This window comes from Amblyomma mixtum, chromosome 3, assembly GCF_055824585.1.
Source record: "Amblyomma mixtum isolate Tamu chromosome 3, ASM5582458v1, whole genome shotgun sequence".
NCBI classification, from domain to species: Eukaryota; Metazoa; Arthropoda; class Arachnida; order Ixodida; family Ixodidae; genus Amblyomma; species Amblyomma mixtum.
In genome coordinates this window covers 342,862,730-342,934,239 of record NC_143014.1, presented here as the reverse complement: position 1 = coordinate 342,934,239, position 71,510 = coordinate 342,862,730, and the positions used below count along the sequence as shown (strand labels likewise).

The following is a 71,510-nucleotide window of genomic DNA, read 5'->3' as shown; positions in this document are numbered from 1 at the left end:
CGTCACTATCGACGGCATCCTGCACTACATAGAATTTGTTGTGCTTCCCTCCTGTGCTTATCCCCTCATCCTCGGCTGGGACTTCCTCTACTCTGCGCAAGCTGTAATTACCTGCTGTCCCCCTACTCTAAAAGCTACTGAATCTGACCTTTCTGCTGTTTCTCTCCTGCCTTCTCATCACTTTGTTACCACCGCTGACTATGTACTTTACCGCGGCTGTGAAAATGTCCTCTATGTTGCTCCTGCCCACGCCAACGCTGGGGACGTTTTCGTCACTCCAAGCCCCCGTCTCTTCTCAAGGGGCATCTTTCTCTTCGCGTCAATGCTCCGATTCACCAATGGGTCTTCACTTCTGACTGCCTTCAACACTACGCCGGAACAAATTCTTCTGCGTCAAGGCACAGCCATCGCTTCTTTAGATACAACTCAACCTGTAACCGTTCTTTCCTCTGCCCCATCAAGCTTCGCTATTTCGACCCCTGCTTCTGCCTCTGCACCTATTTCAGCTGCTATCAGCCCCGTTCTCATCCCGGCTCAAAAAGGTGAATTGCTTGCCGTCTTGACCAAGCATGCCGCTTAAATTGATACCCAGACAACCTTGAGCCAAAGCACCGCAGCTCAGCATCGCATGTACGCAGATGGGTCGGGCATCATTCGCCGCCGCCCGTATCGTGTGTCTTCTAGCGAGCGCAGAGTTATTCAAGATAACGTAGCCGACATGATTGAGCGCTACATCTTACGCCCTTCTTCGAGTCCTTGGTCTTCGCCTGGTGGGCTGGTTCAAAAGAAGGATGGTTCAGTACGCTTTTGTGTTGACTATCGCGCCCTGAACAAGATCACTAGAAAAGATGCTTATCCACTGCCTCGGATTGACGACGCCCGCGACTGTATCCAAGGTGCACAATTTTTCTCTGGTCTCGAACTAAGATCCGCATACTGGCAAATACCGATGCATGAGGCCGACAAGGAAAAAATAGCTTTCGCCACTCCCGATGGATTATACCAATTCAACGTTATGCCGTTCGGCCTTTGCAATGCTCCGGCAACGTGCGAGCGCATGATCGACACCGTTATCCGAGGCCTGGAGTGGAAAACGTGTCTATGCTACCTCGACGACATAGACATTTTTATTGCGAAGGCAATACTGCTCGAGGTTTCCGCTCTTGGCCGTCGTCCCGGAGAATCGATCATTGACCTTTAGCGTGACCTATGTGTGACGTCATACCAGCTGTGGATAAGCGGGGCCACAACTCGGCTCGTCGCGATCGTCCAAGTGAATCCTCCATGCCGCAGCTGCGCGCCGCTGCCGTGGGGGAGGCGCTCGCTCTACGTGACGTCATGCAAGCTGTTGAAAAGCGACCCCCCAACTCGTCTGGTTGCAGTAGTCCCAGCGAATCTTCCACGATATCTCGGATGATGTGTATAAGGTGAAGCTGCAACAATGTGCTGCCCCTAAGAAGCGGTGGCGTGCGGAAGAAACGGATGAAGAGCGGGAACAACGTTTAGCTAAACGGCGTGCATATTACGCAGCCAGGCGAATGCGTTCAACAGCAGCCAGGCAGTCTTGCTTTCGCAGTCCACTAGGCTTAACCAAGCTAAGCCTCGGCCAATTTTTTCTTCGACTTTTGCTAAGCACCTTGTTCCTCTCGATGAAGTATTAAGCGCACTTTCTGTGGCCGGCCTTCAGTTAAACACCAAGAAATGTTGCTTTGCTTCCCCTTCTATGAAGGTCCTCGGTCACGTCGTTAGTCAGCAGGGTGTAAAGCCTGATCCAGACACAGTGGCTGCAGTTTTGCATTTTCCCCACCCATCGAGCGTCAAGGATCTGCGCAGTTTTCTGGGGCTAGCGTCATACTTCCGGCGCTTCATACGCAACTTTGCCTCTATTGCGGCCCCTTTGCATATGATCATCTGCGCTGGCACGCGTTTTGTTTGGTCTGAGGTCTGTGATGCTGCTTTTACGACCTTAAAGAAGGCTCTCACATCTGATTCCATACAGGCCCACTTCGACAACAATGCACCAACAATTTTACACACGGACGCCAGTGGAAACAGCATTGGAGCCCTTCTTCTACAGCGGCAGCACTCCTCGTGCGAGGAAGTCATCGCCTACGCAAGTCGTACACTGACTACAGCGGGACAGAACTACGCAATAACTGAGCAAGAGTGCCTCGCTGTTGTTTGGGCCATTCAGAAATTTCGCCCTTATTTGTACGGCCGCCAGTTCACAGTTGTCACTGACCATCATGCCACATGCTGGTTGTCCTCGCAGAAAAACTTGTCCGGGCGCCTCGGCCGCTGGATTCTCCGTCTCCAGGAATATGACTTTACCGTCACCTATAAATCGGCAAAGGAACACCAGGACGCCGATGCGCTCTCTCGTTGTCCCCTCGCCCAAACCCAACCTCCGTGCGTGTCCTCCGCATCCTCAAACTGCCAATCTACCCCTTCGACGGCTATCTCAACCTTGACAGCCGCAGCCACTGACTTGATGCCTGCTGCCAGTCTTGGCGATCTCGCCTCAGCCCAGCGGGCCGACCCTTACTGCCGGACTCTTATCAACCGTCTGAGCAGTGCTACGCGGCCACCGAATGCCTGCCTACGTCGCCAACTTAACTCTTTCAAGCTTGTCAACAACATCCTTTTTTGGCACAATTACAACCCCTTCGGTGGCTCATGGGCGCCTGTCGTACCCCGTTCTCTTCGCCGAGAAGTTTTGCAGGCCTTTTAAGATGACCCCATGTCTGGCCACTTAGGCTTTCAGAAAACTTATGACCGCATCAAACGCCGTTTCTTTTGGCCTGGCCTCTCAACCGCTGTTGGAAAATATATTGCGTCTTGCATCTCTTGCCAACGTCGCAAACGGAGTAAGTCTGCCCCTGAGGGCCTTCTACAGCCTCTCCCCTGTTCTTTCTCCCCTTTTGAAGTCATGGGATTGACCTACGGTCCCTTACCATTAACGCCAACGGGCAACCGTTGGATCGTCACTGCCATCGACCAGTTAACCAGATACGATGAAACGGCCCCTGTTCCTTCCGGCTCTGCTTCAGAGATCGCCCATTTCTTCTTTAACGCCATTCTTCTGCGCCATGGAGCTCCTCGTGTCCTTATTAGTGACCGCGGGCAGTCCTTTCTCTCCAGCATCCTTGCCGAAGTTCTTCACGCCTCCAGAACCGTGCACAAAACCTCTTCAGCCTATCACCCTCAGACCAATGGGCTCACAGTGCGCTTTCATCGCACGCTGTCCGATATGCTAGCCACGTACATCCAGCCAGACCACACCAACTGGGACACCATGCTTCCCTTCGATACCTTGCATACAATACTGCAGTGCAAAGAACCACCAGCTTCTCCCCATTTTTCCTTGTGTATGGACGTCTGCCTACCTTCACCCTCGAAGCGTCTTTCTCCGCCCCCTCAGCCTCTTCCAGCCTCTCTCACGAAGAGTTTACTTCTCGTCTTACCTACTGCCGTACCATTTCCCGCCAGAATATCGACGCCTCCCAAGCCTCCCGGGAAAGCACCTATGATTTCTCCCACCGTGCCATCTTTTTTTCCCCTAGTGATGAGGTATTGCTGTGGACTCCAGTGCGTACCCCACGATTGCGTGAAAAATTCTTGAGCCGTTATATTGGTCCGTACACTGCACTCGAACAAACGTCCCCAGTGAACTGTCGCGTTGCCCCTAACCATTCTGTTAATGACCGTCGTTGCCGAGGGGCCGAGATTGTTCATGTTTCCCGCCTAAAACCTTCCGCCCGTCGCCGTACTGTGCCATAACCTGCGCCCGGGCCGGTCGCTTTCGTTCGCGAGGGAAGAAAGTTGTTGTTGTTGTTGTTGTCCTCTAGAAAATGGCGCATACCCACTGCGGGGGATTGGCCAAGACACAGGCGGCAACTGATAGGTGTACAAAATGTTAAACAAGAAAATAATTGTGGGGAAAAATAAAATAATCATGATAATAATAGCAATTAGGAAATAAATGAAAGGATCTCAAATGTGTAATTGAAATAGGTTAAACAAATGCTGTGAGATCGGTGACTGAAATAGAGAACGGGGCTAAATATTCCACGTTTCAGAAAGCTTTCATTCCAGAGAAATATTGATCATGAGAAAGACCAGAGCTTAAGACGGCAGCCGTTTAGTGTCTGTAAGGAAGTTTTGCATGGCGGAGAGCACATTCCAGTTGCTGTGCCCAAGGGAGGAAGCCCCAAGAGACAGAGCAACCCCAGCTGACAGACTTAGACCAAGCTGTCGTAACGGAAGCTCCAGCAGGCGGCTCCGTAAAGAGGAGAAACGGCGGCAGGTCAACAAGAAATGATCTATCGTTTCGGGTTCTCCGCAGAACGGGCACAATGGGGAGACCGCCAGACCAGATCTATAAAGGTAGAAGTTTAAAAGAGGCACGCGACAACGTAGACGAGTGAAGGAAACCTCAAGCTTGCGTGATCGCCATCCTTTACTGCACCACGGGTAAAGGAGATGCCGGAATTCGGGAGAGGAGGTCAGAGCTGATGCTGCGAATTCTTTCAAGAGCAGATACCTGCGAAACCTGGCCGCGGTAATATATGCGCTGGGTGGAAGCACAGATACGACTGGGCCTTGAAGAGATGCCTTCGCCAGGGTATCAGCAACCTCATTCAAATGGATTCCTCTGTGCCCAGGCACCCAGACCAACCGTAATGAACACACGTGGGGTGGAACCAAGCATTTGAATAACCGAAGTGCCTGAGATGTTGTAGGCGCGGTGAGAGAGGAACACAACGATAATGAATCTGTCATAATTATGACAGAAGACAAGGATCTGTTTAATTTGCGCAACGCTAAGACTACTGCTAGAAATTCGGCCAAATAAATAGGGGTGTAATCGGGAAGGCGGAGTGAGAATGACCAGTCAAGGGAGATGGAGAAAATGCCAACTCCGGCCTTTTCTTCACACTGTGAGGCGTCTGTCGCTATGAGCACATGAGATTTAAAGCACAGCAGGTAATCCTGCAATAAACCGCTGAGCAAATGAAAAGGCATTTACTTTGCATGTTTTGGAAAGATGTCATCGAAGAAAATCTGAATAGATGAGTTGGCGCATACCGGACGGATGTCCGAAATGCGGACGTTTAAGGGGTCCAGGAGGGATTGCACCAAACATATCTGAGGGGTACGGAAACGAGACCAGGTTTCGTTGAAAAATAGCCTAGGCTGACGAAGGAAGATCAAATTGGAGGCATGGAGCGAAGAATCGCACATTCTTACGAACGTTTTCACCGTTAAGAGCCTAAATCTAGAAGTCAATGATGGAGTACGCGCTTCCAGGTACAAAACGGAATTCGCCACAAATTTTGGAAGGCCCAAACAAAGGCGCAACGCCTCCCGCTCCAAGAGAATCAAGGGGCGAAGTTTATACGCTGGTGCACCAGAGAATAAAACACAGCCGAACTCTAAGACTGGACGGACGTACATTCTATAAATCATAAGAAGTGAGTGCCTTCTCATGCCAGAACGAACACTGCTCAGCCTGCGCAGCATACCGACTGCTCGGACTCCTTTCACAGTGATCTGCTCGATATGGGCCGCCCAGGAAAGAGAAGGATCATAAATTACTCCAAGGTATTTGACACTTTGCACTTGAGGAATTACATGGTTCCGGTAAACAATAGAGATATTAACTGGACGAGAGAGCGGAAAAACCAATAAAGCACATTTATTTACATTAAGGGACAGATTAATGTCTCCTAACCATTGGTCTAGGACATTGAGGTAGGACTGTAAGGACTGGTACAAAGAGGAAATGTCGTTCTCTGAAGCAAAAAAGGCGATGTCATCAGCATACACATAGGTGGCCACCTGAGGACTGCAGGGAATACTGCTGAGTAAGATGTTAAAAAGTACAGGGGAGAGGACCGCCCCTTGGGGCACTCCTCTCGATTGTCGAAATTTGCTTGATGAAACACCGTTCTGAAAGCAGTAAAATTCCCTGTCAGCAAGGAATTCAGCAACCCAAGCCACAAAGTATCTCGGAAGTCCTACTGCCTGCAGTCTTTGCAAGAGCGTCCTGTGCTCAACGCTGTCATAGGCTTTAGATACATCTAAAGTAACAAGCGCTGCGTATTGATTTCGGCGCCGAGCTAACTGTATGCGGCTCTCCAGATCGGTATGGGCACACCATATAGAGCATCCTGGTCTGAAACCAATCTGGCAAGGGTTCAACAACCCAGCCTCTGAAATAACAGACATTATTCTACCATGCAACACCCTCTCAATTAGCTTAACGAGATTCGAAGTTAAAGAAATTGGCCTTATATTGTCTAACACATAACCATCTCCCTGCTTTTTAAGCAACGGGATAATCTTTGCTAAACGCCACTCATTTGGAATCCATGGCCCCTTAAGAGAGTAATTTATAAGCGCCAGTAAGTCGGTGGGAGATTCCTCGAACAATATTTTAATCATAGAAGAAGTCACACCATCAGGGCCAGGGGCCGCGGGTGGAAGGCGGGATACAGTGTTCGAGAGCTCAGTGAGGGTGACCTCCTCGAAATCGTCCAAAGTGGCAAGAAATCTCTGAGGAGAAGGAAGAAGAGCCGTAAACCGGCGCTCAAGACCTCTGCCTATCTCTTCCAGGGACTGTGCAAGTTCAGCCGGTGACTGAACTAGGGAGACAGCGTTCATGGTGGACGAGATTAGTTTCCTGGATTTTAGGTAATTGAATAGAGCACGCCTATTACCAGATTTTGAAAGGAATTCGTAGCGTTCAGTATCGTGCAACTCCTTTGCACGAGATACGGTGCGCTTAAACGTAGCTGCAACGAACTTATAATCGATCCAGTTTTTGGGACACTGATTATGGAGAAGTTTCTTCCAAGCAGCCTTTCGGCGCCTATAATCGCGAGCGCACTCTGCGTTCCACCAAAGGCACGGCGATGTTCCCTTATGTGCCTGAACCAAGAACTCCGATTTTTTACGAGCTCCATCCAAAATTGAACAAATGCGGATGGCATTATCTCCACTGTTAGAATGAGATAATTCCTGAAGGTCTGCTTTGAGGGCATTTTTAAAACTGTCGTAATTTATGAATGTGCGCCGTGTGCTGTTAGGAGAGGTCAACTGGCACATAACTTGGAAGCTGATCGGAAGGTGATCACTATTGGAGGCACAGTCAACTGGCGCCCAAGAGGATACAGTTATTCCGGGGGAAGAAAATGACAAGTCTAACGCTGAGCGAGCCTGACCACGGACAAACGTGGGGAGACCCGAATTTAAACATATGAGGTTATTCACACAAGCCCAGTCCCATAAGAGCGTACCGCAGCGATCTGTACGAAACCCCCACGAAACATGATGCGAGTTGAAGTCTCCAACAATTAAAACCTGTTTCCTGCAACTAGACAAAAACGAGTCAAGAGGCCGAACGTCATGCACACCTGTTGGAAAGTGTAAGCACAACATGCGACCTTCGTCTTCATCTGTACATATCCATCATCATCGCTCAAAGCACAACATGCGACCTTCGTCTTCATCTGTACATATCCATCATCATCGCTCATCTTCTTCTTGGAATGGTTCGTCGCTATATTTGAGGGTGCCATTAAAGCTCGCTCCATCCTGCGCTCTGTTTCCCGTCTCACAGTATATGTTTGACCTAAGAGTTTACAAAATTTATAAAATAAACATAGAATTTAGAATCTTGGAAAAATAGAGTTAAAACAGCGCTTTTTCGGCACAGCATTGTCAGTGGTGTAGTACACAACAGAGTACAGATAAAACGTGCTCACTTAGTTCCAACTAATGCAGTTAAGCTCATTAATTATTGATAGGCCTCCAGCCACCGAACGCAAGTAATATCCATTAAGTTTACAATTTATATAACGCAGTTACCCTTCGAGCTGTGGCCACACAAATTTGAGCAATTTAAACGAGTTTCGTGTACTGGAACGGTTGTTTTGCATGTAAACCCCTCAAAAGCGCACGCATTTTACCGCGATGAAGCCAGAATTTGTTGGGCCACAGCGCTGACAGTAACCGCGTTTTCATAATTATAAAAACTGATATGGATATTATTTACGGTGGGCTACACACGCCTAAACAATTAAGGATCCGAATAGCGTTTTTTAAAACTTAACTTCAATATTTTTTTGGCCAGTTTTCGAGTCTGCACGTATTTTCTGCATTGTGGTGTACTACACCCATGACAATGCTATGCGGTAAAAAGCACACTTCTGACCCAAAAAGCCTATATTTAAAAATTGTGTAGAATCTTAGGTAAAACACCCTCTATGTGCTTATCATTCTTTGAGTGAATATGCGCCTTCCTGTGTCGCGGCTGCCTCCTGGGTGCTTTCGTAATAAAGGCAGTATGCATGCCGCCTAATGCTTTGTGTGTGTGTGTGCTGGAATTCACAGGGGCATGCATGCAGGTAAGCCAAAAGGACTTCAGCAGCCTACAAATTATAAAGCCGGCGCGTTTTACAGGTGGTACATGCTCCATATATAAACATGTTGAGGGATTTGCCTATCCAGATATGTTTGATCACTTATAATAAACTCTTACACATCAACAACCAGAAACCTTAATTTCAAAGAAAACGTTTCGAGGCAGGCTCCGCTCCTTTTTCGGGGGTGGACTGAGGTAGTATCTAGCGTCTTGAAAGGAAAGCTCAAAAAGTTTTCTGAGACTTCGAGGTTATTAAATAATCTCAATCAATAGTCTGAACGTACAGAGCTTCTAGGGAAATCTCGGAAAGTATTTTTGGGCTAGCATTTGAAATGGTCACGTATTCGTCAAATAAATCGGCGATGATGTTCAGGCTTCTCCTCACGAGCGGCGTTTACATGACGGGTAGGAGTTGAGGAGTTGAGTTGAAAATCGGTCACTGTGCTCATGTAAACACCCTAGAGTCGGGTCCGGGAGTCGAGGGAGAGAGTCCAGTCAACTACACTGCAGGCGGTGGTTGACTCGCTCGAACCAAATGGCAGATAGCATGTAAACCGGATGTTGTCGAAAAGTGGGGTTACTAGAAGGGCAGATTATAAATGCGAACCTGTTCTTCGCTTGCGCCTCAGCGCCTCCGACACAGCGCTCCAAGCAGCAATCTTGGAGGCTGCCACTGCCCTCTCACGCTATGCCGCTCTACGCTTGGTGTTGCTGCAGTTGACGCGGTCTCGACTCGCTAAAATTGAGTTCATATAAACACGCGGTCGTCGATATGGGCTGACCTTGCTCAACTCGATTCCCTGACTCGACCCGCCGCTGTCGGGTTCGTGTAAACGAGGCTATACTGTGTCGGAAAATTGCGAAGAAATTCGTAGTGACGTCATTATCGCGCAACGCCCTCGTCATCCCATGCCGCCAAACAACGCTTTCTGAGCTTCGCCTCCGATGGCCTTGGTTTTCTTCCATGAAACAACCGTTTCTTCACTGGAAACGCACCGCCGTCGTACGTGACGTCATTATCGGGGCCTCCTTACGTCGCTGCGCCCTTTAGAGAAGCCTCTGTGCAACGCCTCTTTATTCGCCGATTACGCCAAAATATTTCAAATGCTGCAGCAAAACCATTTCCCAGGCTTTAACTGAATAGTTCACACATTCAGGCCCTTTCAACTTGTCTAATTATAAAACCTCTTCAGTTGTCCTTTAAGTATGCATGGAGGGGAGCCAGAGGTCGAAAGAAGGAAAGCGGTGATGCGAAAAGTTCGTAGGTGGGGAGGGGGTAGAGGAGCGGGAGGGGGCACGCAGTCGGACTTTGCGACTTTTCTTCTTTGAACGGCAGAGCGAAGTCCCTGGGCATATACTGCGGACAAGTATCCCTATGTGCTGTTGATGCTGTTCAGGGTCGTTTCAACGTGCCAGGATCTGAAAAAAGAGTATTTTCGTTCTTTTTTGTTTGGTTCCAAAGATGCTAGTTTTGTTTCGTCGAAGTTGATTTTGTGGTCTCCGTCTTCGGATTGTTCGGCTACAGGACTGTAATCATTTGCGGAGTTGTGGATGTCATTTTCATGTTACACGAAAACAGCGCAAACTTCACGAGGACGCAGAAACGGGAGACGAGACACAGGCGCTGACTAACACTAAAATTTTGTTGGTCAAATGTTTAGGGGAATCCCCCAAGGTGGAGTAGATTTGTAATAAGTGAGTAATTACTCATTGGCATCCACCCGAGCGCAGCCATTACTCCCTTATTACAAATCTACTCCACCTTGGGGGATTCCCCTAAACATTTGACCAACACAGTTCCCACTTCGAGTTATTGATCAATTCGCTCTCTTCCTACCATAGGCTTGCCGTCTTAGTTAGCTCAATTGGTAGAGCGACTGCTCCGGTGAAGCGGTGGTCCTGGGTTCAAACCCCGGACCAGGACGAATTTTTCTTTAACTACGAAGTTTCTGAGAAAGCTGTATGGCTTTTCTTTGTAGCCGTATGGCTGCGCTCGGGTGGGTGCCAATGAGTAATTACTCCCTTATTCAAATTTTATTGCTCTGACACATCGGTAAACATACACAAGACATCAAAAACAACAAGAAGGGTAAGACATGAAATGGACAATCGCAACAAGAAACGAGCAGGGAATCATGAATGCTGAGCGGTCGGAAGGAAACGAAATTCCTTATCCAGAAGTGCTACGGATGGGGTGCTGACACAGCGGTCTTTTAGGCTTGCGATTTTTTTCGCTTCAATTACCTCTCGCGTGATTTGATCCCTGCACCTGCTCAGCACGCTCGTGTAACTCCAGTGAGGAGGGCATTTTCAATCGCGGCAATGAACGCCCAGATGGCCTGAGATGCGTGTGCTAACATTGTATTTGTGTTCTGACAGTCTTTTGTTAAGGCATCTGCCGGTTTGTCCTACGCAAGCATGACCACAAGACAAGGGAATTGAGTAGATTACTCCTTGAGCACAGGAAACAAACCGATCGCGATGATTCGTGGTGCAGCCAACGTACCTGCGAACCATCTGATTTACACGCTTGCACAGGCTTGACAGACGAGCTGGGGCTGTAAATACTACATCTACTCCTACTTTTTTCCCGATCTTTTTCAAGGAATGTTAAATCCCGTGTAAGTAAGGGATCACCGCGATCTTCTTATCCCTGTCCCTTTGACGTAGTTCTTTTTTTGTCAACATGGCCTCGGCCACCGATGACAAGAGCGGGAGAGGGTAACCAGCCTGCACAAGTCGGCGCGTCTGGTTTAAAAAACTATCTTCAAGCTTATGATTGCATGATTTTTGACTGCGTTATAGCAGCAAGAGTTAACAATACTGCGCTTAACTAACTTCGAGTCAGCTGAATCAAAGGGCAGAAGGGGTTTTTTGGCTCGAGGCTCAAAGGCCCAGCACACATGATTGTTGTCAAAATAGAGTCCTAATTCGAAAAAAAAACGTAATAAAACATTATATGGCGGTTCGTGGGTGGCAATCAAAGGGATCAGTATGCTGGAAAAATTGCAAAGAACCTTTGAAGCTTCGATTGGGAGGTCCTGATGTTCGCAGTCTAGGATGACAAGATATTCGTCGACAAACCGGAAGATCTGCTTAACATTGCTACAATAAAAGAGGCTGTGTGACGTTCTGTCCTTCATAGCTAAGTAAAGATCACTGACTACCGGTGCAATGGAAGAACCCATACAAATGCCATTTTTTTGAAGAAAAAGTGAGCCAATCCATTCTGCGAATGTGGACCTTAAGTACACAGAAAGTAGCTCGAGCAAGTCGGCAGTTGAATTGCAATTCTCGTTTTGGAATTTTTACAGATCCATGCTGGTCATTATAATCCTTGATGCAAGTGATCAAGTCGTCATGAGGGATGGCATAGTATAAGTCCTTAATGTCAATAGAAAAGCCTACGAACGCCTTATCGGAGTTGTCTTTTAAAAAGTTAACCACAGGATCTGCGTTCTTTACCAAAAATGGGTCGTCAACAGTTTTTAGCTTTAGTTGCTTCTGTAATAATGAGGCAACAGATTCCTGCCAAGTCCCTGTCTCAGAAACAATGACATGGAAAGGAGGATCTATCTTATGAGTTTTAACAAAGAAGAACATTTCTAAGAACAAGTAGTTGCAGTGTTCCATTGCATTACATAATTTTTGCAAGTTTAGGCGTTCACACAGTTTCCTGGCCTGGTTCTTTACCTTCTTCAAGGACACGTTGTCGCATTCATCGAAGGACGAACCTATGGCTTCGAACGCCTTGGTCATCAAGTCTCCTTCCGGTAAAACTGCGAATCCTCCTTCCTTAAAGTAAAATAAAATTTCAGTTGTTAGTCAGCGCCTGTGTCTCGTCTCCACTTTCTGCGTCCTCGTGAAGTTTGCGCTGTTTGTGAGTGATGGAAAACCAACTAGCTCGTTATGTGTTCTTGAAGTTTTTATGTCGTCGAACTCTCTGTTAGATTTTTGGTTTCGCCTATGTAGCTTGCGTGCAGTCGGCGCAAGAAAGTTAGTGGATAATGCCTTGGGCTCGTTGTCACCGTGGCCGGTCATTGAGAACAAGTAGGCAAAGAGCAACAGTGTTTGTAGGCTGGTGCGTAACCTGGAGACTGGCTTTTTTGGGGATCGGAGCGAAGTTTTCGGTGTCATTCTACCCATAGCCTATGATTGTCCTCAGGTAAGTCGAGGACTACTTCGCTGTCATCAAGAGATCGTAAATTTCAAATTTTTTACCTAATTAAACTCCGTAGAACCAGTATATTAAATTCAAAATTGAAGTGGAAAAAAAAAGTGCCTCTCGTTTTTGGACGTCATCATATCGCTAAAACAAGGCGTCCTTCAATTTTTCGTATACCGCAAAACAACTCACTCATGCACTTCGGTTCAGACCTGACGGCAGTCCATAAAGGATCAGTTGTGAAGACGTTGTTCACAGGAGTTCAGACATACTGCAGCACAGAATTCCAGAGGAGAAAAGAACGACTCAAGACATTCAACGAACATACCATGAATGGCTACGCAAAAAGATTTTTTCGAAAAACTATTTGCCTCGAAAAACACAATAACATGAGCCGAGAAATAAACGCACAACTAACGCCACCACCAAAATATGTGAAACTGCAAAATCGGTCTCTCTTGCACAAGCCTACAAACACTGTTTACAAAGACGAGCCAAGGAGAGAAAGAGCCCAAGGCATTAAAAAATTCCTTGCGCCGACTGCGAAGCAAGCAGCATCGGTGAAACCAGAAATCATAAAGAAAGAATAAGAGAACATAAAAATGAAGTCCGCAGCTGCGCAAGGGAGCGAAATCCTGTAGCTGAGCATTCAGAAGACAGAGACCCACAGAATTAACTTGGACATAACCAGCATCCTCGGAACCGAAACAAATCACTAAAAACGGCTCTTTCAAACGACCCCGCAAAATGTCAACAGCACAAAAGAGAACCGGCCAGTATATGCGCAGGGACTTCGCTCTGCAGCTCAAAGAACAAAAGTCGCCGAAAGGAAAGCGAAGTGTTCTTGCTAAGGTGCCTTGACCTAGGATCATCTGCTATGCACACTGGCCAATCGGCCGCCATGGGTGTGTGCCATTAAGCCTGATGACATCATCATCATCACATCTCCCGCTCCGCCATGGGGATTAGCAAAGCCGCTGTCTAGCTGCCGCTGCTCTGTGCTCTTTGTTGGGTTGCGGCTAAGTATACCAAGCAGTGCTACGTTATTTCTCCAATTTCTGCTTGGTTTCCTGCGTTCTTCTCCTATTTTCCTGGTTGACTGAACGCGGAATCTTTGGCTAACGTCCGCAAGCTCTCCAGGCAAGGGGAATTCCTCCTGGTCGGCTTGTCTCTCCCTAGATGACTTGCCACTTCACTGTTTCTTCCGAGGCGGAGTAAGCAGTATTCCGGTTTCATTCGTCCGCGCTGATGGGGGCTCTATCAAGCTAAATAACCCAGATGATATACAAGCAGCTCTTCAGTCGACCACCTCTCATTTCATGAGGATCACTGACGTCCGGTAGCTCGGCTGTGGAGGGATAGTTTGCAGATCGCCAGACCACGCATGCGTGGCTGACCTACTCAAGTGTTCTTCCTTTGCCAATCACCCGGTGAGCGTGTTCATACCTCCTTATCTGGCGTGTTCTAAAGGGTTAGTCCTTGGCGTAGACCTACGGCTAAGCGCGTCTGAGACCCTATGGAAACTAACTTCGGCTGCCAATCACTGGTGCAGTCGTATGGTGGACGGGACAAAGATACCAACGGAGACAGTTATGGCTACATTTGCGGGGCTGACATGTCCATCCTTTGATTTTCCGTGTTGATAAATTTATTTATTTATTTATTTAAATACCTCACGGGCTCCGACTGGAGTATTATGTGAGGGGGGTTACATAACTGGGGTGGGAAAAAGAAGCAGGTAGAACATAGTAGTTTTAACATCGTTATACAAGTAACAAACAACCAACCAGAAAATAGAACTAAATTGAAAAACTAAGTTGAAAAACACACTACAGAACACACTTCAGAACAAAATGCTACTTATTTTTTCTTTGAAAATAACATAATCTGTGATGTGAACAATGTTGTCAGGAAGACTATTCCAATAAATGATTGCACGGGGCAGGGCTGATGAGTTGAATGCAGTGGTCCTTCCAGAAAGGCGTCCAGAATTTCCAGAATTCCAGAATTTGCATAATGGCCCCTACAATGCCGCACCTGCTGCAGGTTTGGCTATAGTGCAGAGGCCTGTAAATCGAGTTTCCGTTGCTGTGCGTGTGGAGAGAGCCACGACCCTGCTGGGTGTTCTTCTCAACACGAGAAGTGCTGTTTCTGTGGTGGTGGACACTCAACAATCCATTCCGACTGCCCAGTGTAGGCTGAAGAAGTTTAGGTGCTAGAGTTGATTGACAAGCGCAGGTAATCAAGACGCGGGGCTTTTGCAGTCATCAGAGATAGGGCATCTAGCTATTCAAGTGTGGCAGCGCGGCATGCAACCACTGCGGATGCCTCTTTGTCGCAAGCGATTTCTGCGGCCGTGGAGGAAGCAATGGTGAGTGCCATGGATAGTAAACTCGAAAATCTCACTGCGTGTATTTACCAGGTCATGGCATCCGAGATGTCCGCTTTGTTGCAAACCTCAAGTGCTCCTCTTTTTGACACAGTCTCTTCACGATTGGTTGCACCTTCCCAACCTTCTATGCCAGTGGCTTCCAATCCACTGTGTCAAACTCAGTCAGAGCCATTGTCTATTCCTCCAACCGGTTATCCAGATCCCATTGCGACAGAAATCTGATATGTAGAGTGCGTTGACATGGACCCTGAGATGCGGGAGCAATCGCGCAGTGCGTCTTCGTTTGGTGTTGCTGTTCAGTCTTGCCCTCTGACGAAGACAAAAAAGAATCAACCTAAATCCATACCCAAAAGCAGTATTTTGGATTAGGCGGTCGCCGCTGTGGCACTTTCGGCAAAATAGGGTTGTTGAAGGTGTTGCAGTTGAAGTGCCGGTCAATTTTTCTGGCTTCAAAAGTTTTAGTTTGTTTGAACAAAATTCGGGGGGCACTTTGACTGTCTAAAGTGCGTAGAGGCGAAAGCGTTTTCCGAGCCACTTTCGCTGCTTCTGTGGCACTGGTGGCGTCACATATAATTGAGTACTAATTACTAAGTGATGACAAATCACTGATTAATGGTTAATTACTGATTAATGTCTGAATACTAATTAACTGCTAATTAATGACGCTTAAGCTTCGCCTTTAGGAGTGGAACGCGACAGCGTGTTGTAGCGCTGCCAGGGAGTCCACGGAACGCCACCACCCGTTCGGCGCGATGCCTTGCCCTTTGAACGCAACGCTTTTTGAGGAAAGGAAATGGCGCAGTAATTCTCTGTCATCTCGGTGGATACCTGAACCGCACCGTAGAGGAAGGGAGGAAGTGGGAGTGAAAGAAGACAAAGAGGGCCCGTAATGAAGGAAATGAAAATTGTATTTGAGGAAAGGAAATTACGCAGTAACTGTCTCGCATATCTCGGTGAACACCCCTCAAAATTCAGGGGGCACTTTTTTTACCTAAAGTGTGGTCACTGATGTGTGGTTAACCGCCGTATTCAAGAACGAAACTTAAACTTAAGTTACGACTTAAGTGGCTCTCCGGCCCTCAGCGCGTTTCATGAACTGCACTTGCACTTAAGTCAGAGTGAAAGACGCACTTATCGACCCCAGAACTTAAGTTAGGTTCCCGGCTAACTTAAGTGGCTCTTTCAGTATTTCAAAATGGCCGAGTCCTATCGCAGTTTTTCTGACTTCGTCAGCTTCTGTGCTCGCGCGGACGAAATCGCCGAGGACAGAGCGTACAGGTACGCGCGCGCGCCGCGGTCAGTGCTCAGGGATCGGCAAAACCCTATGGAGATCTACAACGACGCCGAGTTCTTGAGCAGGTATCGCTTTTCAAAACAAGCGGTACTGGAGCTGCTTGGGAGGCTTCCGTTGCGCGCCAACACCGACGAACGCGGCCTCCCGGTGCCGCCGCTGCTTCAGCTGCTCGTCGCCTTGCGATTCTACGGCGCGGGGACCTTCCAGATCGTCACCGGCGATCTTGTGAACGTGTCGCAACCGACAGTGTCTCGCATCATCGCGCGCATATCGTGCATGATATCACAGACATTGTTCGCGGAGCTGGTGAAGTTCCCGAGCGCCGCCGAAGCCCCGGCAGTTATGGAAGAGTTCTATGGGGTGGCGAAGTTCCCTGGCGTGACCGGCTGCATCGACTGCACCCACATCCCGATAAAGAGCCCGGGAGGAAATGATGCAGAAGTCTTCCGCAACAGGAAAGGATACTTCTCCATCAATGTGCAGGGAAGTCGTGCGACGAAAAATTTCATACTCGGCGAAATGAATTACAAAGAATCTTCAGTATTCCGCTGGAGGCACCATTTAATGCTTCGGAATGCCCTTCGCGCTATTTTCGATTCCAAGGTATTAAAATAGTGCAATTTTTTACCCGAGCTCATCACGGCATATCAACCACCCTTCGCCACCATGCTTGCGAGAACCGAGGAGAAGCCAGCTTTTCAATTACCTTAAAGCAAAGTACGTACGCGGCGCTCGTACCCTCGGCTATACGCTTGACCTGAGCAGTTCGATCGAGGCTACGTTACAACCATAATTTTGTTTTAATTTTCTCGCTCCCACGCGTTATGTTCGTGCTGATATGGTAAATTCGTCATTTCCTCATAGTTAGGTTGCTCCTGCTGATAACCACAACAATAATAGCATAAAAAAGAATGTATGTTGCTACTAATGAACAATTACATGACAAATGTTCAAATCTGCATTGTTTTTCCGATTTACAGTAAAGCACAGGCCCTAGGACATGCGAACATAATTCTTGTTTTTCAGCATAGTAAGCTTTGACAATAATTACCTGGTCCTATTCAATCACAAACAAGCATTTATGTTTATTGTTTTCAATACGGAGGTAACCTATAACAGTAGCGAGTTGTTTCGAATATGTACCACATGCCTTCTGCAATATGACAGACATTTGTGTTCATTGTTTTCAATACAGAGGTAACCTATAACATAAGCGAGTTGTTTTCAATATGTACCACATGCCTTCAGCAATATGACAGACACAAATATAATGTAACAGTATGTGACAAATGTGCATTGCTGCTGAAACATTTTTATGCAGTCCAGAAATAAAAATTACTTCAAACAGGCAGTGTTGATGTTATTTTCAAGTGGTTTACTCAACACTTTCAGCACCACATTTTTTTATTTTGCAGGCAATCACAGGTCCCAAGCTCGAGTTTCTGGACCTGGTTGCCAGCTGGCCCGGTTCGGCTCATGACAGCCGCATTTTTGACAACAGCCGGGCCAGGGTGCAGTACGAACAGGGCGACATCCCCGGTGTCCTGCTTGGTGACATGGGATATGCATGCAGGCCATATCTCATGACTCCTTTGAAGGATGACGCGCCACCAGGGAGTCCACAGTACAAGTAAGCTCAAGCTGTAGCTTTAACAAAGGACAAGGCAGCACTACAATAAACAAAAACTTTTATTTTCTACAGGTACAACAAGTCACAGGCAAGAACACGCTGCACCATCGAGCGAGCCTTCGGAATATGGAAGCGAAGGTTTCCATGCCTCGACATGACCCTGCAGATAAAGACGGCCACGGTGCCTATTGTCATCACAGCGTGTGCGGCGCTGCACAACTTGGGCCGGCTGCTCAAGGACCCCGTCCCACCCTCTCCACAGCACGATGCCCCTCGTGATTATACTCCGCCTGTTCCTGTCTCTGGAGGAGCCCAGCAGCCACCCGCAGTGGCACTAGTATATTCGGCAAGTGGTTTTAGAACCAGAGACAGGATCATTGCCCAGTATTTTCATTGAGGGGCATAACTATGCTGGAAATGGAGCTTGCAGAGGTGATGTATGAAGGATGTACACGGGCCTCTGGAATTTCGCCTTCATCGAAATTCGACCGCCGCGGCCGGGATCGAACCCGCGTCTTGGGGTCAGCAGCCGAGCGCCATAACCACTGAGCCACCGCGGTGGCAATATTTCTCTTGTACCTGTGTATTCTTGCTTTGATAATTTTAGTAGTGTTGTACTGTGAGTGTACTGTATCGTTTTCTGTATCATACTGTGTCATATTTTTCTCCTTTTTGTATGCACTGTTACATTGTCATGAGCAAAAAAGAAAAGAGGGATGAGTAAAACGCTGGACATAAGGAAAGGCACGTCAATTGGCACGTGGCGCTTGAGAGAAAGAGAAGAGTGAAGAAAATAGAGTGCAGTGCAGGTGTGGACGTTGGCGCATAGCCTTAAGCTGCAGCAAGAGGTGTTCGATCGTGAGTCGTACTCACCAGGAGCGGTCCCCACCGGCTGATGCCCCAGTCCCGTGGATCACAACATTGACTGCGTCTTTGGAACACCAGCCCTGTGTCAACGCCTCCAGTACGACGACTTAGCCGGCAGCTGGTGTTAACCTCCCAGACCTTGTCACCGATACGAGGATGCTTCAACGCCGACAGCCAGCTAAGGCGACGTGGCCGCACCGACTGCCTTCAGCTGATCCTCCTCAACACTACTCTCAAGGAACAGTGGTGTCTCTTGAAACAAGGTATCACCCGGGCGTTTGTCCGTACTGCACGTCTGAGATAGCATGCAAACCACCCGCTTTTGGTAGCAAGCCTGCATGAGTGTGACTTTGTGGTTTATGTGTGAGGACCATTAGTGTGGTAGGACTGCGGTGTTTTCTGTAGCGTTATTTTGGTGTATGTGTAGTGCGCTGTTTTGTTTGTTGTTCAGTCATATATAATGTGTGGCGTCTCAAGTTACCCCTTCAAAGCCTTTTCTCTTCTTTATAGAACGTGTAGACTCTATTTCCATGTTAGACCTAAAATTGGATGAACTTCTTTCATTAAGACCTGAAGTCGAATTTCTGATATCTGTGGTAAGTGAAGTGCAGTCATCCCTTGATAGTGTTTCTAAAAATTATGACTCGCTTCTGGCTCGTTCTCTGGCTCGAGATGAGACCATTGCTGAGCTGACCACTCAGGTGCAGTCCCTAGAAACATGTGTCACCTCTCAGGCCTCTACTATCATGAAACTACAGTCCGATTTAAATGAATCTGAACACTACAGCAGGTTGTCCAACCTAGAGATACATCGCCTTCCCACAAACCCGGATGAGAACCTGATGGAAGTCCTGAAGGATTTGAGTGTTGAGCTTGAAATTGATTCCTTCTCACAGGATCAGGTGGTGGCTGTGCATAGGCTTGCCCCTCGTAAGAACGGTCCTGCTCCCGTTCTAGTAAGATTTTCAGCCGTCAGCATTCGAGATAAGTGGTTGCTTGCTCGGTCAAAACTCCGATCCTTGGATCAAAGCAATGAACACTCCAAGTTGTTCTTCGCCGAGAACCTTTCAAAAAGCAACAGAGAACTTTTTTGGGCTACACGTACTGCTGCCAAGCCAAAAGCCTACGATTATCAATGGAATAATCGCCACCCAAATAGTACCTGAGGGCTTGAAGAGGGCGGTGGTTATCCCTATCTATAAGAATGGAGTAAAAAATAAAGTTGAAAATTATCGTGGTATTTTGATCCTACCATGCATTGCGCTTGTTTTAGAAAAACACATTTCGACGGTGATGGTAAGTTTTCTCGAAGCTCATGACGTGTTTGCTGGCAATCAGTTCGGGTTTATTAAGGGTCGTGGTACGCTGAACGCACTTGATGAACTATGTGATCTACTAAACAGCTGCATTGAAGAAAATGAATTTGCCTGTGCTTTATTTTTGGATGTGTCCAAGGCGTTCGACACGGTTAAACATGTTGTGTTGTCTGACAAACTCCACAATTATGGGTTTAGGGGTCCTTTTCTGTCACTTCTTGTTCACCATCTTTCCAATTGTTCACAGCTCGTTGCATTAGGTAAATTTAGAAGTGGCCTGCTGCAGATTGCGTTCCTCAAGGATCTATACTTGCACCTATTTTGTTTAACTTATATGTCAATGACTTGAGCTCTGTCTGCAAACTGTGCCGGTTACCTAAAGAAATGTTTTCTGCTAACTCCAAAAAACTAGTGAAAGCTTTTCTTCAGAAACTTCGTTGTTAGCTCCAGCATTCTGTTATGATTCTATGATTTTACGTGTTCTTTATTTTTCCGTTTGTTGCATTTTTTACTCCGCTCTTTGAATTTATTTTACTTTTCTTATCCCCCACTTTTTCTTACTGTTTTTTGGCACTTTGTGTGTTTGGTGCATGAGTTGTGTGCCGTCTGCAGCCGGGCGCTGCCACTCAAGCCTTCTAAGGCTTTGGCAGGCCCGCATTTGTATTGGAATGAATAAATAAAAATATTATTAATATTATTATTATAGGCTTGCACGCACACAGAGCGCTTGTCATTCAACGTTGTAAACACACTTTTTCTTGACATACAAAAATACCATTTTTTATTTTTTGAAGTGTTGTACATTTGTAAATGGTCCATCGAGCATCCGGTTAAAACCTTCAGATTTTGACAGTTTCGTCGGCATATTACTACGTATGTACCATCATTCTTTATGGCACTAATACATACTAATTTCATTCAATTTACTTACAGCAATCCTCTACGGACATATAGATTTCAAATAAGACAGGAATCACTGATTAGCATCCACCTACACCCAACTGCACAGCTACAAAGGATTTTGATCAGTGACTGCATTCCTTCACTTCGATTGCGATACCTGGCCACAAAGTTTTGTCGAGCTCTTGAATATGTAAATTGTTGGGCAAAGCACACATAAGTCATGACGAATATATGGCAAATTATATTACTCACTGTGCATAGCTTCCTTCAAATTTCAAAGTGAATCTGCAAGAATGGACATTTGAAGCCCAGATTTCGGCATTTAAAAACACCTGTGCCAACACCATGGGGCCACCGGATTGTCAGGCAAGCTTAGAAAAACCTACTCGCTGTGCATATCCATAAGTGGTGCCAAAAAATTAGAGTGTTAGACACAGAAGCGATTTTTGCAAGCCGCTAGCTCAAGCCCGTCATTTCAAGTAACTTTTCGGACATAAAGCTTCATACGTCACGGATATGAGAAAATGCCTGTTCAAAGCTTCGCATTACAGAAAATTGCATTCGTTGTGGCCAAAGGTACAAAAGTGTGAAAAGGACATCATTCTGAATCTGTTTTTCTAACAGCCAACCAAAATAGAACTTGCTGTTTAGGCCTTGGAATGAACTCCAACACTGATTCATTGCCGATCCCAAGAAAGTGGCTTGCACTGCAGTAAGGGCCATTGGCAAACTGCTGTCACAAGTTTGTAATGAGGCCCACACACAAGCTGCTTGTGTGCTCACGAAATTGAGGAACATGATTCACGGCCATGGAAAAACAACTCATAGAATTGTGCACAGCAACAATATCATTGTCATGCTTCTTGTTGACACTGATGTGGTGAACTGGAGCGAATATGATAAGATGCCAGAGCTCCTGAGCGATGGGAATATGCACGATCATCTCAAGGATCCTACCAGCAGCCTCCAGAGCAAGTTTCGAAAACTACTCCCAAGGTTATTTCATTTGGTCCCAGCTGAGAAGAAGCAGCTGTACTATCGGCTGCTATGCACGAATGGCTCGGCTCCCAATATCGACAGTCTCCCACAGAAACACAAGCCTGGTGTTCCATTACACCCCATCGTTGACTTCACAGTCTCCACTCTAACATCTCTCCGGGTATAACACAAAATGCTGAGCCCACTAACTGGAAGCAAGACAACCAACAACAGCAATTAAGCAGACCTCATCGACAAAGATGCCATGGTGTCGCTTAATGTGACGTCACTATGCACAAGCCACCCCATGGATCTGGTGGTACGAGCCTGCAAAGAAGCCCTATTTTGCAAGAGGGAAAACAGAGCAAAGCACACGCATGACAGAAAAGAGTGACAACATATGCACTGACTATTTTTCGCACTGCTCTCCGTATTCATAATAAACAAACTAGCCAAATCACCACTTTTTGCCAGTTCGTCCTTTTTGGGACAGAAAGCATGCTAGCTGAACACCTTCAATGTCCCAGAACTGTGCGAATTACTCCCGTGGTGTCTTGAGAACACATATTTCTCTACCAAGACCAAAGTACACATGCAGAAGCATGGCACAGCAATGGCTGCTTCCATATTGGGTGACAACTGTGAACATCATCGTGGAAGCAGTTGAACAGACTGTACTGGACAACTTTATACCAGCGCCGAAAGCCTCCCTTAGTTAGGTGGAAGACTGCTTCTGCATCGATAAGAGAAAGGATGTAGCAGGATTCTTAGATGTCCCACACATGGTGGGACCCTGCATGCAGTTTACAGTCAAGATTGAGCGCAAAAACAGCCTTCCCTTCCTGAATGACAACGTAAGTCATTCAGCAGTGCAGTTTCTTCCTATGTATGGAAAGATCGCACCCACTGTGCACGCCCAAGAAATTGGTGCTTTTGTCTTTGGTGACCCAAGCCACACCACATTTGCTCTGATAAAACAAAGCTCCAAGACAGACTGAGCATCACATGTTGAGAACCGTCTAAAAATGGTTGAACTGTTCATGTGGTGAAAAAGATAAAAAATTAAATTCTTTGCCCAATGCAGAGCAGTGCAACTGTAAAATTCACACTGCTATTTCATTGTTTGCAGTGTCACCGAAGCACTATCGCATGCATTTTCCAAATACAACGTGAACTTGGCACATGTGATTTCATAAAAACTTGGAACAAGGTGAAAAAGTTTTCAGGAATAACTTATAACATTCCGAGCAGAGACTGCGGCACTGTATTCATAGGTGAAATGGAGATTTGCTGTACAACTGAAAGCGCATCAATGGTACGCTACCAAGTGCAATGAAGCATCGAACATTCTTGCCAAGCACATTCATCAGTACAGTTACTGCACTGCCTGGGACAATCGTGGCAAAGGACAAAAACAATAAGGACAGAAGGACAGAAAACACGGCCGGGATCGAACCTGCACCTTTCGGGTCGGCAGCCGAGTGCCATAACTGAAGCACCACGGCAGCTTGACTGCCCGAAACATCAGAAACATTTCGTAACAAAAAGCACATAACAGAAGCTGAGCAAGATAGAAATTCAAGCCAGCCTTAAGAGGTTAAGAATTTTTCACCTATTGCGAAGGCTCAGGGTATGGTATTTGGCTCTCGGCTCTGGCAGCTGCATTTTGATAGAGGCAAAGTGCAAAGACTCCTGTGTTCTATGCGATGTCAGTGCACGTCAAAGAACATTGGAGAGTCTAGCATTATGTTGACTTTATCCGGCTCCTTTTTTGCATCCCCCCCCTTTCATCCTAGAGGTCCGTGTGCTGTGCGATGTCAGTGCACGTTAAAGAACCCCAGGTGGTCGAAATTTCCGGAGACCTTCACTACGGCGTCTCTCATAGCCTGAGTCGCTTTGGGACGCTAAACCCCATAAACCAAGCAACGCTTTCATCCCTTCCCTCAGGCATCCTGGCGACAGTTAATGACAGGTGCAGTAACCTCCCCCTTGCTCCACCTCCAACCACACCCCTACCACATCCTCCTCAAAGTTCACCCTTTAGTGCTTTAATTTTCAACTCTAAAAGAATCTTTTTGGCCTTCTTAATTTCATTTTTTAACTTTAAGTTTTCGACCTCCAATTGATGTGTTTCAGCTCTTTTGGCCAGCTTGTCCCGGTGGTCAGCTCTCAAGAGCCTCATACGGAGCCGGTGCTCCTTTGTCCTTTCTGTGCTATCTGAGGACACAGCACTGAGGCGAGCCGCTAGCTCCTGGTGAGCTAGCGACTGCTTCTGTGTGCTTGCGGCAGTGCGGCTGATACCTGCTGCCCTTGCTGCAGAGGCAGCAGGAAGCACCGAAGCTGCTGCGACTGCCGGTGTGGCTGGCTCGGAAGAGTTGCTTGGTGCAGGCGGAGTGGCAGGAACAGCTTCTGAATTAATGGACTGCTCCTCCATTTCTGCATCGTGCTGCGGGCTCGGGTAGTGCCAGGACCACAGCTGGTCGTCTGCATCACCTTATGCGGAGGAAGTGCTTGCTATTAGACCTTGCAACAAGGGCAAATGCAATGAAATGTCAATTTGGATCAAGAAACATTGTTCAATCTTTGCTAGTACTGTAGGCCATCTTAGCCTTTGAATGGTTTACAATAAAGTGGGTACTTGAAATGCATTTTGCACTTTTTGTTCACACTAGCATTCGTTGCTTTCAAAGTCCTTTAGGTGACATTTTGCCATTTTGAGTCATGCAGTAACTCAATCAATACTTCAGAGGTTATGTGACATAGCAGGGAGCATAAAACATGGACATTGCCTGCTTTGAAGGGAAACATTTCCGGAATACATTTGTCACATGCACTGCCAGTCATGCTGTTTGGACGACCAACTTGGCAAATGTGTTCATCCAGTCAATTTGCACCTCTTAGCAGTAGCTTTGACAGCTTTGGTCGCACAGACCAATATTTTAATGACAGGCCAAGACAACACAGATGCCGCATAAAAATTGGACATGGCTACAGATGATGTGCACACTGTAATAACAGGAGAGCTCTTATGCACAGAGAAAAATAAAATGTAAAGTTACGGAAGCAGCTCACAACAGAAAAACTGGTAACGCACGAGTGCAAGGCAGGGAGGCTGCCATTGATTTTCCTGGAGAGTTTCATCTAATTATCTAAGCATAAAAACACAAAAACAGTACATACACAGAATATGTATTCTAGGAAACATAATTTCAAATATATTTTCGGAGCTTGCAGTACAATATAAACACAAAAGTCATACCACTGGCTCCTGGAATTGCAGACTCTTGCGTCTGCGAAAGCAGGGCGGCCACCGACGGTGTAGGCCGGGGCTCTGAGCCTGCAGTCTCTTGGTGGCGGTCGCGGTCGCTGTCAAAGGGGTTCGCCAAGCGAACCCCCATGTGGGAGGCGACAGCGCCCACCCTCTGCAGCTCGTCGGTGAGCTGGCTCGGGGCAGCTGATCCGCCGCCTGTGTAATCACAGAAAGCGCTGTTAAGACCATTGGGAAAATCACTCGGTGAATATTCGTAAGCGCTAGGTATACATTCGATATGAGCACCAAAGTAGTTTTCGGAATTCACGCGCTGCGAAGCGACGAAAACGCCCATGTTTATACCCCCACACATAATTTTTTTGTGAAAGACGCACGATAATTGCGTATGTTTCGTAAACTCGCCGGGTGAAACACAGCCACTCATTCCAAACTGTGGGTGCGCGAAAGTTAGATGGAAACTGTGGCGGCGAAAACGCACAGCAACATAACTGGCAGCACCTGTAACTGAATGAGCTGCACGATATTTCTCAATGCACCTGTTTAGAGTTTTATGCTATGATACCGTGATCCTAACTGTAAGCATTACCTAGACGCGGAACAGCTCGCCACAGTGGTTGTAAGCTTCCATGCCGTTGCACAACGTTATTAATACAAGACTTTAGATTCGTGACGACTCTGGAAATGCATAAGGAGACTGATATGCATGCAGCAAGCAATAGGAGCAGTACTTTTGTAATCTGGGACAGAAACTGTCAATTATTCAGCAAAAAAAAATAAAGGATGAAAAAAAAAACAGTACTCACCTGTCTTAAAAATTTCCCGCGTGTTGTCCGCACACCCTTTCTTCCACTTGGCCTTCAAATTCTCCCAGCACTTCTTGAGCTGGAGCCACGTTCGCGGGCGGACGTTGTGCTGGGAGTTGTATTGCCGCTCTATTAGCTCCCACTCCCTCTTCTTCCTCGCGACGGACACGGCGTCGGTTTTTTTGTTCTCTAGAACAGTGTTCTTCTCGACGAGCTCAATGAGAAGAGCTCGCTCCATTGCGGAGAAGTTGATCTTCAGCTTCTCCGATCTCTCCATCGCGCGCGCGTCGCAACACACCAGAAAAGAATAAAGCACACTACACAAAACAGAACACGCTACAAATTCTATACACTAACAAAAAATATCGAACGAAAAATATATAAAGTACAAACAGTGAATTTACAATTGAAATGTGCGAGAGCAAAAAATACAATGAAAAAAGAGCTGGCGATGCTGGCGATGATGCCATCGAGGCAAGCGCGCGAGCGGGAAGACTCCGACGTCGACAGGAGCAGCAATGCTACGCGCGTTACTATAGTGACGTCTGCGTTTGTGGCCAGACAAATAATAATAGTTCTCTAAAGTTAGCCAACAAAACTTTTTGTTGTTGTTAAAATGTTTCTTGACATTTGTACTATGTATTAGCAGTGTTCTTTTGGCGCTTCTGTTCTTTATTTGTTCGTAAATTTATTAGTTTCGCGTAAATGTTTGCATAGCCTCGTTCCCATGGTGCCTACTTACATCTAAAAGTGCTACTTTCATAAGTGGGACTTAAGTGCCGTTTTCGAAACTTTCTTATACTTATACTTATACTTATACTTATACTTATACTTATACTTTTCTGCCACTTAAGTCGGAACTTAAGTCGGAACTTAAGTCGGAGCTTAAGTTGCGTTCTGGAATACGGCGGTAAGATGTTAAGTTTCGCCTCTAAGAGTGGAACGCGACAGCATCTTGCAACGCTGCCAGGGAGTCCATAGAACGCCATTGTCCATTCGGTTCTACGCCTCGCTCGTCGGTAAATTGGTTTTTGAGGAAAGGAAATGTCTCTCATATCTCGGTGGACACCTAAACCTCTCCGGAAGGGAAGGGAGGAGGATGGGAGTGAGCGAAGACACCGTATTCACTAGACGCGCCTTTGTTCATTCCAAACCATCGAGCTGGCATGGCGGAGTGGATAGCATGCTCGTCTCGCACGCCGAAGACCGGGGTTCGATTCCCGAGCTCGACCAATTTCCTACTCCGTTTTATTTATTTATATGGCCTGACTAGAAAAGTTAATTAGGGTAATTGGTTAATTAAGCAATTAACTAAGCTCAGTCCCACTTACTTGGAGAATCACTATACGATCCCTTCAATTGGTTGCATGGTTACTAGGCAAAGTACAATTGGCCCCGTTTGAAATTCGCGCACTGTGACGTCATGGCCGTTTCGACCAATTGAAAAGCGTGACATTTTCTGTCGACAACTGCTGCTTACAACGATGAGGCATTAAAGACTTTCGCCTTAATAAATTAAATCCACACGTAATTGCTCTTCAGGAAACGTGGCTCACTAAACATTGTAGGTACCATTTCCAAAATTATCGCTCTTTCAGGCTAGACCGCCCGTTAACAGGTGGTGGCCTGCTATTGTTCGTATCCATAAAATATTTTCGCAGGGCTACTGAGTCATTTTAATATATGAAGAGGCAGTGCGATATTCAGGCTGTTGATCTGAATCTTCCTGGATATCAACCACTCACTCTTGCTAATCTATATTTTCCTAGAGGTGTTCATGACATTCGCCTTCTAGACTCGTTTTTATCTAGTTGCAAGGCACAAGTTTTAATTGTTGGAGACTAACTCGTATCATGTTTCGTGGGGGTTTCGAACAGATCGCTGCGGTTCACGCTTGTGGGACTGGGCTTGTGAAAATCAACTCATCTGTCTAAATTCGGGCCTCCCCACATTTGTCCGAGGTCAGCCTCGGCTCAGCCTTAGGCCTGGCATTTTTCTCCCCCGGGATAACTGTTTCCTCTTGGGCGCCAATTGACTGTGCGTCCAATAGTGATCACTTTCTGATTACTTTCCAAGTTATGTACCAGTTCATCCCTCTTACCGGTACACGACGTACATTCATAAATTATGACAGCTTGAAAAATGTTCTCAAAGCAGACCTTCAAGAATTGTATCACTCCAACAGTGAGGATAATGCCATCCGCATTTGTTCAATTTTGGAAAAAGGTCATCAAAAATCTGAGTTCTTCGTCCAGGGAAATAAGGGAACATCGCCATGCCTTTGGTGGAACGCAGAGTGCACTCAAGGTAATAGGAGCCGAAAGGCTGCTTGGAAGAAACTTCTCCACAATCACTGCCCCAAAAACTAGATCGGTTATAAGTTCATTGTAGCTACGTTTAAGCGTCCCGTATCTCGTGCAAAAGAGCTGTGCGATAACCAACACTACCAATTCCTTTTAAAACTGGTAATAGGTGTGCTTTATTTAATTACCTAAAATCCAGGATACTAATTCTGACCACCATGAGCGCAGTCTCCCTAGTCCAGACACCGGCTAAACTTGCTCAGTCTTTAGAAGAGACAGGCAGAGGACTTGAGCATCTGTTTACGGCTCTTCTTTCTTCTCTTCCGAGATTTCTTGTCACATGGCACGATTTCGAGGAGGTCACCTTCACTGTGCTCTCGAAAACTGTATCCCACTTTCCACCCGCGGCTCCTGGCCCTGATGGTGTCAATTCTTCGATAATAATTTTTTTTTTCGAGGAATTTTCCGCTGGCTTACTGGCGCTTATAAATAACTCTCTTATAAAGGGCCATAGATTCGGAGGTCGTGGGTTCGGATCCCACCGGCGGCATGTGGTTGTTTTTTCTTCTGCTTTTCTAATCAATTAGCTTTAAGCGATGACATATTCAGTAATATTCTAAATTGATCAACACCACAAAATTAATAAATAAATTAAAAAAATCCCCTGTGTTCGTTGGTTCTGTGGCTGTTGGCTTCTCTCATATTTATAACGAGCCCCTCATTCCCCTTGCCTTGTTTGCTTCAGTGATTCTAAATGAGTGATGTCCAGCAAAGGTTATTCCTTTGCTTAAAAATCAGGGCGACGATTATGTGTTAGACAACATAAGGCCCATTTTTTAACTTCGGATCTCATAAAACTAACTGATAGGGTGTTGCATTGTCGAATAATGACTTTCATTTCCGAGAATGGGTTGTTGAACCCTTGCTAAACAGGTTTCAGGCTAGGATGCTCTGTTTGGTGGGCCCATACCGACCTGAAGAGCCGCATAAAGTTAGCTCGTCGCCGAAAGCAATACGCAGCACTTGTTTATCTAGATGTGTCTAAAGCTTCATAGCGTTCAACACTAGATGCTCCTGCAAAGATTGCAGGCAACAGGACTTCCGAGATGTTTTGTGGCATGGGTTTCTGAATTTTTGGCTTACAGAATTTCACTGCGTCCAGAACGGTGTTTCCTCAAGCAGATTTGGACAAGCGAGAGGAGTGCCCTAAGGTTCGATCCACTCCCCTCTACTTTTCAACATCTTAGCAGTATTTCCTGCACTCATGAAGTGTCATCCTATGTGTACGCTGATGACATCGCCTTTCTCGCTTCCGCGAATGACATTTACTGTTTGTACCAGTCCTTAAAGTTTTACCTCAATTTCCTGGACCACTGATTAGGGGACATTATTCTGTCCTTTAATGTCGATAAATGTGCTTTATTGTTTTTTGCGCTCAATTATGCAGTTAATATCTCTAGTGTTTATCGAAACCTTGTAATTCCTCAAGTGCAAAGTATCAAATGCCTCGAAGTAATTTATGATCCTTCACTTCCCTGGTTGGCACATATAGAGCAAATCACCGCGAAAGGAGTCCGAGCAGTCGGTGTGCTGCGCAGGCTTAGCAACGTTCGTTCCGGCATGAGAAAACGCTCGCATCTTATGATTTATAAAAGTTATGTCCTCCCAGTCTTAGAGTTCGGCTGTGTCTTATTTTCTGGTGCGCCTGCGTATTAACTTCGCCTCCTGCTTCTCGTGGAGCGGGAGGTGTTGCGCCTCTCTCTGGGCCTTCCAATATTCGTGGCCAATTCCGTTTGTGCCTGCAAGCACGTACTCCATCATTTCCTTTAAGAGTTTGGCTTTAAACAGTTCAAACTTTTTAAAATGTGTAATTCGTCAATTCCTGCCTCAAATTTGATCTTCCTTCGTCAGCCTAGGCCATTTTTCAACGAAAGCTGGTCTCGTTTCTATACTCCGCAGATTTGCTTTCTGCAATCTCTCCTTGACCCATTAGCTGTCCGCATTTTGGTTTGGTTTGGTTGGTTTACGGGGTTTAACGTCCCAAAGCGACTCAGGCTATGAGAGACGCCGTAGTGAAGGGCTCCACAAATTCGGCCACCTGTGGTTCTTTAACGTGCACTGACATCGCACACTACACGGGCCTCTACAATTTCAACTCCATCGAAATTCGACCGCCGTGGCCGGGATCGAACCCGCGCCTTTCGGGTCAGCAGCCGAGCACCATTACCACTGATCCACTACGGCGGCCTCCGCCATTTCTTCATCCATTCAGACTGCCTTCGATGTCACATTTCCAAAACTTCCTAAGTTAATGCCTTTCCATTTGCTCAGTGGTTTATCACTGGATTACTTAATGCGCTTTAACTCTCCCTGTGCTCATTGCCACTGACGCCTCACAATGTGAAGGAAAGGCCGGTGTTGATATTTTCTCCCCCTCTCTTGATTGGTCATTCTGACTTAGCCTTCCTAATTACACTTCCATTTATTTGGCCGAATTTCGAGCAGTAGTCCTGGCGTTGCGTAAATTAACCAGACCTTTGTTTTCTGTCATAATTAAGAAAAATTCATTATCCCTGTCTTCATCTCTCGCCCCGTCTACAGGATCTCAGGCACTTCGCTTGCTCAACTGCTTGATTCCACTCCACGTGTGTTCGTTACGGCTGGTTGGGGTGCCTGGGCCCAGAGGAATCCATTTGAATGAGGTTGCTGATACCTCGGCGAAGGAATCTCTTCAAGGCCCAGTCGTATCTCTCATTCCACCCCAGCGCATGGATTACTGCGGCCAGGTTTCGCAGGTATCTGCACTTAAAAGAATTTCCGCCATCAGCACTGACCCCCTTTCCCGACTTGGGGCAGTAAATGCTGGGGCAGTAAATGCTGGCGATCGCACACGCGTGAGGTTTCTTTCATGCGCCTAAGTTGTCGCGTGCTTCAATTAAACTTTCACTATCATAGATCTGGTCTGGCGGTCTCCCCATCGTGCCCGCCCTGCGCTGAAATCTAAACTAAGAACACTTCTGTTTGACCTGCCGCTGTTTCTCCTCATTAAGGAGGCGCCTGCGAAGCACCCGTTACTGCAGTTTGGTCTGAGTCTATCAACTGGGGTTGTTCTGTGTCTTGGTGCTTCCTCCCTTGGGCACAGTAACTGGAATCTGCTCTTCGCCATTCAAACTTTCCTTTCAGACACGAAACGGCTGCCGTCCTAAGCTCTTTCTCATGTTCAAAATTTATCTGCAACCAAAGCTTCCTAAACATGGCAAGCTTAGCCCCGTTCCCTCTTTCAATCACCGATCTCACAGTGTTTCATTACAGAGGAACCAGCGCAAAAAGGACAACGGACAAGAAAGACGACGTACGACATGGACCGAGGCGCTCTCTGTCGGTGTCGTCCTTCTTCTTCCTTGTCCGTTGTCCTTTTTTGCGCTGGTTCCTCTAAAAGAATGGCTTACGAACTAGCCCAACGACTAGTTTTGCTGAAAATGTTTGATTAGTTTATTTCAGTCCACAAATCTCAATTACTCTTATTTATTTACTTATTTTTGTTGTTATTACAGTTATTATTAATGTTGTTTTTATCATTACATTTATAATTTTTTATTTCATTTTTTTTTATATTGGAGCAACTGTCAGTCGCCGCCTGCGTCTCGGCCATTCCCCGCCGTGGGTACGCGCCATTGTTTTGACGAAAGCAACAGCAACGACATCGCTGTTCTGAAAATCTTGCGTGCCGCGTAAGTATGCTTCGTATAGCAAAATAACTGGACAGTCACCGTTCGAGGAGGCTTCTGACGTCCAGTCGCCGTCTGGCACCATGGCATATTGCCGCCAATATTTGTTGTGCTTGTTAGTTCATTTTGGAAAGCTGCCGGTGCGCCTGAATATCGCTTTGTTTGTTATGCAAGACGCGCCTAGATTTATCTAGATTGATCGCATCAAGGCGGAGCCGATTCTACGTTGCTCCAGAATATTCTGGTGCTTGCCAAGTTTCATCTCGAAAATTCGCTATCAGCATTAACGAGAGCACGGCCGAGAGCGGCGGGCATTCTGTTCGACAACCGCCTTGTTGCTACGCCGCCGACGAATGATTCAGTTCTTTGCGGTCGCAAGTCAGCCCAAATAAAGGGTTTCGTTTATAAGCCATTCTCGCTGATTTCCTCTGCACCGAACTACAGTCACCACTACGTGACATTTGTTAGAGGTGCTGACCTGCTATTCCCCTCACGATAGAGCCGGGTGCCCAGCCAACGACCATCGTGCTTCGCCAGCTCGAGGAGAACAACACGAAGATGTAGAAGGCTGGCTGGATTTGTACAGGGTCAATGACACTTAGAGGGAACACGGCTGCGCGTGGCCACGTACCTGCGGAGTGCCATTGCATCTAAACTGTTCATGAATCAGTGCAGAGTGGCGCACGAAGAGAACGACCTCGACGTGGTGCTTCGTGTCATCCACCCCTTTGCACGGGTTTGCCACCGGCTTGGTCGGAACAGTGCTTCGCGTGTGCGCAGCCACGCGGAGCCGTGTCCCCGCTAAGTTTGATTGACCCTGTACGACCGTCTGGCAGCGCTAAACGCCTGAGACGAAGCTTCGAAATCTTATTTTGCATCGGACGACCCTGCAAGAGCGTGGTTTGAAAACCACGAATCTTCCCTCACGACCTGGGCGTTCTTCAAGAAGCAGCTACTGGGTACGCTCACTACCGCGGTACGGAAGGAAAGAACGGAGGTCGCGCTACAGTCAAGAATTTAGCACTCAAACGAGACCGTGGCTGCGGATGTGGACGAAAGGAAACGCCTTTTCAGGCGGTGGAACCCAGACATGACTGAAGAAAAGAAGCTCATCTTTCTTATGCGCGGTGTAAAGGAGCAACTGTTCGCCGGTATGATCCGGGATCCTCCAAAAAACGTCGCCGAGTTTGTAGTTGATGCTTCCACCATCGAAACGACCCTTGACGCCCGAACCCGTCACTAAAATCGACCAATTCAAGTGCTGAAGGCAAGCCCCCCCAGAAGATACCCCTGCAAGCGGGGATAACCTGGGAGATCTGATACGCGAAATTATTCGCGAAGAACTTCGCCGGATGCTGCCTTCCTCAACACAGCATACGCCGCAGACTCAGGTGGCGTTGCTTACGGTCATCATCCGTGAAGAAGTGCCGCATGGACTTGGCTACCCGTCACCGACGACATCAACGAAACCTGAAGGCATCACCTACGCCGCCGCACTACTCAGTCCTCCTCCCCGATGAGACCCCCTAAGCCCTCTTTGACGGGAACCAGCTCTACAAGAACGACGGCCCCTAGCTCCCGCTCGCCCACCGTACGAGCGTCGCAACAGCTTTAGGAAATTCGACAAGTGGAGGACGCCCGAAAACCGCCCACTGTGTTTCCATTGTGGCCACGCCGGGCACATATTTCGCCACTGCCCGTACAGATGCATCGGCCTGCAGGGTTTCGGCATCGACGCGCCACGATCGCTCCCCGCCCAGCTACCACGAGAAATCAACGATGACCTGAGAAAAGGGGAGTGCATGTCGTCCAGCCGTCTCTCCCACTTCACGTCACCGTCCACCACACGTTTTGCATTACCGGGCTGCATCTCTGCCGCAGCTCTCCGATGAAGGTCCCCTAGCCCAAATAGAGGAAACTAAACCAAGCAACCTGTGGAAGTCAGGTTGCTTGCCAAGGAAACAAAGAATATCCCGCAGCGACCGCGGTAATGAAGACGCCGCACACACCACGCCGACGCCTCATACAATAGCAACCACGACGACGGCGCTAAACGCCTTCAAAACGACGCCGCCACCAAGAAAAGCTACGACCACAGGCCCCATCGACGATTCACATACCCGACGAAGCTGTGATCCGACGCCGAGGACGAAGTCCAACGCCGGAGTCAGGACATCCGACTTAGAAGTGGTTATCGACGGCCGGAAAGTCAGCGCTCTAGTCGACACAGGAGCCGATTATTCGGAGATGAATGGGACATTCGCTGCGCAGCTGAGGAAAGTAGCACCGCTTGGGACGGCCCCGAAATTCGCACTGGAGGGGGCCAACGCATTACGCCATCAGGACAATGCACAGCGCGAGTGACTGTGAACGGACATACCTATTCCACGACCTTTGTTGTGCTACGACAATGTTCCCACGATGTGACCTTGGGCAAGGATTTCCATAATGCGCATCAGGCGATCATCGACCTGCGTTCCAAGCCGATCACGCTTTCTACGCATGAGGCCACCCCTTCGAATAGAACTCTAGAACATCACGTTGCACTTAGTGTCCTGGGGGAACAAGTGAGTGTCCCACCCCGCTCAAGCTTCATCGTCACCGTAGGCGCCACGGAAGGCATAACACTAAAGCCATCATCGAGGGGAACATTCAATTGCTTCTGGACCGACGGCATCACAAAAGGCCTAGCGCATTTCCTCAAAAGCCGAGCCGAAGTACTGCTTACTAACTTGGCAAAGAATACCGGCTCGTTAACAGAGGTACGACGATTGCTTTGTTCGACGACATATTCGACGTACGAGACTCCTTCGCCCTCTACGACCCATTCGCAGAAGATTCGCCTGACCAAGAGAACACGCCCATTTTCGACATAAAACCAGCCCTGCCCCGTAACAGACAAGACCAGATCCACAATCTGCTGCGAAGCAAAAGTGATTGTTTTTTCGTCATCGCTCAAGGTCCGACAAACGCCGATTACCAAGCATCGCATTATGACCGACCAGTACGTACGACCTCTCCGCCAAAGACCCTACCGTGCGTCGCCGCGAGAACGGCAAGCCATCCGGGACGAAGTGGAAGAAATGCTTCGCGACGATGTTATCCAGCCTTCAAAGAGCCCCTGGGCGGCACCGGTTTATTCTAGTGAGAAAGAAAGACGGCGCACATCGATTCTGCGTCTATTACCTCCGCTTGAACAACATAACAAAGAATGGCGTCTACCCTGTTCCTCGCATCGATGACACGCTGGATCGCCTGTGCAACGGCAAGTATTTCTAATCGATGGACATGAAGAGCGGCTACTGGCAAATTGAGGACGATGAAGGAGATCGCGAGAAGACCGCATTCATCACTCCGTATGGCCTCTTGGAGATCAAGGAGATGCCATTTGAATTCTGTTCCGCACCAGCGACGTTTTAATCAGTAATGGATGCAGTGCTGGCAAGCCTGAAGTGGCAAATTTGTCCTGTGTATTTAGATGATGTCTTTGTTTTCGCCTAGAACTTTGAAGAGCACCTGAAAAGGCTTCGACCAGTATTAGGCGCAATCAAGTAGTCCGGATTAACATTGAAAGCAGTGAAGTGCCACTTTGCTTATGAACAGCTGCTCTTTCTAGGCCCCATAGTAAGAAAGGAGGGAGTGCGCCAGACCCGCTGAAAACTACTGCTATCGCACTATTTCCACCGCCGGCCGATAAGAAAGCTGTGCGCAGATTCCTCCGACTGCGCAGTTATTATCGACGATTTGTCAAGAACTTTTCGCGCATCGCCGAGCTTCTGACCCGCCTGCAAAATGCATATGTGGCATTTAAAGGGAAGCGCTGCAAATAGAAATCTTCGAGGAACTTCAGCGTCGTTTATAGGCCCCACCAATCCTCGCGCGCTTCGCTGAAAACGCCCAGACTGAAATTCTTGCCGGCGCAACCAGCGTGGGCCTAGACGTTGTCCTCGTTCAAAAAACTGACGGACTGGAAGACGTAAACGCGTCGTTAGCCGTTCCCTGTCCAAGACAGATGCTAACTAGTCGACAACTGAGAAGGAGTGTCTTGCCATTATTTGGGCTAGATCGAAATTCCGCCCCTACCTGTATGGACGACCCTTCAAGGTGGTCAGGGATCACCACGCACTGTGCTGGCTTGCCAGTTTGAAGGACCCCTCCGTGCGCCTCGATCAGTGCAGCCTGCGCCTCCAGGGGTTCGGATGCAAGTCCGGACGCAATACTATGACGTCAACTGCCTCTCACGTGCCCCTGCAGATGCATCGCCGCCAGAAGACCATGAGGACACTTTCCGGGGACCCATAAGCTCCAGCACAGCAGCAGCGCTTGGACCATGACTTAAAATGTCAAATTGAGCACTTGGAAGGCAAGGTTCCTTGACTCCCTGCCTCATTCAGGCGAGGATTTTCTTCGTTCTGTGTACAGAATGATGTCTTCGTGAAGAACATTGCAGCGAACAAAACTTCACAGGTCAGGTTTCACCCGACGAGCCGACAGCTGGCCATCTCGTTGTTTCTCGCACCCTCCGCCGCATTCAAGGCAAGTATTACTGGCCCCTACTGTCTGCCGATGTCGCATATTATGTGAAAAGCTGCCGAGATTGTCAAAGACGAAAGACCCCTCCAACCTGACCAGCAGGATCTTTGAACCCCACTGAAACCCCCTCAAGGCCCTTTCAGCAGATCGGCATGCACTTTCTTGGCCCCTTTCCGAAGTAAACGTCTGGAAATAAGTGGGTTATTATAACGACCGACTACCTGACCCGCTACGCCAAGGCAAAAGCCCTATAGAATGGATCAGCAGCTGAAGTCGCCAGATTTTTTGTACAGTTCATTCTTTTGTGACACGGCGCCCCCGATGTGCTCATCACGGGCAGAGGAGCAGCATTCACGGCGGAAATGACGTAAGCCATCGTGCTTTACAGCCAAACCAGCCACCTGAGGACAACTGCATGCCATCCTCAGACCAACGGAATGACCGAGCGCCTGAACAAAGCAATCGCTGATATGCCCGCTACGTATGTCGATGCCGAACACAAGACCTGGAACGTCATTCTGCCTTACATTGTCTCCGCCTACAACACCGCAGTGGAGGAGACCACCCAGATGACTCCTTTTCGGCTCCTCCATGGCAGGGAGGTCCCAACCACGCACGACGCCATGCTGCCCAACGTTACCGAAGAAGATAACGACGTCGTCGCCGCCTGCCTTCAACGCGCAGAAGCCCGAAGACTTGCCGATTACGGACCAAAGACCAGCAGCAGACCGACTCCAGACGCTACAACCTGCGAAGACACAATGCAGAATACAAGCCAGGAGACCGAGTCTTGGTTTGGACGCCCATTAGCCAGCGCGGATTGAGTGAAAAACTTTTGCGCCGCTATTTCGGCCCGTACAGGCTTCATCGCCAGCTATGGGAACTGGACTATCAGGTCGGTGCTTTCCAAGTTTTATCTCGGAAGTTCGCTATCAGCTTTAAAGAGAGCACGGCAGAGAGCGGCGGGCCTTCTGTTCGACGACCATCGAGCACGTTTGTTGCTACGCCACCACCGAGTGATTCAGTTCTATGCGGGCGCAAGTCAGCCCAAATAGAAAGTTTCGTTTAGAAGCCATTCTCGCTGTTTTCCTGTTCGCCGGACTTTAGTCACCATTATGTGACAATATAGCAAATGTTACGCTGTCATTTCTGGAGGAGGGGAAGGAGGATCAGAAAGGTTGATCAAAAACTATACTGCGCTTGTCCGCTTGAGTGCAGCCCTCAGTCAAGGGTTATGTGTGCTGCCACGATCTCACGGTTCCGCCGGAACAGCTTCGCTGGCCTTGCGGATTCATACCGGTCACGCAGGTCTCAAGAAGGCCTCTCAGCCGACGCGGTTAGCCACCGTTCTTTTCTTGACAGGCTTGATGAGCCGGTGCTGCTCGGTTGGCTGCGTGCCTGACAGGGCATCGTGCCAAGGGGAAGTGGCTGAGGTTGTGGGTGCGACACCGCGGGGTGGCGACGCGCAGGCCCAAATCTAATAGTGTAGGTCGGCAGTGTAGGTCGGTGTTTTTGGCAGCCTGTGCATTTGTCCGGTTTGAGGGTGGGGAAGAACAAGTGTTTGTGATATAGGTTAGGATACGTGTTATTCTAAAGTTGACGCCATGCCACTGCTTCGACCTTAGTCAGTTTTGGGTGCTATGGCGGCAGTGTTGCTGTTTCTGTGCAGTATTATTCTGTGATGTCAGTGTAAGTGTGCAGAGCTGCGAACGTACCCTCTTTGGCTGCTCCCTCCTCCTCGACAACGCCTGGAAGGTTGCTGCTTGGGCGAGCGCGTGGGTCTTGCCGTTCGCGGAAAGAGAGGCGTGACCAGCTGTTTAATTTGTGCGCATGGTGAGCAATATATCGGGATTGACTGGTGAAAGCGCGCCAAGCCAGCAAAAATAGAATACTCTTCGAGAAGGCGCGGCACACAGCCTGGAGCTTAACTGCGCGCCGAGGTTCGGCCTAGTGCCTCCGATGAGATGCTGGCGACGGTATCCTCGCTGGCACCGCTTGGTTCAATGGCATTCCCCGCTGTAGAACTACCTCCTGATCATGGGCCAGACTTCCGAAATTGTGCTCTTGTTTGATAAGCTGCAGCGCCTGCGCCTGCCCTCCGTTCTCTTTCGTCTGCATTGCTTTCTTGCTCTCACAAGGGAAGCATTCCTGCCTAACACTAGACCGCCCAGTTGTGTCTGCCCACTGCTCGGCGAGCTACAAAGCGACTGTCAGTCTTTGGCAACGAGGAGCCATATAGATATTCCGAACAGGATTCTGCATTCGAACCTGGATGCGTGTTTCGGAACGAAAGGCGTTCGCGGCTTTACGGCCAGAAGGAAGTCCAGCATCACTGCTGTGTGGCTCCTGAACTTCCCTGCGTTGAAACGTACGCGAACTCTACAGTGCAGTACAATTACCAGCGAAGTCTTTGTGCCGGTGCAGGTATACGTGGTTGACGGATACGACTTACAACTTTGTATTGTCAGCAATGCTGTATTAACGAGGAACAGCCCACCCTTCAGCGTGAGCTTTACGGTGCCACCCGCCAAGTGATCCAAGCACGCTATAGGGGAAATGGGCGTTCTCTCATCGTCATGTTTCAGGGTCCACCAACACCATCAGCCTGGTTGTACTACTATGGGAGCATTTTAGAGGCTTGGCCATATAAACGCACTGTACTCTGTTGCTACAGTTGCTTCCGACCTGGCCACATGCGTAGATCATGCCCTTTGACAACTCAACAGGAACCTGCATCTGGAGTGGCAGCGGCTTACCGATGTGGCATCTGCGGAACTGACGACCACGGCATCTTCCACTTGCCCAACGCAGGAGAAGGCAACAGCAAATATTCGACGTAGGAACTCTAAGCAGTTTACTGAGGATGTGAATACATCCTCTCTGCCGACCCCCCAACCAGTTTTGTGCTCTCCAATGAGATTATGACGAGTGTCCCCAACTTCCCTTGCCGCACAAGCATGAAACTGCTACCCAATAGACTTATAGCAATGAAGAGCGTAAGGACCACCGGCGTCACCAGGCTACGAAATAGCGTAGCATCTCGGAACCTCGCAACGATGACATGGCAGCAGTTTACGACTAAATTGCACACGTTTTGGCAAAAGTCTCAACGTTCTGGCAACACCATGAACTGCTTGCACGCCGTAGACTTGACTGAGGGCTGCACTCAAGCGGACAAGCGCTGTATAGTTTTTGATCAACCTTTCTCATCCTCCTTCCCCTCCTCCAGAAATGACAGCGTAACATTTGCTATATTGTCACATAATGGTGACTAAAGTCCGGCGAACAGGAAAACAGCGAGAATGGCTTCTAAATGAGCACGTGCGCGGACAACCGACTCGCTGAAAAATGACAGAATTGGATGAACTCCAACAGTTCTTCATTATTGCTGCTATCGTGCAGGTTTAAATGCTTCATCGCGTACTGGACATCTGTGTGAAGTAGGAACTGCACTACATGCTATCAATATTCCTTCGTTCCCAAAACATCAGCAGAGTGGAATTCCCCACCTGCTACACATGCAACTGAAGTAAACTCGAGTGACATTACGTGCGAACCCTTCTAACTCCTAAACGGTTCAATGAACGAGCCAACGAGGGGCAAATATACCGCCTGTTCCGTATTTATCTGTCCGTGTTAGAAAAAATTCTCATGCGCAAACTACTGGACTATATGGGCTCAAACGCCGACTACAAGGTAGCTTATGATGGTCTTCGTCTTTCGATATGTAATTTAACATCTAAACTTGCCTGCATTTTCAGGAATCGGCGAAAAACTGCATTCGGCTGCGGCAGAACTTTTCGTCCAGGAGAGCAAAGAAGCCGCTTTGACAGGCTGCGCCATCTGGCGAGCGGTGAGGCAACCGATATCACGGCTTGGGGCGAGAATGCGCACCTCGCGCGGTTTCTTCGGATGTGCGTGTCGTCTGCTCCTTGAAATTAACACCGCTCGCCAGATGGCGCAGTCTGTCACACTCGCTTCTTTGCTCGCCCGCCTGGACGAAAGTTCTGCCGCAGCTGAATGCAGTTTTTTGCCGATTCCTGAAAATGCAGGCAATTTTAGATGTTAAATTACTCATCGAAACACGAAGACCATCAAAAGGTACCTTGTAGTCGGCGTTTTCAGCCCATATAGTTCAGTAGACTGCGCAGCGGAATTTTTCGTAACAGGGACAGATAAATACGGAACACGCGGTACTAACCCGGACAATCTGTTGGTTCTCCTTGGGAAGCACGTACTCTTCGAGAACCTCCTTGGTCACGTGCTTGATCTTGGTTGTCTGCGACATGCTGCTTGGATTTGCCGCTCAGGAGACGTAAGGAATGCAAACTCTGGCTCTCCTTGTCTGTGGGACGAGTACGTGGTAGTCACAGCGCTTGGTCGAGGACTGCTGATGTGGGCCACGTTGATCAAGGTGTCACCAAGCGCGGGGTTGCGACCGCTTGAAATTAGGCTGGAATGCGCACCGTTGACGGGTCTGGACCGCTTGTACTCATTTAGGACGATCACCCGCAAACACGAGATCAGACAGGAAAAGGGGCGAGACTCCTGCGTGCATAGCTCAAAGGAGAAATGTGTGTGTCTTGGTAGAGTGTACTAGAAAACTCTAGTCTTGGGGAGGTTGCGGTTTTTCCAACCGCGCACATGCAGTCCGCCATCTTGACTGTTTGTGAATGAGCGCGCGTCAACGAGAGTAAGAAGAAGAAATGCACTTTATTAAGTGCCGCATCCCACCGTTTCTTATTGTTTGTAATTAAAATATTTTAATTATGTATTTAAATAAAACAAGTTTTAAATAGTTGTATCATTATAAGTTGATTGAACTTTAATGCATTGCTATCGAGAGTTTCAGATTCGCAACTGTCGCAACTTTGGCTGCTGATTTCATCCGTTGATGTATTCAAAAACGTTTTGAATTGCTTTGATTCACTTCCGGGTAGCCCAGCCCGGTGCTACTGGTGAAAGGCGTTGCGTGTGTGCGTCCGCTAAAAACTGCTGAGAGGACATCCCAAAGTTTTTCAGACTTCGGGACCAGACAGGCAAGGCGTGTACACTGCGGTTACTGGCTTGCTTTGTTTGCTACGCATGCATCCCGGCTAATGATGTTCTGCGGCTGTCCGGTAGTAACGGTTTTTCAACTTAGTGAACGGTCGACTTTGAACTTTTGTCAGCGTCTGGTCATTTGTTACGCTACTTCGGATAAATATACAACGTTTAGAAGTAGAATAGCCCTTTCGTCGTGGTAAAAGAGGTCTCGCAACGTGTGTGTGTGTGTCAGTTCCTCGGCCTTGCACAGGAATTTCTGATTGTATTGTCATTGCGTTACATCGAGAGTTGGCGGTTCACAATATTGAGAATTACGAACGGTCACATGCGTGATGTTGTCTGAACTTGTTTGAATGGGCGGGCCGTGCTGAAGCCTTTGCTGCCCCCATGCTTGAAAGTCAATGACCGATATACAATGCCGCCTAATATGGGAAAGAAAAACATTTGCCGAGCTTGTCGAAATGGGCGACAGGTGTGTCTAAGACGGCGTGACGTGCACGACTGCTACGGCGTGTGAACGGCACCGAGTGTATTATAACGAGCACGTTGTTGATAGTCTGCAATGTTACGGGGCAAACATGAATAACTCACGAACAAAATGAGTCATAGCTGTCCCGAACCGCTCCTGCGACTCCTAAAGCGAATCAGCTGCATCTGGACTTCATGACCAGAAATCGTGATGTCAGTAAGGTTATTTCCTCAAAAGACACACATTTTAAGTTCTCTTTCACCACTGCACGTAATTTTGTGTGTAAAAACTGGTGTACAAAATGCTGCTGGCAAAATTGCGTCGATGCAATCATTAAAGAATTAATAATTGCATGAAATCAGTGAATAAGCAACTGGCTGTTAGCGTCTACTTCAAAATTAGTTTTAAGAACAGACTGTCTCCAAATCTTGCACATTTGGTGACCTCATCTCTGCATGAAATCATACTGGCTGTCTCACTTTGTTATCCATTAGAATCGTAAACCTTAAAGGAGTCTAGCCCATCGTAGTGCTTTGTAGCCGCACTGGTCTCGCAAGAAAATGACATTTGCTTTTCTTTTTTTATTCATGCAGAACATCCAGCCATGTCGTCCACATCCCAAAAGCACCGGAATTTCGCCTCTGAGCCAATAGGAGAAAAGGCAGTCACCGACCTTGCTGGGATCGGACAGGTCCTTGGCAAGCGTCTAGAACAGAACGGCTTTGATAAAGTGAGACATCTACTTCTGTGGCACTTCTGTACAGTTTGTCCACCGCGTTGGCTCGGTGGTTAAGGTCCTCAACTGCTGACCTGAAGGACGTGGGTTCGATCCCGGCCGCGGCGGTTGAATTTCGATGGAGGCGAAACTCTAGACGCCTGTGTTCTGTGCGATGTCAGTGCACGTTTAAGAACCCGTGGTCTAAATTTCCGGAGCCCTTCACTACAACGTCGATGTCTCTTATAGCCTGAGTAGCTTTGAGACATCAAACCCCATAAACCAACTGCTGTACAGTTTTGCAGTTAAGGGTTCAAATTTTGCCTCGGGGAAAGTAGGAGCCTGGGGCTTCATTTGCACATTTTTCGCAGTGTGGTGCGTTTTCTGCAACAAGGATCTCACACTCATACATGGGCGTCCGGAGGGGGGGGCAAGGGGGGGCGGCTGCACCCCCCTGGAAAATCACTCACTCGAACCGTGAGTGATGGCCGCACACCAGGGGCCGTGGTGCGCTCAGCCAAAAGGGTAAAAGCCGCCCCGCTTCCACGCTTTGGGTCACATCTGCGAAATGCCGCGTCCGGGCGGGCGTCGTTCCGCCGTTTTCAAACCACGCCATCGTTAGCTCTACTAAAAGGCGACCTGTTGCAGACATACAGCGGCACCGGCGAGCATGTGTTTGAGCCTTCTTACGATCGGTGTCTGTTTCTTTGATCTCTAGAGAGGTAGCGGCACGGAGGCAGACAGTGCACAGAGCATCTTGTTTTCGCCTTCGTCGCTCGCTATAATCAAGATACGTTCGTACGCCGGCCACCGATGAATTCTTCAGGAGGGAAGGACAAATCAGCCGTATCCACCCCCGCTTTGTCGGGCTGCTCAGGGTCAAGCGGGCGGTGGGTTGGCGCCGCAGCCGCCGCTCGCTGTCTCCTCCGATCCACGGGAGAGCGCAGTTCGGTAGAAGCGCCGCTTTCAGAATCTTCGGCAAAGGGGATTAGCTGCTTTTGTTCACGGCGACGTAGTCTCCAGAGGCGCCCCCACACCAGCGTTTCTTGCGTCTTCTCCGAAAACCAGCGCCTTTGGTCAACGCAGACCGATGGCGCCTGCCTGGCTCGCCTGTAACCTCTGGCTGGGTCTCAAATCACAACAGCGCCCATGTACTGTGCGTGTCAGTGCACGGTAAAGAGACTGTTAAGGTCCTAGTACATGGGCCTGGAAAGACTACTTCCCGACGTGTGTCATCGGGAAGCAAGATGCGGTGTCAGGATCGAAGAACGCAGGTCTGGGAGAAATTACCACCAAACGTGGGTCGTCGTTAAGCAAGATACGGCGAAGGCTAAGCAGCGGCGGAGGCAGCTGGCACACATATGTCTCCTGGGTGGCTGAGAGTACCTGCTTTCTACTCGGCGACCGTTGCCCCAAGCCTGCCGTCATGGACCACACAGGGGACCCAGGTGACAGCTGATTCCATTCACCGAGCCCTTCCCGGTCGGAGTACAGAACCATAAATAAGGGGTTGAAGTTTTAGCAAAAACAGACCGCCTTTCCGAAGTCTCTTCAAGTGTCGCCGCCGCCGCCGCGGGGAGACCGACGTTATCTTCCCTAATTGCTGCGAGCGTGCACGAGGACAAAGGGCTTGCTCTTTGGCGTGCCAAGCACCGCGACGAGCTGGCGGGCATCATTTTGAACATCTGCAAGGACAAAGGACCACTTTCCGGCCTTTTCCTGACCTCTTTGTTCCGGCCTCGAGCGGCGGATGCCATCTGAGGAACAACAGATGTCGGTGAACCGCGGGACTTTCAGCTGGCCAGAAACCACCACCTACCGCAGTCAACGCCTCGACGGCGGCCTTCTTTCCTTCGGAATCAACACGTGACAGGGGCGTGACCCTAGGTGCGGTGTTGTGTTTGTGCGCAGAGGTGAAAGTTATAGGCCCCTCCCAATCCGGCGTGGGCGTCCTCAACCTAGGGAATTTGGGGACGAAGAAGGGTATAAAAGTCGACAACGAATGCGGCAGAATAGTCTCCCACTTCGGTCTCTCACTTCTCTTACGCTTGTAAATATGTGAATAAACCTTCCGTACACTTTCCTCCTAAATGGAGTTCGCCATCTTCCTTTGGAGCCGGGACCTGCTGCCCTGAACGACCCTCCACAACTCGCTGGGCCCCTCCGTCCACAACAATACCCAGACCCAGGTGGTCGACATTATCCGGAACTCTGTACTACTCCGTCCCTCATAGCCTGATGCGTTTTGGGGCTCTGAACCCCATAAAAACACAACAACAAATTTTCCGACCGGAGTGGCGAGTGTTCCTTCCCCTCGGAAGTCGCGCGGCGTTCCTTTCACCCCCCAAAGTGCGCATTCGGGGATATTGCGGCAAGTAAGCCCTTGCACGTGTGCGCGCCTCTGTGTTTGTGCTTCGGTGTTTTTAGTGGCCGGTTGTCAACGAAGGTCAGAACAACCAAGACAGCGGACGAGAAAACGACGAGCGGCGAGCAGTGTGTGTGCGGTTGCTCGACTGTGCGGATGCGCGAGCAAGATGGAGCGAGGTGTATGAAGGGGCGAGCGTGCATTTAAGATGGAGCGAGGTGTATGAAGGGGCGAGCGTGCATTTATCTTGTAAAGAAGTTTTTGTTGTATATATAGTTGTCTTTTGTTTTCAACGTACGCGTTCAACCGTTTTTCCATTCAATGTGTATGATGAGTATGCACCGAGAGCGTGTAGTGAAGCACAGAAATGAATTTATCACCCGTGTAATTACACAATTCGCCCAGAAAAATCCGAGGCGCCTACAGTTGCTGTTCAAGGAAGACTGACTGAGTGACTGTAGTTGCGTGTTTGTGAACATATTGTGCTGTGTGCTGGTCATCAATCCGGGTGAGTCGAGAACCCGTATGCAGCAAGACTGAGCACTCTTCTCCACGAAGTGATAGTATCTTTTTGTATTTTTTATTAATTTTAATTGTTTTTTCGTTGATAAACTTTAATGTATCTCTCCTAGCCGCGCTTTAATTTGCTGTTTGTAATTTTTCTTACATGTGCGTATTTTACTTATTTTTTTATTTATATATAAATAAATAAATTTACTCCGCAAATAGTGCCTTTTTGCTACGAATATACCCCCCCCCCCCTCCGGCGCCAACAACCAATGGGGCCCCCCCCCTGCAAAAAATTCTGCGGACGCCCTTGCACTCATATTGTTCTTCTGGTGGCTTTATCACTTCTTGTTGCTTGCCAGAGTCCGATTGCTCTTTCAACAGTAGCATTGGGAAACTCTGCTGGTTGTGGCAGCACATTTGCAGCGTGTTGCGTTCGTCAGTTGGGGGCTGTGTATAGTACTTTCAGTTCTCAGCGAGTTAATTCTTGGAGATTTTCTTGCCGAGTGTGCTGCCTGTGGCTTAGTGTCAAGTCTTTTCTGGTTTCTTGTTTAAGAAAGCTCAGGATCAGGCTGGTTCGTGTTCTTCAATATCTTGGGGGTTGCTTTAAAGCTAGAGAAGGCTATAGTCAGACGCAACTCAAGAAAGAAGCGGCAGGTACCTCGCAATGGAAACCCTGCAGCTAATGGCGTCAATCCGATTTTCATGACGCCAGGGTTATTCCCCATTCATCTGCCACCCCCTGAGATTTCACTCTAGCAAGTCTAAGGGGATCGGTCAGTCGAGAAAAGGTAGAATCACCACGTCATTAGCTGGAGAAGTTCCTTTAACTCTTCAATTACTGCGGAAAAATGCACGATTTGGAGTGTATTGAAACAATTTTTTTTCGCAAGAAGTGACTAACCCAGTGCATATTGCAATGCATGAAACTGTAGCTTATTAGTTGTGTGTGCAAAGGTACTTGAACATTTATTTTTCAGATATGCCAAAAATGTGAAAAACGTGCAGCAAAAAAAAATTACTGGCTGCACTAAGCCAGAACTTGATTAGAGGAAAACAGGAATATAAAAACTGTTGCATATGTTTGTAGCTGTCATTCTTCCAAGTTTCAGCTCTGAGGAAAAATTATTGCACTTTCCATGGTCGGTGAAGTCAGGGGTTATCACTGGAAAAGCAGTCAGGTGAAGATGTGAAGCAGAAATAGACATGACAGGCACTCCACATAACGTTTGATCTTTGTTCTCTGATAGCAGAGCTTGCAGTTCCTTTTTCAATTTTTTTCTTCTCGTTGGTGACGAATGGATTCTATGGGAGGATTGGGGGCGTGGGCTTCTTTTACCTTATCATACCCGAAGATTTGTTGAATGAGCTGCTCCCTGAAAGCCAGCTGATCAAATTTGGCGTTTTGTCTTGAGCAGTATGATTTGAAATTTTCCTGTTTCCTGGCCTCGATTGGAGTGATTTGGACAGCCTTGGATATGTTTATATTGGGTATATTTGCTCTGTATTTGGTGAAGCAACAATTTCGAGCTTGTTTTTAACGTGGCAGCGTTGGAGCAAGTGTTCGGAGCAAAAGCTGCATGCGTTGTCACACTAATACACTAATTCAGGATTGGTTGAGAGGGTTGCGACATCACACATTAAGCTGTACAATGAAAATTATTAAAACTGGAGTTTAATTTATTATAAGGTTGTAGAACTGAAATAAGGATATAAAGTAAATTGTGCTGAAAAGAAAATTGGGGTTGCGAGCTGGGTTGTGAGTCACACTACCCCTAGGCCAAGGAGCCGCATTCATTCGATTTGGTTGAAGGGAGACCTCTTGTCTCATTTGGTGTATCGCATGGTCTAGTATGCCTACTGATGAATGCTAATGAGTGTAATTGGAAGGAGGTACTAAAAGAACCATTCACACTGTCATGTCATAACCTCAAGCCAAAGCTTAAGTGTCCCTGTAATTTTTGGTCATTTCAGAAAAATAATTAATGGAGCACTCATTTACACTCACTACTTTTGCTGCTCAACGTGCACACGAAAAGTACTTGGGACATTATTTGTTGGTCTGTCGGAACATCTTTATTTTGGTTTTTCGTTTCCTGATATTTGGCTTTTTTTTTGTCATTATTTCATAAAACTTTATTGCAGCGGGTAGGGGGTAGGGGTCCGAGAAATATAATGCGATCGCAAACTGAAAATTCCCTAAATTCCCCTGTAGTCACCCTTTAATGGGAAAGTTTTTCAGGCACTGCTGTCAAAGCCACAGTATCCCAACTAATGGAAGTGCCATTGCCACCATTGCTGTTTCAGGCCTATGTTGTCCTCGGTAAGTTCCTGGTCCTGAAGAAGAACAAGGGCATCTTCGTCGACTGGATGAAGGACATTTGTGGCGCCAACAACGGGCAGGCAACTGAATGCTACCAGTGTTTATACGACTGGTGTGATGAATTCCTGTGAACTTTACTAGATGCATTCAGCAGTGAGCTGGACTTGTAAATACCAAGAGGACTTTCTTGGTCGGTTGAAAATTCAGCCTGCCTCTCTCATTTATGGCGTCTTAATTTCTGCAGGTGTTTTTATCTTGCGCGCTTTTTATTTCTGCAATAAACATTTTGTCTTTTTCCATTGAGATGTGCATCTTTCCTTCAGATCCACACACTTCCTTGTGCGAGCATCTTTTGCAGAAAGAGCACATTTCACGTAAGTTCCTTACATTAACCCAGTAATTATTAAACAAATAGCCAAACGTATGGTTGCTGGTACCAGTGAGTGTCTTGCATTTCAAAGTGCACTTCGCACTCGAGCAAAGGAATAACACAATAGACTGTACGAATAATTGCGAAACCCCATGCCAGTAATCAATGAGTGGGGCACACTGCGCATGGCGCCGTAGGTTCAAACGTTTTGACGGAATGTACAGTCTTGACATGCGCTGCGTATAAATGTGGCGGCTCTCTTCAAAGTCCAGCAACCTCACCTTTTACTGCTGAGTGCCTCAAATCCCTGATGCCATTGGCACACTGCATACTATTTAACATGTAGAGCTTGGATGCTAAGTTCAGTGTCGACATATTCTCAGCAGCCAGCGCTTTCCCGGGCAGAATGTTCGTAGTCTCTGAGTCATCCTCCTGAAGAGAAAAAACCTAAGGGACACTCTGTTATGTGTGGTAATGAGAAGCTCTAGAGCACTGTTGTACCTTCCATCCTCGATGCACTCGGAAACATGCGACGGGTTTGCCTCCGGCTCTATGCCTATGGCGAACTGTACTGAAATGCAGACATTCGTTCAGCCTCGTCCCAGGTCTGGTCCGGTGACGTCACAGCTTTAGCAGAGGGCATTCGCCGGTCTGGTCACCTTACGTCCCTCCAGCCAATCGGATTTCTCCCGCTCTGGTGACGTCTCTGAGTAACAACGCCGGTTGCCCAGTTTTCGCTTCAACGAGACTTCTTAGCACGCTTCCGCACAACAATTCACGGGCGATTGATGCGGAGGGGACTGCGTTAGCGTGTGGGCTCCGATTTCGTGAGCGCACCGACTAATGGCATCCTCTCTGCGCAGCGCACGCTGGCGCGTAAGTCACGGATTTGTGGCGTCCTTTGTGTGCAGCTGCGTAAACTGTAGTGCTTGCTGAGCACAGTGCGAGGAGCTGGCAGTTCGACATGCGGGGAGAAAGGCTGCGGCGTTGAAAGACATCTCGAACATTCCGGGAGGCACACACATGCATCAAGATACGCGGTGAAATGTGGGGTCGTGGCGGGCTCGTATTATGCAGCCCGACTACTTCAGGCAGGAGTTTGATCGAGTTTTTCCTTTTTCAACAATTTTTCCATGCAATAAAGAAAAAAAACTGCTGAAAAAGGAAAAACTCCAACACAAAGCTGCGGCGTTGGCCGAGTGATGGCCGAGATCAGCTGCAAGCGAAGCTGATCTAAAAAATTATTCACTGTCTTTGCGCCTTCGGCAAAATTTTTACATTCACGCTTGAATGCGGCTATCTTAGTTGAGGATTCGACGGAAACCCGTCCGGCGAGGGAAATTCAGCATATTGAAGAAAACAGCACTCGCCGAGCGAAGTCACAGAGGAAAAGAAAAACAAAAAAAAACAAACACATTGACGTTTCGGCACCATTATGGGTGCCTTGTTCACAATGAAAATGAAACGAGATGGGCCGTTGCTTCCCATCTCCTTTCATTTCCATTGTGAACAAGGCACCTGTAGTGGTGCCGAAACGTCAATGTGTTTATGTTTTTTATGTGTGCTGTTTTCTTGGATATGCGGCTATATTAGTCAATGTGGAGGTCTGAATTTTTGTCTGATTCCTTCATAATTTTGGCCAATGCCTCCTCCTATGATAGGGCATTAAAGGGTTCAATAACGTTCGATTAGAAATACAGAGTTCAAGTTCCGTGCTGCTAAGTACAGCTGCCGAGAAACGAAAGTGAAACAATGTTGTGACCACGACAGAGTCGATGCCAAGCCAAGCAGAGACTGATTGGCCTGGTCGGTTCGCTGCAAATGCTAAACGCTAAACAAAGCGTACCGGAACTTGCTGTAGGACGTATTGCACTTACGTCAATAAACGTGCAAAAATCGAGGACAGCGTGTTGTGTCGTGCTCATCAGAAAATGTTCAACCTCTCAAGTTGACCGGGATTAGCTTCTGTCGGGCTGTCCACTTCGCCGTCGAAGATGAACAGCGACCGGGCTGGGAACACGCCCGTCTTCTGGCTTCAGGATACGTGGTCTCTGGTGATGTCACTTGAGTGTTTAGACAATCGAAAAGTTTTAACGACATGATCTTATTGCTCTTACCTTTCGAACTTCAATGACGCACCAGCAGTGATATCGCATTGCAAACGACATGTTCGCACGGTGGAAAGGTGCAACTGCTGACGATCTGAAACTGATCATTGCCGTTCTCACCAAATTCACGTTAGCGTAATTTTTTTGAAAAACGCGATAGGAAAATGGTTTCTGTGACATGAACCGTTTTAGCCCTGTTTTGTTTTAGCATTAGTGCATGGCTAATAGCTGTTTTGCTCACAGTGTGATTAACGGTAATCGCGTAAACGAAACTGCAGCGAGAAGCGGCTCGGATAGCTGTCAGCACAAGTCAAGCAAGACGCAGACTTTGGCCCTGATCCTTTTTTCAAGTCATCCACTACTGACGACTGCCTAGAACAGATACTGCAGGCTAAAAATAAGTAAGTTTGATTTTGCAACGATTTTCAATGGTATCCCACTAAACACTGTTCCCATCAGTGCAGGAAAGAATCAAGCGCCGATGATGACTACTGGAACCAATCCGAGCATGTCGCCTTCAACTTCGAAGATGACGGGGTAAGTATAGGTTGTCTGGAGCATAATATGCTCGAGCCTTGCCCCCTAGACTTGCTAATCTTGCCTTGCAACTATGTAGGAAGACGATGGCAGAAGGAACGTACAGTTCAACAAGAAGCCAGTTTTCAAGCAACGAACAGAGGAAATTCGGTTTTGATGAACTGAACCGAGTCACAGCAGAAGTTTGTGGTATGAGAACGCAGCCTTCAAGTGTGCATAGTATGCAGCAAAAAAACTTTATTTAAAGTCTACACCTTTAATTATTAGGTATTGCTCCACTTGCATCTGGCTCGAATCTGAGGAATACAGCTCTTGGGAAACATACAAAAGCATGCTGAAAGACTGAAGATTGGACATGATGTAAGTATTTATGCGACTGTTTGGATAGTGCAAGTCATTTTTTGCATTCGTTATGCCTCAACATTACAATTTTCTGTGCAGGTTCCCACGAAGGGTCTGAAAAGCGTGAACACTCCTGAGGAAACTGTAAGGAACATTGTAATAGGCCAGGTAATGAGTTCTTTGGGTTCTGGTGTTGGTTTAGATGAAACTGGGGACGACTCCATCCCATTTTTGTTCATAGTAAAAATCGACTCTGTGACTCGGTGGTTGATGGTTGCTCGGCAGCAAAAGACGCATTTATTGCTGAGACAATTAGCTTTAAAGATTTTCCTACAATTCATTTCAAATTAACTAATAACATCAAGACCAGAAAAAGGACTCTGTCATTTTTGTTTTGAAGTGAATGGCTGTATAACCTAGACTTTGGGATCCACGTGCAAAATATTTTTGACCCACCGCACTTTGCTTATGAAATCGGTTGGGCTTGGCGGCATCTTTATTTAATTTTTTGGCCTTTTGAAGGTTATAAAGTCTTCGTTTTCAGTGAAAATAGCTTTTTTGTAGTTAGAGTGTGATAGTCTATTGTGCAGACCAACTTCAGTTAGTCCTCAGTGTCTTTTTAAGAGGGGACGCGGCTTTGAAATTCCAATAAATAGCGAAATATTGGATTTTTAAAAAAACTGCGGTATCAGCGTGAATGCGTCTTTTTTTTTATGCTGTCCCAAAGTTTCGTTCCTCAAATTGAATGGGACATACCCAAAAAAATTGTTCGCTGAACCTCAGCAGCTGTGTGGGGAAAAGCTCGAACAGTGGGCGTTTTCCGCCGTTATGGTTTTCTACCTAGATATTCACCTTGTGGAGCAGATCTCATCATGGCTGTTTTTATTTATTTTGACCCCGTTTGTTTTATTGTACTCTGAAGACCATAGTGTAGGTCAACATTCTTCAAGTTTTTGAACTTTAAATTTCTTCTATGAAATTTTCTTCTCACTCGATATGTCTACTGAATCACAGAAATGTAAGGCCTAAATTTATGCTTTGCAAAAAAATTGAAAGGATGTCTTAATCTGTAGCATGTCTACAGGAATGCAATGAATGTTGAACCAGCCTTCTGTCACATTTTCTTAACTCTGCAGCTTTTTAACAAGATTCAGAGAAAAAACAAATATAAAATTTTTTGTAGAGATATAAGAGTGAAATTTTTTGAGGGTAGTCATAAATTCATTTTTATTATATAAAAAATTGCATAAATATATCAAACAATACCCCCCCCCCCCCCCCCCCAAGGAGCATAGACACCAAATTTTAGTTGTGTTGTTTTCATTTCTGTAATAATGTGCAAGACATTAGTTAACATGGATACCTTATTCACATGGATAGTATGGTATTCACGTACGAGAGGTAAATAATTTATAATTGAATTTTTTCTCTCATGCTGTTTTGGTTTTCAACATCCAAGCAATGGCTTTGACATGGAAGTTCAGTATATGCCATAGGAGGCATGAAAAAACTCTGGTGTAGGCACTGCATCTTCATTTGTTGTCATTCTGGATTTGAGGCAGGCTGGCTTTAGCATTGTAATGAATTAAAACAGCAAAATACCGTATATTTTACATACCTTACATGATCTATACTGAACTTCGATGTCAGAGCCATCGTTTGGCTAATGAAGCCGAATCTGAAATAGCATGAGAGAAGAAACTCATTTGTAAATTCTTTACCTCTTTTAGGTGGATACCACATGCTGACCAATGAATGTATTACGGATAATTACAAAGAAGAAAACACACAACCGAAATATAGCGCCTTTGCTCGTTTAACAGTGTCAAATGCAAGAAGTGGAACACATTGGGCAGACGGCTTGAGGATTGCCGGTGATGTACCATGAATGTATTTCACAGATGCCTTACATTACATGTGAAGCGGCTGCCCCGGTAACAGTTTCAGCAACATCTTACCTTGTGTGAGTTCTTATAGATCGTGCCCTCACAGTATTCACGAAGCTTCCTCTGTGAAAAAATTTCTTAAAACAAGTGGCGTTGAGCTCAACATTTGAAACATTGTGTGACTACATTGAGTACTCCGTGTGGTCCTAACAGGCGCACAGATTAGAGTTACATTAAAGGGCTTGAGAGCAGCGAACAATATATGATGGATATCCACCAGTGACAAGTATAAATTTATGTCCAAGCTACCTGCATAATATATGCTCGAGTAGTGTGCAATAGTCATGTAAGGCCCTTCCTGTGTTCACGTGAAATGTAAATTTCCAATGAATGTAAATAAATGTGTTTATAAATAAATTCACATAAATAAATGTTAAATTTAGTTTATGGGGGTTTAAAATCCCAAAACAACTCAGGCTATGATAGACGCTGAAGTGAAGAGCTCCGGAAATTTCAACCGCCTGAGGTTTTTTAACTTGCACCGACACAGCACAATATAAATGAATGTGTTTATGTGAGAATGTTGCTCAGATAAGTGTACAAGACGGTGTTTTTTTTCATTTTCATAATTCGTTACGGCAGTGTATTAGGTATTGGTTCATAATTCAAGATGTTGTCTCTTTGTATTCTGCTATGGATACTATGCTTGAATTCAAGCCAGAGGTCATTGACTGATATATCCATACTATGAAATCACACCGTAATGTCAATGAATGAGCCTAAATAACTGTCATGGCATAGAGTAGTACCATAGCAATTTCTAGCAACGTTGTTAATGGTTCTCTTTTTTATTTTTCTTCCACACAGCTGTATTTCCTTGGGAAGCATTGTTCTAAAAAGGACAAAATTGCACTTTTGAATGAGGCTGTGCGCATCTAAGATGGAAATGCCATAATTGCTGTGAGTCATTCTGAGTTAAACACGGTGGTTCTGTGGGGTAGCTATAGTTCGGTATAACTCAAGGCTGATGCCGTTGGTAAGAGGGCTTTTTTTGAGAGGAATTTGTAGCTTCATTCTTGAGTTGCAGTGTAGCGGACTTTAGTGGTTGCAACTTCTTCGGTTCAGAAGATAAATCAATGTTAGTTACCTGTAGTTTAGCATTACCAGCCGACATCACTTATTTCATGATTTCATCAGTTTTGTGATTGCAGGTTACTTGTGCAGAAAAGCAGCTCAGCTTTTTTATTTTTTTATGTTTGTAAAATTAGGCAGGAAATGTCAAAAATGTTTTTCTTAATAGCTGGCCTGAATCTCTCGAATAAATAGTGGATCGAGAATTTTTTTCCTAACAGCAGTGTATATGCACCTTATTTGAAACTGCAGGTCCATTAAAAACTGAGAGTCCATTAATTGTTGTGCAGGTTCTGCTTTTTCTGAAACAAACGCTGAAGCCATCCCTTTTCAACCAAGAGCTGATGCAGAGGCCAAAGGCCGTGTCTCACTATCTCAGTCATCTGCGTGCAGTGCATATGACAACAGTCAGCTGATGGACATTCTTGGGTGAGAATGTGTGCTGGCGTCTTATACACAGTGGTTGAAGCGTTTCGAGTAAGCTCATTGAGCGATTGCAGATTGGCTTGAATTTTCACTGTGCTGAACCCAGAACTATTGTAGAAGCCGGAACCAGCTTACATTATGTGTTTATACTTTTTTTCGGACTTTGAACTTGTATTTTTGAATTCGAAGGCATCTTTAAGATAAACACCTAAGGCCTGGAATGAGGCTACCAAAGTTGCCCATGCATCTTTAGGCAGCAGTTGACAGGGCCATGTGTATGACATTTTTTTTATTTTAGTCATAAATGCATCATATTTTTATATTCTTTTCTTTTATTTCTCCGCTTTGAGCCTGTGAAAGAATGTCCCAAATCATGTAACAGTGGCAATCGTAAGGCCTGTGTCGAATGTCGATGTGTAATTTTGAGCATCTTTTGCTACATTTACACACTTTCAAGTTTTCTCCTGGAGCCCATCTTATAAAGAGTGCTTCATTGCCTGCGTTGTCTTTCCTTTTTTTTCCCCACCAGTAAGCTTGACAGAACTGAAGATGCTGCGGTATGTCGTGTACTCATTCCACAAAGCCCTTCTCAACGTTTTGTTGAAATGGAGGCGCTTAAAGCCAACCTCTGTTCGATGGTCAAGTACAGGCTTGCGGTTGAAACACCAGAGGCTGCAACGAAACTTCGAAACCTACAGTCTTGCTACAAGCAGGTACAGGCCACTGTTCGATACTATTTAGTTCACCTATTGGCAGATTGTTGGCTGAGGGGCTGATTCTCTGCAGATCCCACTTCCAGTCCGACCCTTCACTGGAAATGCAGGCAGAAGTTGTGAGGGAAGAACTGAAGCTTCTTGAAATGCAGCTCATCATAGAGGTAAGCAAGACCTGTGCACTAACTACTGTTGTGTACTTTGAGCAGTATTCCCAAGTAAAATCAAGATGCCTTTTTTTTTTACCAACGTTTAGCAATACTATGCCCTCGAGTATTACGTGGAGAAACTAATCACAGACATGAATAGGCATATGTTTTATTCCTTCTTACATGATAAACATTTCTTTAAGAAAAAAAATGCATTGGAGGTGTTTTTAGGGTTCTACATGTGTGCGTCTACCATTCCTTGAGAACAGCCGAGACTGCCAGTAAAATTCTTATGTTCATACACGCATAGTATAGCTGAACTTTTACTTATGCCCTTTGTTGTAGGAGGAAGACTCAAAAGCTGAAAAAGAAGGTCTTAACATACTGATGCAAGGATTTCCTCGCAAAGCACCCGTTGTTGCGACATCCCTGGTGACAACTCTTTACTACTGCTGTCTCTACCATTACAATGTCTCAAATGTAAGTTACCCATTTTTCAGGGGCAGTTTAGGTGTTTTCTACATGTTTGAACCTTATGCATTAAAAGCCTGTTTAAAACTGAAAGCCTGCATTACATCTTAGAGTAGCTAAGGTAACTCTTCGAAACCTTTTCAGCAATGCGCACTTAGTGCTGAAACAGAGCAAAACAAATCCCATAGCACACTGCCATGAAAACATTGTCTGTAAATACTGATGTGTCTACTATATAATCGCAGCCACTTGCATTGCAGAGCGTCATATTTTGTTATGGGAATGTACGTCTAAATGAGATGTTTTCGACTTTACAGCTCTGTGCAGTCAGTGATAACAAGTAGCAATACAAACTGAACTATTCAATGTAGGCTTCAGTTATGCACAGTAGTTTGTCTGGAATTTGTAGTTGACTGCTTAATAAGCCTTGGTCCTTTCGTGTCATGTTGCTGGAGCTGAGAGTGCTTGTAATTCTCAGAGTGGTCACTCCCTTTTTTGTTGACCATCTCAGAGATGCGAAACTGCCAGGTACACTCACATGTAGGTAAACATGAGGAGAAAACTAGACCTGATTAGCAGTTTTTAGTTAGCTGACTCTTCTCTCAAATGTGATGTTTGTCATGACATTGCAGAGCCACATTGCGAGCCCGACCCAGATGAAGGCTTTGTTTAATGTGAGTATATCCTTTCCCCTTTTGGGGCGCAGTTTTTTCTTGCTACATCGGCATGTCGCATCTGCAGCCACATTTGACACGATTACTTTCATTTGCGCATTTGCCTCATGCGACGTCCAACACAGTGCCTTACAGCATGGCACAGAGCGTTTGTGTGTGAAAAGTTCATGTTTGTTAGTGTTCATCCTAATGCAGCTCCTTTGTCCTTTCTGTTACAGCTGACTGAAAAACAGTTTGTATGGACTGCACTGAAAGCTTTGGCACAGATCAAACACTGGAAAGAAATTGACAACCTCTTTCAGGGAAAGGTGAGAATAGTAGTAACTGTGCTTGTCGTGTGACAAAGTATATTTAGCGTCCATGGTAGAGAGAGGGTGTGGTAGATGGTCCTTGGCGATCACAAAATGAACAAGGGAGGGGAAAACCTCAGGTTGCTTGAGCCAACGTTACGACAAGGGGACTTGTCTTCGTCTGGGCAAAGCGTTCATCATTGGCAGGGATTAAATAGGGCCTTCGCTCCGAGGAGGAAGGCCCCGGGTGGGGGAAGGAAAGCGGTGTGAGAGGGAATGCGTGTCAGGAAGGGGAGGGAGGTGAATCTTGATTCGTTAAGCTGCAATAGTGGAAAAACTTATATCCGGGGGGGTGTGTAATGAACAAAGGCTTTGAAGGGGCTGCGACGGGGGGGAGGCGCTGGGTGGACCTGTAAAACTCAGATAAGAGGATTAGTCAGCGTGGCACCGGGAAATGAGAACAAGGCAAACAAAATAAGCTCGCACTGGAAGGAGAAATAAACGGGGGGCATCTCCAAGGAAGGACAAGGCAGGGGGGGGGGAGAAATGGCTCGAGTTCAGAGAAAGCCAAAAGGTGGGGGCGGAGAGGCTAACAGGAATGTCATGGTTTCCGAGAACTGATAGTAGGGGATTAGGAGAAAAAAAAAGGAAAACGTGAACAAAGGGAGAGGGTGAGAAGGCCGGAAATGTGGTGGAAGACATGACGTGGGAAGGGTGCAAAGAGCGATAATTTACTTATGCGAGGTTCTAGGAAATGGTCTGACCACGGGCAAGACATTTGTTAATTTAAAATTATGCTAACCCTGGAATGTACCTGAGAGATTCCAGGTTTCCTCTGGACATGTTAATCCCTGTTGGTTGCAGTGTTTTAAATTTGTGGATTAGGAATGCTTCTCTGTATTTTCTGTCCCTAGTCGATTTGAAGCCTGACTGAAGAATGAACAATTTGAGCTCGTCGAATTCGTGATGGCGTTGATTAAAATGGGTCGACACTGCCTTCTGTTTATTCCGTGCTGTGTCAGCCCGGTGCCCGTTTAATCTGGCACTCATTGTTTGCCCGGTTTCTCCGACATATTGTTTCTGGCAGAAGGAGCACTGGAGCATGTAGATAATATTGGACGATGTGCAGTCAAAACTGGTCTTTATATCGAAACTGAAATTGCTTGCCGTACTTTTAACCGTAGTGTCCCTTTGTAAATGTTTGCATATCTTGCATCTAGGTCGAGAGCATGAAGTTACTGTCGGTGTTGGTTTCTTACCGAGCCTAGCATGCACCAGGATGTCCTTCAGGTTTGTGTTGCGTCTGAATGTTACCCTTGGTGCGTCGGGAAATATTTTCTTGAGACGGTCGTTACCGGTTAAAATGGGGTGGTATTTCCGCAGGATATTGTTTATGTTTGGAAGCGCGTTTGAGTATTTCGTTATAAGTGCAGGAGGTTGTTGACTGTTAGCTTCTGTTCGTTTCTCAAGAACTACATCTTGTTTCAAAGTGCTTGCTCGTTGGAACGCGTTATTAAGGGTTGTCTGTGGATGGTTTCTGGTGATTAGTGTGTTTTTTTAGCGAGTGGAAATGTTTCAGGTAGTCGTCGTCGCTACATATTCTTCTTAGTCTCGTTGCCTGTCCTACGAATATACCTTGTTTGCAGTGTCTTGGATGATGGCTAGTGAAATCTGAGTATTGCTGTCGGTCAGTAGGCTTCCTGTAAAGTGTGGTTTTGAGCTTGCTATTTTCTAAATGGACAGTGGTGTCAAGGAAATTGACTTGTGTTTTCGAGGAGTTGAAGGTGAATTTAATGCTGGAGTGGCATGAATTGAAATGTGTGACGAATGCCTTCAGGGTCTCAGCCCCATGCTCCCATATCATGAAAATGTTGTCTATGTAACGCAGGTATATAGGTGGTTTTTTATAAATGAATTTAGAAGTTCAGATTCTAGTAGCCCCATAAAAATGTTCACGTAGGTGGGTGCGAAGGGAGTGCCCATGCTTGTTCCAAATACTTGAAGGCAGTAAGAAGGATCGAATTCAAAGTAGTTGAGTGTTAGTACCAATTCAAGTAGCGTGAGGTACACTTCAGTTTCGTGCGGGTGAGGACTTTGAGTTAGAATTTTGGAGAGTGCGTCGATAACTTCATTTATGGGAATATTTGTGTACAAAGCGGCGACGTCAAATGTGACAAGTATGCTATCTGCTGGGATAATGGAAGCATCATTCAGAGACTCTACTATGCGGAGAAAGTGCGGTGTATCCTTGACAAAGGAAGGGAGGTGGGTGGGAATATCTGCAAGATAGTTGTTCGGAAAAATTGATAAGTTCTCTGTGGGCGTGTTATTGTTTGAAACGATAGGTCTGCCGGGGATATCTGCGGTAGACAAGTCTTCTCCGGAAACCTTATGGATTTTGGGAAGTAGGTAAAAGCGTCCTGCCTGTTTGTTTAGCGGATTTAAGAAGTGGTAGTCGGACTGCGTGATTAGTTCCCTTGATAATAAGTTTGCCAGTTTGTTCAGAATCAATTTGCAGAACTCTGAAGTGGGATGTGAATCTAATTTCCTATAATGACAAGGGTTGTTGAGTAGCCTAAAAGCTTCTTTTTTGTATTTTTCGACCGGTAGGATAACTATGCTACCTCCTTTGTCTGCAGGCTTAATGACTATATCGGTTCTAGAAGCTAAGTGGTTCAGAGTAGCCTGTTCCGTTGGAGTAAAGTTTCTGCGTTTTTGAGCTTCCTTTGTTTGCTCTATAATTTCTTTCGAGACAGATTTAATGTACAAGTCTAATTCAGGACTCTGCTGCGCTTCCGGCGTCCACGTGCTTTCAGCTTTGAGAGGGATGGAATTAAGGCTGGTTACTTCAGTAGGGTGAGCACGTGTTGACCACGTGTTACAGGAAAAAGCTAGGTTAGTAATCGGGGTGTTAGTTTTTTCGGCAAAGAATTCCTTAATTCGCAATCTTCGCGCAAATTCTGTGAGATCTCTGTGAAGTTCCTCATTAAAATTATTGTTAGTTGGACAAAATGTAAGGCCATGCTTCAGAATCTGTTTGTCGCTATCACTTAGGGATTTGGAAAAATCGACAATGTTGCTGTAGTGTCCTGTGGCGGAAAAGGCGTATCTTTTGTCTGCATCGAAATTGGCGGGCGGTTGTTAAACTGTCCAGATGTATTCATATCTAGCGGAAATTTATCTCTAATTTGTTTACGCTGTTGTTTTTTGTGCAGCTTGCGTTCCTTTCTGGCTACAAAATCTGCTAGTGCCTGGCTTTCGTCTGAATTTAGTTCTAACTAAGTTGATCATCGAGGGAATTTAACTGCTCTTGACAATGTTCTTATAAAATAGCTTTTCCCATCGAGCGAGGAGTTCAGGCCTGAGTGCACTGAGGGAGCACCTAACATTAACTCGAAGTCCTTTGGGTATTGTCCTGTGCTGCGAGTAGGATTTGTAAGTGTGTAGGTGGTATCGGTAGTTAGTTTGTTTAGTGGCTAGTTTTCTGGCTACCAGGAAAATTCGTCTTTTGGGTTCGGGGCGATTGGTGCTGCCAGACGTAAGTCATCTGCGCTTGTGCCGAGTGGACCTCTTGACGGGTGTTGTGTGTTTAGGGGACTTCTGTTTGAGGGTGGTATCGGTGTCGAGGTCCGTGTCGGTGAAAATCTGGGTGCTAGTGTGCGTCACTAATCGTGTAGGTGTCTGTGTGAAGTGGTGGCTTTGTTGTTTAGTGGCTACTTCCGGTGGGATTCCTACATGCTGTTCCGCTGGTGTGGGATCCACAGTTTCCGTCTGTGTGCCAGCGTCGAGAGTCTCTGGAGTGAACTGTGTGGAGGTGTCCTGGGTCCTAGCGGGGGAAGGCTGTGTTCGTTCCTGGGTGTTGTCGCTTTTGTGGGTGGTCTGTTGAGTGTTGGCCAGAGTGGGAGAGGGAGCATGAGTGGGCTGTAGCGTCCGCTTAAATGTGTTTCTCAGCCGGTACTTTATGTTGTCTGCCATTATTTGGACGCCAAAAAAATTAGGGTGAAGTCCATCTCTGGCCAGGAGTGCTTCAGGGTCATGATGGATCTGAGCGTGGTGGATGATTTCAACGTCTTTTTGGTAAAGTTCCATGTCCAGCAAAAAATTGTTGAGCTTAAATGAGTCCTGTGCGTGAGCTGTGAGTTGGCAGGATTGTGGCATGTGTCTGTGGTGCAAGTTGACTACCCTAGGAAGCACGGTTGTCAGGTGCAGTTTCATGTTTGGTCTGATGGCATGGACCTCGTGTACCAGTGTATTCATGGCCTCAATGGTCTGTTCCGCACTGCTGTGTTTCAGGTCATTAGTCCCGCAGTGAATGACGAAGTGCGTGATGTTCTGTGGTGCTGCGGCTATCAGTTTCCTTATGTCATTGGTTTTGGCGCCGCTCTCAAACCTAATGTATGGTGCATGTTCTCCGGGAGGAAAGTGATTGTGGATGTGCTTGTATTGACTATCACCTATCAACGCTACATATACCAATGAAAGAAGGGGGAGAGGCTTACCTTGTTCCATCATCTTCCGTTGACTGGAGTCCATGGTAGAGAGAGGGTGTGGTAGATGGTCCTTGGCGATCACAAAATGAACAAGGGAGGGGAAAACCTCAGGTTGCTTGAGCCAACGTTTCGACAAGGGGACTTGTCTTCGTCTGAGCAAAGCGTTCATCATTGGCAGGGATTAAATAGGGCCTTCACTCCGAGGAGGAAGGCCCCGGGTGGGGGAAGGAAAGTGGTGTGGGGGGGATGGTTGTCAGGAAGGGGAGGGAGGTGTATCTTGATGCGTTAAGCTGCAATAGTGGAAAAACTTATATCCGGGGGGTGTGTAATGAACAAAGGCTTTGAAGGGGCTGCGACGGGGGGAGGCCCTGGGTGGACCTGTAAAACTCAGATAAGAGGATTGGTCAGCGTGGCACAGGGAAATGAGAACAAGGCAAACAAAATAGGCTGGCACTGGAAGGAGAAAGAAAGGGGGGGGGGGCATTTCCAAGGAAGGACAAGGCAGGGGGGGGAAATGGCTCAAGTTCAGAGAAAGCCAAAAGGTGGGGGCGGAGAGGCTAACAGGAATGTCATGGTTTCCGAGAACTGATAGTAGGGGATTAGGAGAAAAAAAAAGGAAAACGTGAACAAAGGGAGAGGGTGAGAAGGCCGGAAATGTGGTGGAAGATATGACGTGGGAAGGGCGCAAAGAGCGATAATATACTTATGCGAGGTTCTAGGAAATGGTCTGACCACGTGCAAGACATTTGTTAATTTAAAATTATGCTAACCCTGGAATGTACCTGAGAGATTCCAGGTTTCCTCTGGACACGTTAATCCCTGTTGGTTGCCGTGTTTTAAATTTGTGGATTAGGAATGCTTCTCTGTATTTTCTGTCCCTATATGACAACCTTTATATGACAACGGGACAATTGTTGTCCCTCTTGCTTAAAGTGCTAGGAAAAGGACATTGGCACATCTGGGTGCCGTATTTTTGTGTGCTCAATACTGCCTAACTCTCAAACAAATCATTCAGTGTGTTTTTATCTTTTGCTAATTGGCCTACTTGGTGTTCTGTGCATTTTTAACAAGAGAAGGTGTGCAGTTCTATGCGGGCGATGCTGGCGAGAAAAATACATCGACTGACTCACTATACCTCTTGAAACAGTTTTCAGTTCTAATGTGTTGTCTTACAAGTCGATGAGACTGAGGTACGAATACGCATCACATTTGAGGTATTTTTATGAAGTCTTCAGTACAAACGTGTGCCCCCATTTTTTATAAAACCAGTGGTAGAAACGACTTACAAGGTTTCATTCAGTTTCTATAGTCATTCCAAGTACAATTTTACATTTTTTATGATACAATATGCATAAAATTTGCACCTTATAAAGGGTTAAAGGAGTGCAAGTGACCTGAGAATGGTATTGAAATATTTTTTTATATTTTTTTGTTCTTTTGCAGTCCTGGCTTGGCAAGTCAAAAATGCGTTGCTGCATTGGTTTTGGCAGAGCTGTTGAAATCCTGGCCAAGGCACATGCACCACCTGAGGTGGGCATGTCATCTTCCAAATGTTTGAGAAACTTGTCACGTGCAGTATTGAAACGGTCACAGCCTTGCTCAAAAGTTCAGGGAGACTGAAATAGCTTGAGACAAAAAAAAGAAAAGTGATAAAAGAGAAAGAACTTAACGTTTTCAGGCGCATGTGTTGTGAACAGCAGATCGCAATGTGGCATTGAAACAAAGCTTGGGATTTGAGACCCAATTCTTGCGACTTTTGCACAACAATGCATACTAAATGTGTGATGGTGGCCCCACATTTTGGCATTGCAGCTTGTCTTAGAGGACTGAAATTCACTCATGTCTAGAAGTTCGCCCAGCATGAAGCACTTTTAGCTTTCACTGCCAGCATTCTTTGAAATCTCTGTTCGCTCCAAGCCTTTCACAAGAGCTTCAACAAAGCTCCTTTGTATGGCTGGTTCCTTGGGCGGCTTGGAGCACTTACAAGACCTTGTAACCATGTGCGCTAAAGTGCAGTGAAATTTAGAAGCAATTCAGAATCCTTTTCCTTCCATTCACTCTCACCTTTCTCTTTCCTATCAGGTATTCGAGAAGTACCTCCAAATGGTTGACGACGCAGAGAAACGATTAACACTGCCAAAATTGCACAAGTGCCACAGTGTTGCCATTGAGGTGAGTTTTGGCCACCAATTCTAGATTTCAGCTTCAAAAGGCTGTCTTTAGGTTGGCAACTGTGTGTGTGTATGTGCCTAACACAAGTGGTGAACCAATGTTTGACTTGCAGAACCAGGAAACCACCGAACGACCACTATCAGGTATTCGAGAAGTACCTCCAAATGGTTGACGACGCAGAGAAACGATTAACACTGCCAAAATTGCACAAGTGCCACAGTGTTGCCATTGAGGTGAGTTTTGGCCACCAATTCTAGATTTCAGCTTCAAAAGGCTGTCTTTAGGTTGGCAACTGTGTGTGTGTATGTGCCTAACACAAGTGGTGAACCAATGTTTGACTTGCAGAACCAGGAAACCACCGAAGGCTAGAGGAGCGAAATAAGCGAAAAGCAGCGCTATGCTGTTAAAAAGTGCGATTTTTATCCATTGCGTTGTTGTGTATGTTGGAATAACGCATCCAAAGATAGGACGACTTGCGTGTAACATCATCGCTTCAACTCGCTAAACCAGTAAATTCACAGTGCTGTTTGGAAATTTCTGGCATAGGGGCCCAACAGCTTCAATAATTAAGTCAATCCACTGCTGTTGTATTGAGAGGTTTATGAAAGCTGTTTTTTTAGCGAGTTAGCATGCACGCACTTTAGCGTTGCGCGTGTTATGTGCAAAACGGCATCACACAGTCTATAATTAAAACTGCATTAGTGTTATAGATTCTCTGCACTTCATCAGGAGTTTGACATCGATGACACCTGTTGTGTGCACTTTTCTTTGCAGATATTAGTTTACCTTAGAGACCGGCAGCAGTTACTTAGGTACAAGAGTGAGTTACCACCACATTCCATTCCATACTTTGAGATTGAAAGGCTCCTTAATGGCACAGTAAGCTTACCTCTGGCATGTGATCTTTTCAAAAGGAAAACAGTTGACAGAGGACTCTCTACTTGTGAAAGTAAATTTAACTGAAAAAAGAATGCCAATTACAGCGCATTCAGCAAACATGGAGGGATGTTAACGGCTCCCTCGGAGCACTTCCCTCCCTCTTTCTACTCTCACAGTTAACGTTTAGTGACCCGGCGGTTGATTATGCGTGGGCTTAAAAAGCCAAGCTGCAATTCACCCATAGTCACACCTATTGAATGAACTGTGTAGGTTCCGAAACGTGTTATCTCAACTTTGTTGGCATTCTTTCCTCACTTAAATGTGTTTTGTTTCACAAGCATAAGTTGCCCTCATATTAGCGTGATCATTTTCTTGTGATGGTTGAAACCCCCCAGCTTTCCTGTTTGGGTTCCTGTTGGTAATGCGATGCCACTGTCATTACACAAAATTCTGATGTGATACACAACAGAATGTAGGGCGTGTGCAATTGCTTTGCTTTAATGTGTGACCTTGAACAAGTATAAAGGTTATAAAGAAAATGGCAGTAAAGGATGAAACAATACCATTCATGTTGTAGTGCATTGCAGTTCGGCAGTCATGCTTGTATTTTTAGAAGGTACTCTCAGTGATGTGCTCAATCTCTTTTTTTCTTCTTTCAGGCCGTCAAGTGGAAGAACTGAAACAATTGTTTTGCTTAATAATGTGTAAATAAAAATGGAGTAATTATTTCACATGACATGCTGAAAGAAAAATAAATTTATCCTGTTTTACCAGGTTTCCCTTGTCACTTCATGTGTTACTTAAGTTAATGACCAAGACTAGTTTTGAAGGCTCAGATAATTTATTAGAGACCAACTGCACCCTCAGCAGATTAACACTACATATAATAAAAGCACAGTTAAATCTGTGTCGTGACTCAATCAAACAACCTTAGCAAAGAAATCTGAAAACGTTGGACACTTCTCTGTGCGTACTGACTGAAAGTTCCCCACTAGGTTTAGTACTTGATACTACAAAAGTAGGCATACCTTATTTTTCAGTTTTTGCTGTGGAATGACGCCTGAGACATTCGTAAGGGTGGATCTCAACATGAACTTTGCTGGCACTCTGTGAATGATTCATCATTGTTCTTTTTATTTGTAGTTTCAGTTTCAGCAATTAAATGCCAGTTGTGATGTCATAAATATGAGATCACATGGAGCATACATTTATAATGGCAGTTCGCTCACCTGTTGTCATTCTGGCTTCTGCAGCGGGCTAGCATAAGAGTGGGAGCGAATTGAAATGACAAAGCAGCAGATATATAATGTTTTTTGTTCGTTTTACATGACCTCGCACTTACGTACTTGTGACATCACTACCACTGTTTGACGACTGAAACTGAAAACTAAATCAAGCGAAGAAATTCAGTTACTATTACTGAGACACGAATTAAGTGCAGTGATCGATGTTTATTATTGCAAAGCAAAAACAGTAAAAAAATTAGGGGGCTCTACCCCTTGAAACCCCACATACTACCCTCCCATAAGTGTTAAATATTACTCACGACAGTGCAGTGGAAATATAAATATATTACATTAAGTTACAATATTTAACAAGGGCTAAACTCTACAGCAGATCAACAAAACAGCACTGGCTAACAGACACACTGGACTCCATTACACGTAATGGAGTCTAGTGTGTCTGTTGTCACAAACATAAAAATAATCTGCTGAATCAGAGTAGTGGTAACATATGCATCAGTAATATATACATGAGAAGTCTGGTATTGCCTTTTTGCACAAACACAAAACCACGGTCTTGTTGGTTAAAATGCAACAACCATACTTCAGCGCACAGAGATAATTTTCAGGTTACAGAGTAATGCAACTGCAAATGATCCAACCCGACAAAAAGCACTGAATATGCACACACAGCTGCATTAACAGACCTTTAGAATCACTTTTCCGCTCCTTGCTGCTGGCAGTGCTTCCAGCAAAAAATAGGATGTATGCGGACTGAGTTGTGTTCGTGTAAAACTATACCATTTCAACATGGAGAGTTGTCATGCCATCAAAGGTTACCGTATTTTCCGGTGTATAAGACGCGGCTTTTTTTCAAGAATCTTGCTGAAGCGTCCTATACAAGGGTGCGTCTTATACGCTAATTTTTCGTTTTTATTTTTTGCGAGTTAAGAAATTACTCAGGTTCATGTTCAAGGCGCTTGTATGATAGCCTGCTGTTCCTGCTTACCGAAGGCATAGATATAGCTAAGACAGAAAACAGACCTGTGTAGTCAGCCTTTTTGGACATAAGCAGTGCTTACAACAATGTGAGCAGAGAACTCCGCTGAAACGTGTTAAAAAATGAAGGTATCAGTAACGAGGCAGCTGATTTCCTGCAGGAAATACAGCGAGATAATAAAATTGTAAATATAGGGAAAGGAATAAAAGAAGAACTCTTGAGGTACGTAAATAATTAAGGCAAGGTTGTGCTAATGATTATGCTTTATGCGAAAAATATGGAAAGATTGCTACAAGAAAGTAATCTAGGTTATAATCTGGCGCACAGATTAGGCGAACAGGTTCTTGAGCAACCTCTCCATGATATTCTACTGTTAGCAGATAGCCACGAAGATTTCCAAACTCTGGTTTGTTTTTCTGAGGTCAAAAGAGGCAGTCTCCTCATCTAGTTTGCTGTGCCCCTGACATTTGAAGTGAGGGAGAACGTGTAGGTTTACTCCGTAGGTAACCTCCAATATTGTAGTCATAGGCAATCGTGGTTTTTCTTCCTTTTTTTACAAAACATTAAAATGGTTGTAAGCACACACCGAGCTTTATTTTTTTATGTTGCCAGATTTTTAGATTGTCCCAGGGAGGCCACTATTTTCTGAAAACGAACAAAAATTGTGATGTTAAGCTTTGGATCATATTTTGCTTATTTTGCAGTAAAAAATTAAAGGCATTTTGTTTTCTTTACAAATTATTGCAAATATTTAGAAATTAGTGACCAAAGGTTCTTGCTGCCAGATGTTTATATCAAGTTTAGCACAGTTTCCTGAGCTTGCAATAAATTTTGAATGCGTTGAATGCTTATTAAGACACTTTATTGCAAATCTCAAAGAAAAGTGTACTGCATAGATGATCCAAATAGGTTGTGTTTAGATTTACGCTAGTTTATGCTCCGGATTGTCTGGTTTAAGGTGCCGCTGCAGAATGGACCTTCAAGCGTCGACTGTATTAACTGCAGCAGAGTGAGCACAATTTTGCATGTGAGAACTGAGGACTCGAAGGACACACGAGCTAGTAGCGCGGTGGCTGTGGAGCAAATAGTCAATGGCAACTGGCACGCACCGTAGCAGCAGTGGCAGACAGCACCTTCTCGACGTGACCGTTTCTGAGACGTGTCAAGGAAGGGACTTGAGCTGACATTGTGACTTGAAAATTAAAATGGCTTATTTTCATGCCCATTTGTTTCTGATGTTGCTGGACATTCTTGTTGTGCAACATGTCATCTCATTTGCTGATCTGTGTGTTTTAAATGATGTGCTTGTAATGGATAATACATTCTATATCACATTAAAAATGATAATCATACAGGTACACAAAGCACTATACCTGTCATGTGAGAGCATATTTATTGCAGGAATTAACATTGGCGATGACCAACGGAAAATCACAGTACACTATACTGATTGGCGACTTCAATGCGAAGGTAGGCAAGAAGCAAGCTGGAGACCAGGCGGTAGGTGACTATGGCATAGGTTCTAGGAATATCAGGGGAGAGTTATTAGTAGAGTTCGCAGATAGAAATAATTTACGGATCAAGAATACCTTCTTCCGCAAACGAGCCAACAGGAAGTGGACGTGGAAGAGCCCCAATGGTGAGACTAAAAATGAAATAGTCTTTATAATGTGCGCTCAGCCTGGCATCGTAGAGGATGTGGAGGTCCTCGGAAATGTCCGTTGTAGCGACCACAGAATGGTAAGATCTCGCATTAGCTTAGATTTGCAAAGGCAGCGCAGGAAATTAGTGAAGCGGAAGTCTATTAACCAGTCAGCATTAAGAGGGAAAGGAGAGGAATTCAGGATTTTGCTGCAGAACAGATTTTCCGTTTAACTGAAGATGACGACTGTAATGTTGAAATAATGAACAATCGTCTCACAGATATCATAACGGAGTGCGCCGTAGAAGTAGCTGTAGGATGGTTCGACAGGATATTGGGAAGCTATCTCAGGAGACTAAGGATCTGATTAAGAAATGGCAAAGCATGAGGACGTCTAACTCCATAGATAGAATAGAACTATTAGAGCTGTCGAAGTTAATAAATAAGCGCAAGGTAGCCGACATCAGGAAGTTTAACATGGAGAAAATCGAGCATGCTCTAATGAGCAGAGGCAGCCTAAAAGCAGCGAAGAGAAAACTAGGCATAGGTAAAAGCCATATGCATGCAATAAGAGACAAAGAGGGCAATGTCATTAGAAATATGGATAAGATAGTTAAAGTAGCCAAAGAATTTTACACAAATCTCTACAGTAGCGATTGCAATCAGAATGTTACTGAGAGAGGCAGTGGAACACAGCAATGGGCCATCCCACCAGTAACGAAGGAGGAAGTAAAGAAAGCCTTGGGAGCAATGCAGAGAGGGAAAGCAGCTGGTGAGGATCAGATAACAGCAGATTTGTTGAAGGATGGAGGTGAGTTTGTGCTCGAAAAACTAGCCACCCTGTATACGTAATGCCTTGTGACCTCAAGCGCACCTAGAGCTTGGAAAAATGGTAATATTAGCTTAATTCATAAGAAAGGAGACGCCAAGGACTTGAAGAATTACAGACCAATTAGCTTACTGTCTGTTGCCTACAAGGTATTTAATAAAGTAATCGCTAATAGGGTCAGGACAACCTTAGACTTCAATCAACCAAATGAGCAGGCAGGCTTTCGTAAAGGATGCTCGACAATGAACCATATTCGCGCAATCAATCAGGTGGTAGAGAAATGCGTAGAATATAACCAGCCCCTATATATAGCATTCATTGATTACGAGAAAGCATTTGACTCAGTAGAATCCTCAGCAGTCATGCAGGCATTGCAAAATCAGGGCGTAGAAGAGTGTTATATGAAAATATTGGAAGATATTTATAATGATTGCACAGCTACCATAGTTCTCCATAAAGTCAGCAATAAAATTCCAATAAGGAAAGGTGTCAGGCAGGGAGACACGATCTCGCCTATGCTATTCACTGCCTGTTTGCAGGAGGTATTCCGGGGCCTGAAATGGGGACAGTTGGGGATAAGAGTTAATGGAGAATACCTAAGTAATTTGCGATTCGCTGATGACATTGCCTTGCTAAGTCACTCAGGACATGAACTGCAAAGCATGATCAATGAATTGGACAGGCAGGGCAGAACGGTGGACTAAAAATTAATATGCAGAAAACCAAAGTAATGTTCCACAGCCTAGCAAGGGAACTGTGTTGGTCAAATGTTTAGGGGAATCCCCCAAGGTGGAGTAGATTTGAAATAAGGGAGTAATTACTCATTGACGTCCACCCGAGCACAGCCATACGGCTACAAAGGAAAGCTATACAGCTTTCTCAGAAACTTCGTAGTTAAAGAAAAACAGCAGTTTGCAGTTGGTAGCCAGTTTCTGGTAGTAGGAGAATATGTCTATTTAGGGCAGGTAGTGACAGCTGATCCAGATCATGAGAGGGAAATAACTAGAAGAATAAGAATTGGGTGGAGCGCATATGACAGGTTATCTCAGTTCATGAATGGCAGTTTACCAATATCTCTCAAGATGAAAGTATACAACAGGTGTATCTTACCGGTACGCACCTATGGGGCAGAAACGTGGAGGCTAACAAATAGGGTTCAGCTTAAGTTAAGGACAACGCAGCGAGCTATGGAAAGAAAAATGATAGGTTTAACGTTAAGAGATTGGAAGAGGGCGGAGTGGATGAGAGAACAAACGCGCGTTAATGATATCTTAGTTGAAATCAAGAGGAAGAAGTGGGCTTGGGCAGGGCATGTAATGCAAAGGCAAGATAACCGCTGGTCCTTAAGGGTAACGGAGTGGATTGCAAGAGAAGGCAAACGTAGCAGGGGCGGCAGAAAATTAGGTGGGCGGATGAGATTAAGAAATTTGCGGGAATAAGGTGGTCGCGGCTGGTGCAGAACAGGATTAATTGAAGAGACATGGGAGAGGCCTTTACCCTGCAGCCCAATGAACATGAAAACTCCCATAGACGTCTTTCGGACGTTTAGAACGTCTACTAGACGTCCAAACGAGTTTCAGTGCCCATTGGGCAGTGGGCATAGTCAGGCTGATGATGATGATGATTGGAAATCTTGAAGAAAAGTGTACTGCATAGACTATCCAAATAGCTTGTGTTTAGCTTTAGGCTAGTTTATGGTACAAATTGTCTGGTTTAAGGAGCCGCTGCAGAACAGAACCTCAAGCGTTGACTATAGTAACTGCAGCACAGTCAGCACATTTTTGCATGTGAGAACTGTAGACTCGAAGGACACATGAGCTAGAAGTGCAGTGGCTGTGGAGCAAATAGTCAATGGCAACTGGCACGCCTCGTATCCACAGTGGCAGACAGCACCATACTTCTTGACGTGACTAATTCTGAGACATGTCATGTGTCTGCAAGTGCAGGGGTGGTGGGAGTTTTCTCAAGTAAAAAATCTGGATGTTTCAAAAAATGGTATATACTGTCATTCATGTGGGGGATCCAGATGAATGGGCGGTCTAATGTGAAACGCTATTCTCGACCCTGTTGGCGTTGTTCAACCATTCGTCTACTTTGCTGATTTATGGCTCTAAATAGTGCTCTCCTGGCGCAAATAAAAAT

The 71,510-nt window shown here is 46.2% G+C and overlaps 2 protein-coding genes and 1 pseudogene across 3 annotated transcripts; 2 read left to right on the top strand and 1 right to left on the bottom strand.

Moving 5' to 3' along the window:
- Window positions 1-22,740: 22,740 nt before the first annotated feature.
- On the bottom strand, window positions 22,741-26,370 carry LOC149356175 (uncharacterized). Its single transcript, XM_089576269.1, has 4 exons — window positions 26,048-26,370; window positions 25,233-25,439; window positions 24,158-24,457; window positions 22,741-22,766 (listed from the first exon to the last, which is right to left on the bottom strand). The coding sequence occupies exons 1-4, from the start codon at window positions 26,322-26,324 to the stop codon at window positions 22,741-22,743; spliced, it is 810 nt and encodes a 269-aa protein (XP_089432395.1). The 5' UTR covers window positions 26,325-26,370.
- A 16,353-nt stretch (window positions 26,371-42,723) lies between these two features.
- LOC149356174 (barrier-to-autointegration factor-like) lies at window positions 42,724-48,167 on the top strand. The gene is made up of 2 exons (XM_089577753.1): window positions 42,724-42,856; window positions 48,021-48,167. Exons 1-2 carry the CDS (start codon window positions 42,731-42,733, stop codon window positions 48,165-48,167), a joined length of 273 nt encoding a protein of 90 aa, XP_089433879.1. The 5' UTR covers window positions 42,724-42,730.
- Window positions 48,168-50,400: 2,233 nt separating this feature from the next.
- On the top strand, window positions 50,401-65,444 carry LOC149356173 (spermatogenesis-defective protein 39 homolog; annotated as a pseudogene). The gene is made up of 17 exons (XR_016289363.1): window positions 50,401-50,460; window positions 50,812-50,915; window positions 50,979-51,051; window positions 51,131-51,240; window positions 51,319-51,411; window positions 51,493-51,561; window positions 54,147-54,239; window positions 54,701-54,839; window positions 55,366-55,549; window positions 56,044-56,178; window positions 56,802-56,843; window positions 57,062-57,151; window positions 63,067-63,153; window positions 63,706-63,795; window positions 63,908-64,028; window positions 64,570-64,674; window positions 65,334-65,444. The product of XR_016289363.1 is annotated as a spermatogenesis-defective protein 39 homolog (transcript).
- Window positions 65,445-71,510: the final 6,066 nt, after the last annotated feature.

Bases quoted from the DNA above. Each gene is read 5' to 3' on its own strand.
- LOC149356175 (XM_089576269.1), bottom strand. From the start codon at position 26,324: ATGGAGAGATCGGAGAAGCTGAAGATCAACTTCTCCGCAATGGAGCGA. The intron at 24,458-25,232 runs GTATGACTTTTG...AAGGTGATGCAG, and splicing joins TGCAATTCCAGGAGCCAGTG to ACGACCAGCTGTGGTCCTGG. The intron at 22,767-24,157 runs GTATGAGGCTCT...AACTGCATGCAG, and splicing joins GACAAAGGAGCACCGGCTCC to GGTCCCACCATGTGTGGGAC.
- LOC149356174 (XM_089577753.1), top strand. From the start codon at position 42,731: ATGTCGTCCACATCCCAAAAGCACCGGAATTTCGCCTCTGAGCCAATA. The intron at 42,857-48,020 runs GTGAGACATCTA...TTGCTGTTTCAG, and splicing joins AACAGAACGGCTTTGATAAA to GCCTATGTTGTCCTCGGTAA.